This window comes from Vipera ursinii, assembly GCF_947247035.1.
Source record: "Vipera ursinii genome assembly, chromosome: 9".
Taxonomy (NCBI): domain Eukaryota; kingdom Metazoa; phylum Chordata; class Lepidosauria; order Squamata; family Viperidae; genus Vipera; species Vipera ursinii.
Window position 1 is genome coordinate 4,023,364 of NC_139523.1, and position 65,011 is coordinate 4,088,374.

The 65,011-nt window shown below is 51.2% G+C and overlaps 3 protein-coding genes across 3 annotated transcripts; 2 read left to right on the forward strand and 1 right to left on the reverse strand.

Annotated features, from left to right (window-relative positions):
* Nucleotides 1-13,213: 13,213 nt before the first annotated feature.
* POU3F1 (POU class 3 homeobox 1) lies at nt 13,214-14,350 on the forward strand (the record flags this gene model as incomplete). Its single annotated transcript, XM_083370096.1, has 1 exon — nt 13,214-14,350. One exon carries the CDS (start codon nt 13,214-13,216, stop codon nt 14,348-14,350), a length of 1,137 nt encoding a protein of 378 aa, XP_083226222.1.
* A 16,842-nt stretch (nt 14,351-31,192) lies between these two features.
* On the reverse strand, nt 31,193-37,621 carry UTP11 (UTP11 small subunit processome component). Its single transcript, XM_083369631.1, has 8 exons — nt 37,518-37,621; nt 37,373-37,434; nt 37,183-37,285; nt 36,951-37,064; nt 36,519-36,612; nt 33,032-33,162; nt 31,645-31,755; nt 31,193-31,376 (listed from the first exon to the last, which is right to left on the reverse strand). Exons 1-8 carry the CDS (start codon nt 37,575-37,577, stop codon nt 31,293-31,295), a joined length of 759 nt encoding a protein of 252 aa, XP_083225757.1. The 5' UTR covers nt 37,578-37,621; the 3' UTR covers nt 31,193-31,292.
* Nucleotides 37,622-37,786: 165 nt separating this feature from the next.
* Nucleotides 37,787-60,484, forward strand: FHL3 (four and a half LIM domains 3). The gene is made up of 6 exons (XM_083369939.1): nt 37,787-37,876; nt 54,402-54,584; nt 56,307-56,481; nt 56,562-56,731; nt 56,826-57,012; nt 57,154-60,484. Exons 2-6 carry the CDS (start codon nt 54,429-54,431, stop codon nt 57,303-57,305), a joined length of 840 nt encoding a protein of 279 aa, XP_083226065.1. The 5' UTR covers nt 37,787-37,876; nt 54,402-54,428; the 3' UTR covers nt 57,306-60,484.
* Nucleotides 60,485-65,011: the final 4,527 nt, after the last annotated feature.

The window sequence follows — 65,011 nt, forward strand, 5'->3', positions numbered from 1 at the left end:
CAGACCACAGGCCTGCAGCTTTGGGAAGAAGATGGGGTGCTGGTCCCTCCTTCTCTCCCTCCCTTCCTGGTTCCCATCTCCCAGACCAGGGGTAGGCAACCTTGGCTCTTTGATGACTCGTGGACTTCAACTCCCAGAATTCCTGAGCCAGCCATGGTGAGGGGAAAGGGAGAGGTTTCCAAGCTGAGCCATGCTGTGTCAGGAATTCTGGGAGTTGAAGTCCATGAGTCATGAAGGGGCCATAGTTCCCCCATGCTGGCTGAGGAATTCTGGGAGTTGAAGTCCACCAGTCATAAAAGAGCCGAGGTTGCCTATCCCTGTTCTAGGAGGAAACCTCACCCTGGGCCAGCGGTAGGCAAACTTGGCTCTTTTATGATTCGTGGACTTCAACTCCCAGAATTCCTGAGGCAGCTGTGCTGAGGGGAAAGGGAGAGGTTTCCAAGCTGAGCCATACTGGTTCAGGAATTCTGGGAGTTGAAGTCCACGAGTCATAAAAGAGCCACAGTTGCCTACACCTGTCCCAGACTAAGCCACCTGTGCCAAAACCACACCAAAAGTTCTTCCTGGTGATAACTTCCAGGGACATCAATTTTCTTCAAAGGCATAAATTAGGGGAGACATTTTATAAACTCTGACTAGGTGATATATAAACGAAGTTATAAATAAAATGACTAAACTTTATTCCTTAACTGCTGGAACTGTCAGAAAATTTTTTATTTAAAAAAATCCTGGAAATTAATCAGCAATGCAAATGGAAAAAAAGTGAGTTATGAAATTTTACATGACCTTCTGGGTTTTCATCCTTTCTTTAAAAAGTTTTTATTGGTTTTTTCATGCAATTCAGTAGTACTTGTTCAACAAAGGTGTTGTCTGAATTTATCATTCAGTAATACGGATTTAATTCCTAAACCCTTATTCTTTTCTCCAGCCATTGGTAAAATAAGTCCCAAGTTTAATAGTATTCTGTTTCTTCTTTTTCTTTCAACCTCAGAGTAAGTCTGTCCATTTTTGCACAATCTAGTATTTTTTTTAATTATTTCTTCCTCTGGTGGTATTTCTTCATTTTTCCAATATTGTGAGAATATGATTCTTGCTGCTGTTATCACATGTAAAATCAAGTATATACTTGTTTATTAATCTTTTCTGGCATTATACCTAATAAAAAAAAGTTCAGGTTTAAAATTTCCCAACATCTTTTCTAGCCAAGTATGTATTTTTGTCCAATATCTCTTTGCTTTAACACGTGTCCACCATACATGATAATAAGGACCTGACTTTGTTTAGAAAATACAAACAATAAAAATTACAGAGAAAAATAATAATTACATAAGATGTAGATCTGGCTACACTGACTGCATTAATATGTTAAATTAGAAAGAGATAAAAAAGACAAAAAGAATAAGTTATTAAAAAAATGATTTCTTTATTTTTGTGGAGAGAATTTGATGCATTTATTTATTTGTCATACTTGTAGGTCACACATCTTACCAAAGGCAACTCTTTCATGTACCCAGTGTTGTTTTTCATGGTGATGTAAACACAGATAAGCTTGAATTTTGATACTCATTTGCTACTGTGATTTATAAAACATGTTTATAAAACATATGGTCAATGAAACTTACTCATATAAAATGTGTAATTTCTTTTCTTTCAATCCCTTATAAATACATATATTTATGCTCACGTTTAGGATGTTTATAGAGTGTAAGGGACGCGGTGGCTCAGTGGGTTAGGATGCTGAGCTTGTCGGTCAAATGGTCGGCAGTTTGGCAGGTCGAATCCCGAGTGCCGTGTAGCAGAGTAAGCGCCTGTTACTCGTCCCAGCTTCTGCCAACCTAGCAGTTCGAAAGCACGTAAAAATGCAAGTAGAAAAATAGGGACCACTACGGTGGGAAGGTAACAGCGTTCTGTGCGCCTTTGGCGTCTAGTCATGCCGGCCACATGACCACGGAGACGTCCTCGGACAAACGCTGGCTCTTTGGCTTTGAAACGGAGATGACCACCGGCCCCTAGAGTTGGAAACGACTAGCATGCATGTGCGGGAGAACCTTTACCTTTACCTTTTAGAGTTTACAATTTAAGGTATTTTTTTCATGAGAATCAAAGAGAGCTGATAAGGATATTCCCAGTCCCTGAAACATTGCTGAAATCCACAATCCCCCACCTGCATTTCATAATCCAAGGAACTAGAAATGCTGTAGTTTCACTTTTCCTAAAAGGGTTCATGGCTTCAAAGAAAGCCACAGCGGGCTTGGCTGTTCTTTTGGCTGGGCCACTGTCTTTTGCCATTGCCTTCTTCTGAAAGATTTTTCACTTTCCCATTCTGGCTACAGCCCTGGGACTCTTCGTGTCTCCCATCCAAGCCCAGGCCAGGTGCTGGTCTCAGAGATCAGCTGGAAGCTGCCACCTCTTTTTTGCAACACATGTGCCTTGAAAATGGGCTGCAAAGGAAGAGGAGACCACCCACACCTCTACTTATGAGGATCTGGCTTCATTGTTTGGGGCGGGGGGAGACTCTGGGCAACAGCATCATTTAAAGTATATATTTGGAGAAGGAGATGCTGGGAAAGACCATCTGCCTTGTTCTCCAAACTCTGCACTTCAGAATCCTGTTTCTTTCAGGCGATTCCCACTTTTTTCCCTTCTGCTCTGCAGTCAGTTGACGCCCTTTGAGAAATCTGAAACAGGAAAGCTTTTATATCGTTTAACTCTTTCCTTCTGCCTACTTATCGTAGAACACAGAAGATTGAATGACAAGATTGGAAGGGACCTTGGAGGTCTTGTAGTCCAACCCCCTGCTCAGGCAGGAGACCCTATACCATTCCAGAAAAATGACTGTCCAATCTCTTCTTAAAAACCTCCAGCGATGGAGCACCTGCTTTTTGAGGCAATGTCAGAACCCGCTCCAGTCCACATCTTAAGAAAGAAAGACTCTTGGAGGCAAGATTGTCCAAGCAGGAACGTTTACTAAGACATGGATGATAGAAGATATAATAGACAGGATCTGAAAAATCTCCTCACAGATCGATATTTTTAAAGTGTCCCCCGAGCAAAACCCCACCCCTCAGTCCATTTGGTCAGTTCTGGATCAATCAAGTTTCAGGTGGCAAGCCCCTCGTGGGAAAGGGAGAACCATCAGTTCCTTCGTAGCACAATCACTCCCTCCCCTTCACATTCCATCCGGAGACACAAACCAGAATTCCCCAACACCTTTCTTAGTTGCTCGTAAGATCAGAGGGAGAGGATTCCTTTCATCGATCTTATTGTGAGGGGCAACAGGCAGGCTAGATAAACAAAAAGTTACATCTAAGGGGAGGAAATGGAGGCAATAAACTCCCGTTTATTCCCTTTCCGCCTTGGGAATGGCAGAATCCGGGGGGGGGGGGGGTGAGATTTGGGTTTGCCCAGAAATGAAATATAAATGGATTCTGACAGGCAAGATGTTCCATTGATTAATTGTTCTCACAGTCAGGCAATTTCTCCTCTTGTTTTTCTATTTCAGGGGTAGGCAACCTTGGCTCTTTTATGACTCGTGGACTTCAACTCCCAGAATTCCTGAGCCAGCAGAGCCAAGGTTGCCTACCCCTGTTCTATTTCACTCTACATGGCCCTCTCTCAAACGCTCTTCCGAACCAGCTTTAAACCAACAGGCTTGGTTGCTGATCACAAACAAGACTCAATAGGTATCGAGCGCGTAAGGAGAAACCCAAATGCTTTTCTGCCTGTAAACGGACCATACAGCAAGAGGTGAATCTGGATGGCAAGTTCTGCCCTCTGTTAGAGAGGAGCATAAAAATTATTGTAGCTTGCCATTCTGAGATAAAAGAAAAGAAAATGGATGTTCCTGGCCCACCAAAGAGGGCAAATCGAAGGGGACTTGCCAAGACTTGCCAGATGAACTGCATGGAGTAGACTTCCAAAGAGATTTAGGAAAGTCTGCACTCTAAACTATTGTTGCCAGACCACAATTGATGTGGCTGACTCTAGATATTTTTTGAGCTGCACTATCTGCCTACATTCCCAGAATCTTAGCTAGAACCCTCAAGTCCCCCTCCCCAAAAGGCCACGACCCACGTCTAATCGATCAATTGGCTGGATACTATTGTGGTCACGCTTCTGCCTCCTCCCCCCCCTCCCCCACCTCTCTGTCCTGGCCTTGCCCCATTTTCTGGCATGACCAACCACAGCCTTCACGCACACACACACACACACACACACACACACACACACTCTCCCCAAATAGGCTGTTTTAGGAGCTTGCATAGATTCATGAGGCTAACCTGATTTCTCAAATTCATCTTGTGAGGACCTCAAAGGCAGACATCAAAGAAACAAAGGCTCCATGTCTACAGAACAGAAATTACTTCACTTTTCCTACGTTCAATCCTGCACTCTGCAGCCATTTGTGTTTGTTTTAATTTCCTGTTGTTTTCATCAGAAGTGTGTTGTTCCCTCAACCCCACCCCCGCAATGCTCTACCTTCAGAAAGCAAAGCAACACTGGCTGGAGGCAAGGAGGATGGCAGCGGCATGTTCTGGCCTCGTCCAGAGATGTGGCTTCCTCTTGCTGCCCAGAGGCACGGGGCTGCGTGGGGCACGGTGGCAGGGCTCTCATTTTCCCAGACGAGAGTGATGCAAACCTCGTTCTCTGCCCACTGGATTGGAACTGGCTGTCCGCCAACCACTGCCGCCACCAAGGAGAGCTGCTTCTCACAAAATTGCAGCAAGAGCAGCCAAGCAACTCGTTGTGGGCGAGTCCAGGCTGGAAGAAATCCTCCTCAGGGCCTCGTTGACAACAGTGGGAGTTGGTGAAATGCAATCCAAGCAAGACGAGTTGTGGAGCAGATTGCGGCTCCAGCAAGACGGGTTTAGGGCGTGCTGGGTCTCTGCCAAGGAGGCACTTGCAACACACAACTCTGGGAGACAAAGCCAAGTGGACTTGCTGGATAAGGACTTGGCCACTGACAGACTCCTGGGCTGCTTCTCCAGCCGCCTCGTGAAAGACTGATCCCGAGTCTCTGATGGAAAACGTCACAGATTGCAAAACACACATCATTAAGTGATGACTTCTTAAAAGTAGTTCTGCGGTGGATGATGAGCCCATCAGTAGCAGAGCGATATGCCAAATGGTGAGAAACTTTCAGAAGCAGCATGGTCAAGTTCCTTCTTCTTTGGAGGACCAAAAGCTGAGAACTGAGAAGTGTCTCTTACTCGTCAAGTAAACAAGTACCGGCAGAGCACAAGTGGAGGACAATGGAACTCCTACTACTGATCTATCACACATCTACAGGCAAACCTGTTCTTATCTTCTGCTTCCCTCGCTTCTCCGTGAATATCTTAACACAGAACCAAGATAAAAGAACAGGCCATGCTAGTTTGGATCCCACGCAGTGCCCAAAGCACAATAATGATGTGATGGCGATGGGGAGAAATAACGCAACCGAAGAGCGATAGCTGCCCCACTTACCGAAGAGGGTTTTCTTCAAGTCAAGCTCAAGCACTGGTGGCTTCATGGACACGTTCAAGGCTGCAGAGTGGAAAGAGTTCCCACTCTCACTTCCAGGATTCTTTGCTCAGATTTGCTGGCTAACCTACAACCCTGGGATTCTCTCGTGAACAAGCGGTGGCCAGGCCAAATTCCGCTTAGTTTCAGAGTTCAAACAGAGCAGCACAGACAGTAGAAAAATGTTAATTTATGAAACCAAGCAACCAAGGAAGCTTTGGTGATTTAATTATGCTACATCTTTACTGTAAAGTGAGATGCAGGCTCAACCCTGGCTCCTGAAATTGGGACATAAGTGGATGAGGGCCTTCCTCGAAAGAGCACAACTTATGGCTGAGAGTGGGCTACTGGTCATCGCAAAATCCTAGAGTTGAGGGGTCCCAGGTCCAGTCCTCTGTTCCAGGCGGGAACCCAAACAAAAATCTGGCATCTGATGAAGGTCCCCTGCTCCGAAAAGCATTCCCCCCCCCTCAGACTGCTCTTACTGTTAGGAATATTTTTCTTTTCTTCTTTTTAAATTTCAAATTCCAATTGGAATCTGCCTTCTGCTATATTAAGCTAGCTAACAGGGGAAAAACCCAGAATGATCTTAGTTGATCAGAAAATTGTGCAAAATTATGAGAGATAAATGCAAAATTCTTTAAGTGGGAAACAGAAATCAAGCGCGCAAGTATCATTCGCTTGGGAAAAAAAGATCTTAGTGGAGTGCTTGACGGCCATCATAGTAGTATGAAATAGTGTGTACGTGTGGGTGTGTACACACATGCACGTGTGTGTAATTTCAGGTTCAATCTATCAGGAAGAGATACTTTTCCAGGCTCAGATCCCACCTTGAATGAAGAAGAAACTTCCAAAGGACATGAAAAGAGGAGCAAAAAGGATCAGGCAAGCAGAAAGCGTCTCCCAAGGAGAGATGGGTTAAAAAAAGTTTGTTCGGTCCTGATTATCTTCTTCAGATCCCTGATAGATTGCCACAAGGGAAGGAAGCCCAACTTTCTTCTGCCCTAGTGCACAACACAGAGTAGAGAAGGGATACAGGAAGTCACACACACACACACACACACACACACACACACACACACAAACACAGCTTCAGAAAGTAGCCTAATCTCCTCCCCTTCCCCAAACTAGAGCTAGGCCAGTTTTGCACAATAGGTTAGTGAAGGCTAAAGTAGGCTGGTTAGTTTCAGGTTGAGCATCTCATGGGAACAGAGCAGTGACTGGCATCTTCTATGAACCAGGACATCATTTTAACAGATAACCTAGCTTGTTTGGGAATCCCACAGGCAAAGACAGATTGCACAGAGTTTGCAGCTGCTGCACTCAGACCTCTGTGAGAAGGCAGCACAAAGGCTTGCCAAGAAGCCCAGGGAAGCCTGCCTGCGTTAGGGCAGCAGCTTCAGCCACGGCTAAAGCTTTGGAGCCTCTGCAGAAGAGCTCCCCTTGGCTGGTAAGGGCACTCCTCACCAGCGGGGGTGGGGGTGGGGTGGGGGCTTCATTCAGCACCAGCCCAGAGGAGGGGAGCTGCAGCAGGAAGGGAGGGTCTGACCTTAGGCTTCTTTGGGCTGCTATTTCTGCCCCACTTTTCTGACCCCACCTGAGCATCTTCTAAGTTAAAAGAGCATGAAATAAAAAACATTGGAGAAACAGCAAGAAAGGCAATCTTTTCCCCTTATGGGCTCAGGTCCTGGCCTCATCAAAGAATCCTAGGGCTGGAAGGGACCTCGGAAGCCTTCTATTCAACCCCCTCCCCAAGCAGAAGTCTTTATTCTATCCCAGACAAATGAATGTCCTAATCTTTTCTTGAACATCTGCTGCAACGGAGAAGCCAGAAATCCTGGGGGCAAACTGCTCCTCTGATAAATCGTTCCCACTGTCAGGAAATTTCTCCTTGGTTTTACGTTGCATCTCTCTTTAACAAGCTTCCACTCATTGCTTCTTGTCCTGCCTCAGGGGCTTTAGGGAACCCCTCTTCTCTGTGACAGCCTTTCAAGTCCTGGAAGAGAGTTATCATGTCCCCCCCCCCCAATCGTTCTCTATGATAGGCTAGACCTGGGGTAGGCACCCTGAGCTCTTTTACGACTCGTGGACTTCAACTCCCAGAATTCCTGAGCCAGCATGGCTCAGCTTGGAAACCTCTCCCTTTCCCCTCAGCGTGGCTGGCTCAGGAATTCTGGGAGTTGAAATCCATGAGTCCTAAAGTGGCCTAGGCCAGGGGTAGGCACCCTTGGCTCTTTTATGACTCGTGGACTTCAACTCCCAGAATTCCTGAGCCAGCCATGCTGAGGAGAAATGGAGAGGTTTCCATACTGAGCCATGCTGGCTCAGGAATTCTGGGAGTTGAAGTCCACGAGTCATAAAAGAGCCAAGGTTGCCTACCCCTGGGCTAGACGTATCTAGTTCACTTAGCCGTTAATCATATGGTTTAACCTCCAGACCCTTATCATCTTTGTTGCTCTTCTCTGCACATTTTCTGGGGTCACAGCATTTTTTTTTATGTCTCGGCAACCAGAACTGGATGGAGGACTCCAAGTAGGACCTCACTAGTGCAGTATAAAGGTACTCCCACTTCCTGTGATTTTGATGCTGTCCCTCTGTTGATGCAGCCTAAGACTGACTGCATTGGCTCTTTTGGCTGCTGCAACCCATTGCTGGCTCATACGTAGGTGATGATCCTCTAAGACACCTAGATCCTTCTCATGATAATACTACTGTTGAGCCTATTCTATACCTGTGCATTTGGTTTTGCTTGCCTAAGTGTAAAACTACTTTTTTCACATTTGCATTTTGTGGGATAGGGCCCAATGCTCAAGTCTGTCAAGATCCTTCTGAATCTTGAATCTATCTTCCAAAGTTTAAATTGAAATTCCAAATCTCACAGTAAATTCTGCTTTTTCTATGCCCAGACTGAAGTTGATGGGGGGGGGCTTAAAACTTGCTTCTTTACACTGAAAACAATCTTTCAAAGCCACAAAGAAGCAATTTGGAATGTTCCACACTGTGCACACTTTTTTTTTTCTTCAGTGGAGATGTTGGGTGGACCAATCACAACATCTATTAGATGGTCCCTGCCTTTCAAGGATCTCACCAAGTACTTACGGCATCACCTGGATGGTGTGATCCCCAGTTTTATCCCCTGCCAAAATGAGGTTGGCTGTGTCTCCTTTCTTCTGGAGACTACAATACAGGCCATCTGCAAAAAAAACACAGAGGAGAGCAAAAGTCAGGACAAGGCATCATGATCAAGCTGGTTGTTCTTTTCCCACCAATCTCTACAAGCAGGCACAATGCAGTTAAAAGTAGAGAACACAAGGAGAATTAGTATTAGAGTTTGACACTCAGTCACCCAGATGTTTAGACCAGATTTGCAATTTTTATACACTGATCACATCCTTCCCAAGGACCTGGTATAGGCAGATGTCGCTTGAAAGTGTGAAAGGTACCATCGCAAAATGTAAGCTGTTCCAAATAAAGCTGCCTTTTGCAATTGACCGATGGGAACTTGTCAATGCCAATGGTTCCAGTGGTTGTTCACAACAATATGAAGTCAGAGCTGTGGGTTCTTTAGCTGCTGTTGGCCTTCACACGTATCAAGTTCTTCCCAAGAATCTAGGATGTCCTCATGTATCAGCGTAGTCACAAAAATGTCACCCAAGCAGTGTGGTCTTTTGCAGATGACACATGGACATTTTGTCAGAGTGCAGATTTTTTTAAGCACCATCCAAGATATCTGTAGAAGAGTGATAACCACTGGGACCACCACAGCCAGTTTATGCCATAAACTTACAACTTCAATTTTCAGATCTTGGTACTTTATGACTTTCTCCAGTTCTTTGTCTTCTATTCTACTATCCCCTGGCATTGCCACATTAATTATCCACATTTTCTTTTTTTCAATCACAGTTAAATCTGGTGCGTATGTACCAAGACGTTATCACTTTATGCAGTTATTACGGTTCAGTCAGACAGATGTTTAGACTGGATTTGGCATTTTCAGCTAACTATCAAATCCTTCTTATCTAGCTTTATTACCGTCGCCTATACCCAATGGTTCTGGATGGCTTAGCACATATCAAATATAGAATTAAGACATAACAGTCAAAAGAGGGGCTCCACTAATTGCATGACAGGGAACAGAGCTCCTTCTTCCAGATCCTAAGAGAGCAGGCACAGAGCACTTGCAACAGAGAAGGCACAAGATGACGAGTTTAATTGAGTGCGCCAAGGGCACAGCCACTCTGCCCGTGTGTACCAGGCAGGCCAAAATAACTGGAGACAGGTGGCCAAGCAGATAATCAGGCCCTATGCAACCGAAGACTTTATGGGTGACAAGCTGCACTTTGAACTGTACCCCGACGGCAATTGACAGCCAATGCAACTTGCACTCCAGTGATGACGTGGGCACAGTGAGTAGTGCCCTTTACTGCTGAGATGTTTTATTTTGGATCAGCTGTCATTTCTGGTTGATCTCCAAGGACCGCCCCAGGTATCTCACATTGCAGTAGTCCAGCCAGGAGATGAGTAGGATGCAATTGCCTCAAGTCAAGGAATGGGTGTGAATGGTGCACAAAAGAGGAACCTGTACAAAATCCTCCTGCCACAGCTTCCATATGCTCATCAAGCTGCAAGTCCAGGACTGCCAAGCTGTGCAGAGGGACATCATGCAATCCCATCCGGGACTGTGTTGTGCTGCCTAGTAGGGTTCGCTCCACTACTCTCTTCTAGGGGGGAACCCGACTAGGCAGCACAACACAGTCCCGGATGGGATTGCATGTCCCTCTGCACAGCTTGGCAGTCCTGGACTTGCAGCTTGATGAGCATATGGAAGCTGTGGCAGGAGGATCTCTCTCTCTCTCTCTCTCTCTCTCACACACACACACACACACACACACACAGAGAGAGAGAGAGAGAGAGAGAGAGAAAGAGAGAGAGAGAGAGAGAGAATGAGATTTCCTGGACTTTACTTTTATCCTGATGACAAATTCATTATTTACTAAGTCTTGCTGCATGCAAAGACTGGCTTGCTGGGATAATCCTTGAGGTGGGTCTTTCCCCACAGGCCAGCACAAAGTGGGCATGAAATGGGCTGCCCCAATACCAGCCTTTCTGGCGGGTGTCATTGCATCTCTTCCAAGGAATTGCAGGGGGGGGCTGAATGGTGCCCCTGCCAGACAGTCCCGTGGCAGGTGAGGCTCCATGCTGGAGGGGCTGCCTCTCCCTTCCGGTGTCCCTGGGAAGCAGACTTCGCATCCACAAAGGGGGCCCCAGCAGGGAAAGTTTCATGGACTCCCTGCGAACTAACCCTAATATGCAACTTTTCTTCCCGTTCCAAGAAGTGGTCTTGTAGGGATGTGACATTCATGCACGGGAGATCGTGGGAAGCAGGAGGGTGTTAAGGTGAGGCTGGGGGTGCTGAAGAAGACTGCAAGGGAAGGAGGGGAGCGGGGGAAGGGGGTACTCCTTCATCCCTAATGTTCACACACACACACACACACACACACACACACACACACACACACGTTTCAAGTGCCCAGCTCTGTCTACCAACTTGCTTTTTGTGTGCCAACGATTGTAAGGAACGATTATAATTGATAAGGAATTGCGACAAATAGATAAATGGGTAGAATATAAGCTTTAAATCTTAGGTTTGAGGCGAGGAAGGTCTCAAATCTACCGATCAAGCAGCACGCTGGGTCAAGAACAAGCGCGGGTGGGGGAGTGGCGCTGAAAACTCCGTCCCTGCCAGGCGAACGGAGCCGGCGGCCGGCGGCCAGGAGGGCGGACCGGCACAAGCTCCCTTGGCGGCAGCATCCCCGGACCACGCGAAGCGGGCCTTTCCTCGGGCAGTGACGTCCAAGCCGGCTGGTTCGCGGCTTCCGCGAGATTCGGCCGGTAGCGGGACGATCCGCGACCGCCACCGCCGCGTTTCTGCCGAGGCCGGGGCGGTGGGGGGGGGGTGCAGCAGCCCCTTCCAGGTGGACCTCGGAAGGTTTTCCCCGTTTGGCCAGGCCCGGGAGCGGCGAGAGGCATTCGTGCTCTCCAGAGGTCCAGAAACGCCGGTCGAGAGCAGCGAAGGGCCGCCGGGCCCGGGGAGGGAACGGGAACGGGGAAACCGGCCCCGGACCAGAGAATCGCCCAGCTCCCCTTCCACTCGCGGCGGGTGGGGGGGTGTCACCCAGTTGGGTTAAAGGCAGAAAAAGGGGCGCTTGGGCTCCAAAGAGGCCCTTAAGGTGGAGGTCGCCGAAAGGTGCCTTTTCTCGCTGCCCCGGGAGCCCTTTACGCGCCAACCACGTCTGCGGTGGTGGCGGCGGAGTCGAGCAACTGCCGCTACTCCGAGAGGCCGCTCGGACTGTTCCCGAATGGCGCTGAGGGTTGCGTCCCAAAGGTTGTCCCTCTCTGCCCCTAAAGGGGTGAGCCGCACCTGGTCCACCTTGGGGACAAACGTGGAGGTCGTGGGACTTGCACTATGGGCAGGGTCTGTGCGTCCCCGCGAATCCCTGGGAGGACCGTGGCAGAACATAGAATGACGGGGTTGGAAGGGACCTTGGAGGACTTTTAGTCCAACTTTCTGCTCGAGCAGGAGACCCCAGACCGTCTCGGACAAATGGCTGTCCAGCCTCTCCTTGAAGACCTGCAGGGTTGGAGCGCCCGCAATTCCTGGAGGCCAGCCGTTCCATTCTTGTCACTGTCCGGAAATTCGGCGGGACGGTTGGACCACCGGGCTCCCAGCCCTGCCGGGGGAGCCTTCCAGAGGGAGAAACCGAGCAGCCTCCAAGACCCATTCGGAAGTCCCTCGCTCGCCGGACGGCGGAATCGGAGAAGCCGAGAAGGGAGCGCAGTCCTCTGGAGAGGGTCAGACGCTAATCGCCGGCCAGAGTCGGAAGATGAGTCCGGGCCGGGGACGAAGCCGGTGACCAGAAGGAAGCGCCCGGCGTCCCGCGATGCTCGGGCTCCCTTGGCTTTAGCGACGAAGCTGCAGCGGCCGGGAAGCCGAGCCGGCGGCGGAGGCACCACGCGGTGCTACTCCGCGCTGCGAAACGAGCCACCAAAGCGACTTTGAGCTCCCGCGATTTGACTCCGGAGCGGGCCGAGCGCGCCACCCACCCTTCGGGAAAAGGGGAACCTCGCGGGGCGCGGAACTTCAATGTCCCCCCCCCAAAAAAAAACAGTTCGGGGAGCGGCTTCCTCCTGAACCCCGGAGAAATGAGCTTCCTAGGGAAACTCGGCTCGCCGCCTGTGCACTCACCTGGACGGACGCCGGTGGGCTCCTGCTCCCGCTTCCCCGGCCTGGAAGAGCGAAGAGGCCAGCGGGCACGCAGAAGGGGCCACGAAGAGCCCGGCGGCGCAGGCTTGCTCCCTCCCGTCTCCTCCAGCAGCTGCGGGCGCGCTTCTTGCCTTCCGCCCACGCGCTGAGCGCCGGAGCCCCACGCAAGAAGCACCTCCCGCTCCAGTCAGGCATCCCCTCCCTGGGCAAATCCCGGGCCGGCGTCTCTAGACGGGGCGGGGGCGGGTCCCTGGCCGGGGCGCCCTATGGAGGTGCGGGACTGCCTGCCACTCGCGGGCGACGGAACCAATAGGGCGCGCGGGGGGGAGTGGCTGCGCGCAGAGCCGAACCGGGGCTCTAAAGCGCGCCCCGCCGCCCAGGGTGTCCCAGTGAGAGCCGCAGAGCGGAGCGCGGCCCAGCCACCTCCCGTGCGCGACCCGAGCGGCCATGGCCACCACGGCTCAGTACTTGCCGCGCGGCGCCTCGCTCCTGCCCATGTCCGCGCCGGAGGCCGAGCGGCTGCACCAGGGCCCCACCTACCGCGAGGTCCAGAAGATGATGCACCACGAGTACCTCCAGGGGCTGGCGGCCACCCCGGGCCACCCCATGGGGACCCTCCCGCACCACCAGTGGCTCCCGGGCGCCACGGGCGACTGGGGCAGCGGCGGGACCCATCTGGACCACGCCAAGGCCAGCTGCGGGCCGCGCGGAGACTTGGACGGCAGCGGAGGCGGCTTCCACTCGCGCTCCCACCTGGTGCACCAGCAGGCGGCGGGAGGCGGCGGGGGTCACTGGGGCCAGGGCGGCCCCACGCACCACCTGGGCGGCTGCCCCGCCGCCATGTCCCCGACGGCGGGCGGCCCGCAGCCTCTGCTCTACTCTCAGGCGGCGTACCCGGGGCTCAACGGGATGCTGGGCCCGCAGGCGCCCGCCCTCCACCTGCCGCACGGCCACGACGAGGTGGCCGAGGCCCATCTGGAGGGCTCCCCGACGCCGCTAGGCCACGCGGGGCCCGAGCCGCCCTCCGACGAGGACGCGCCCAGCTCCGACGACCTGGAGCAGTTCGCCAAGCAGTTCAAGCAGCGGCGGATCAAGCTGGGCTTCACGCAGGCGGACGTGGGGCTGGCGCTGGGCACCCTGTACGGCAACGTCTTCTCGCAGACCACCATCTGCCGCTTCGAGGCGCTGCAGCTGAGCTTCAAGAACATGTGCAAGCTGAAGCCGCTGCTCAACAAGTGGCTGGAGGAAACCGACGCGGGCAGCGGCAGCCCGGCCAGCCTGGACAAGATCGCGGCGCAGGGTCGCAAGCGCAAGAAGCGCACCTCCATCGAGGTCGGGGTGAAAGGCGCGCTGGAGAGCCACTTCCTCCGCTGCCCCAAGCCGTCGGCCCACGAGATCACCTCGCTGGCGGACTCGCTGCAGCTGGAGAAGGAGGTGGTGCGCGTGTGGTTCTGCAACCGGCGGCAGAAGGAGAAGCGCATGACGCCGGCCGGCGGCCCGCACGCGCCCGCCATGGAGGACGCTTACTCGCAGGGCGAGGCCTCCCCGCCGCTGCACCACACTCTCCGGAGCCCGGTGCCATGACTAGATAGCGGCGCCGGCGGCTGGGCAGCCGGCTGGTCTGGCTGGGACCTGCGGCAGGACTCTTGCGCGGGCGACGTGTTGGGCCTCGGGGACAGCGGGCGGCCTCGGAGCTAGGAGAGCCGCCGCCGGCCGCATCCCCGCCCGGGGGAGCGCCCTGGGCCTTCCCGCCGCGACTCGGCTCTAATTTAAACTGGCTATTTATTGACCCCCCCCCCCCGGAAAAGCACCGGCCGAGAGAAGCGCGGAGGGACTCCGCTTCCTTGAGGACGCGTCCGGGCTGCGCCTGTCTCCCTCGCCCGGAGGACTCAAGGCGGCGCTTCTAGACCCGACGGTCCAGCCCTCCTCCCTCAGCCGAGCGGGTCCCTGGGGTCTTTCCGAAGGGGGCTGGGGGGCAGCGCCCTCGGAGGGGCTCCGCGCCCAGCGAGCGGTTGAAGCCGTTGTCTTCCCCCTTATTTATGTTACAATCAATTATTTTATTACTCTCATAAAACATTTATTCCGGAACCCGCCTCGTGTCTTTGTTTTTAAACACCGAAGAGAAAGGCGGGGAGGGCGCAGGGCAGGTTCACCTTGGGTCCTGGGGAGGGGCGCGGCTAAGCCCTCCTTCGCCCACCAGGCTTCCCCTTCTTCCCGCCGCAGGGCCTGGGCAAGATCCTGCGGTCTCCAGGCGGCCGGGTAAAGCCTGGCCTTAGGGCCGCGCTCTCGAGTCGCTCCGGAGCTCCCCGCCCGGCAGCGCAGAGAGGCGAGCGACGGCTGGGTTGCCCCCGTCTTCTCCATTCGGGGCCGGACTACTCCGTTCTTCCCCTGCCGCTCAAGCGGGGCCGGCGCGGGTAACGATGGCGAGTCGGCGCCGGGATATTCTGCTGGAGTGCCGCCGTCCATCCGCCGTCCAGGGCTCTGCTTCCGAGATCGGCCTTCGCTGGCCTCCTTAGGAGAGGAGGTCGTTTTCGGTGGAAAGCCACCAAGGTGAAAATAATCGGGAAAACGCTAGCCTTTTTCCTGAAAGGGGAGCCGCGTTTCCACCCGAAGGGCTTTCAAGGCGAGCGTTCAGGTTAGGCCAGGATAAACGCCTTAGAGACTTTAGGGCGCCAAAGCAGCTTTTTCTTTTTTTATTATTATATTTTTTAAAAAAAAACAGCAAACGATATCTAAGTAGTAATTTTCGAATTATGGCCATCTCCATGCTTTCATTCTTTTTTTATTATTTAATCCACTTTTAAGTGCTTGAAATCAACTTTGATGACAAGAGGAAGACCAAAAGCGATCCCGTACCTTTTATTACCTTAAACCCTTCGGGGTGCCTCAGATGCTTTCTGGTTTATTCCTTGGACTTCCCGGACGGGGCTCCGGAGGAGATGAGAGAAAAAGGCAGGAAGGGGAGCCGGGCCACGCTCCACCACGTTGTTGCTGCAAGCCAAAGCAGCCTTTCGAAGAATTTCTCCGAGTGAGATGGGGAGGAAGGAGCATCCTTTGGAAATAGGGTGAGTGTCTTAGATGAACTTCACCACCTCCCATCATTCTTGAGGTTGTCGGGCAGAGAATTGAAGTAAATGCGGGGCTTTTTTTGGTCATAGAACGCCCAGAACGGAGTTCCGGCACCTTTTTTGGGATGGAACCTTGTAGGGTAGGCAAGGCGGGTAGTATGATGTGTGTGTGAGTTCCGGCACCTTTTTTTTTTTTTTTTTTACAAAAAAAGCACTGAGTAAATGGTTTTCTGCCACTGCCTCTTGCCTGGCAAACATCCACTTTTAGAACAGTTCTGTTGCCGTTTACATCACAACCTGTTCTGTGCCTAAGTGGCACAGCTTCAAGTCGGTCTTTTGGCTCCACTTCCCTCCCTCCCCCCTCCTGACATTGGGGATTCCCCCATTTCCAGAGCCTGGGGGGGAGGGGGCAGGGGGGTGTCTCTATTGGGCCATTAGCTGCCAGTTGGCAGGCTTTTGCTCTGCTAGCACAGAAGGGCCGGCCAAGCTGTTGGGAGATGCTTTGTCCTTCTTGTCCCAGAAGGAAGCAAGTCCCCGAAAGCCAACTCACTAGGCTGGAGGAAGCAGAGATTAAGCAACCGGCCTCCGCTCAGCTCAGCTCAGCTCTTCTCTTCTCTGCTAAAGAGCAAACAGCACACAGATGTCAATTTGCCCTGGCTGAAGGAGGAAGGGAATCTTCTCATCGGAGGACAGTATTTATTTATTTTTTCCCCAGCAGAGCATGAAGACAGCAGCAAAAGGGAACTACAGTAAAGATTTGGAGATTTTCAGTTGCGTTTTCAGAATTGCATCTGGGTAGAAAGAGCTCCGCTGGCTCGGCGCTTCCCTCCCGCGTGTGAAGGATAGGAGAAGAAAAGGCAGGAGGGAACCGGGCCCTTGTCTGACTGCTGAGGAGCAAAGGCAATCTTTGACCCTGCTAGAAAGATCCTGTGGGGTCCTTGGTGCTCTCGGAGGATCCTTCCCTCCAGGGGTACAAATGTCCTCCGTTCTCTCCAGAGAGGCTTTTTTTTCCCCTGTGAGAGCCCCCCCCTCTCCAAAAGCAGCCAGGCTGCACCGCTACCCCCTTCCCCCACCTCTTGGCTGCCCTGGAAGGTAGGGAAAGGTGGAAATCGGAATCCAGATGTTAATCTATTTGGGTTATGTACACAAAACAGAGAGGAGCCCATCCTTTGCCCCAGGGGCAAAATGGATGGATGCCCAATGTGCAATGGTGGTTTTCTGCAGGGTCTTTCTCTTAAGGAAGTTAATGGGGTAAGCCAAAGATGTTCTCTTTCTTTCGTGGGAGGGGGAGAGATCGTATGGGCTCCTTGTTAGGGAAGAAACTGCTTATTTTGAGCCAACTGCTGGGGAAAGGAAGCCATATATTGATCATGAGGAAAAACCCAGTTAGTTCTTCCGCTTTTTTGGAATGCTACATAAATCCACCAGTCATTGGACCAAGTCATCAAGTTCAGGGAAACAGCCCCCTTGCATTCACAGGGCTGTTGCTTTGTTTCTTCAGCATCTGCCAGGCATAAAAATTATTCCTGAGAAATGCATCGCGCTAATGCATCTCCCCCCCTTTCTCTCTCTCTCTCTCTCTCTCTCTCTCTCTCTCTCTCTCTCTCTCTCTCTCTCTCTCTCTCTCTCTCTCTCTCTCTCACACACACACACACACACACACACACACACACTGCATGGCTCCACACTGAATGGCATCTCTAAAGCTGAATTACCCATACACAACAGGATACGACTCAGCCCTTGAGAATGGCCTCTTTCCAATTGTGTCCCTGTGACTCTGCTAGGCACCTCAAGGGGATGCCCAGGGCAAGGCATACCCATTGTGCCAATGGCATGTGGACACCAGTCTGAGGGATAAAGGGCATAAGCCGGCGGGGGGGGGGGAGTGTAGAGAGAGATTTGCCTTTTTTGGAGAAAAAATATAAATTGACTAACTTGGTTGGTCAGTTCATTGATGGATGAGAATTCAGGTTTCTGACTTACACAGAGAATTGATTACTAATATTTGGTACTTTTAGGCTGCTCAAATGAAGGAACTTTATTATTACAGTTCAGGTCCTAAAATTGAAAACAACCAGATGGAATTTCAAAATGCAATACAATCTCACTAATTAGGTAACTCACTACTTAGTGAAGCTTTACGGTTTGCCTGCAAACTTTTGCTGTTGCATGGGTGATACCATCGAAGTGGTTTTCTTCACGAGAAAATTATAAATTTGCTTGCTGTGAACAGGCCAGCAGTCTTTGTCTTATTGAGAGCACCCTTCTTGTGCAATCCACATCCCAGGCGGCTCTAGGAGCTGTTCTCAGGGTCATCTAAAAGGGTCTACATCCATACATCCATACAATTGTGAAAAACCTGGGAAAGAAAATGTTTGGGGTGTAAGGTCCGGGGAGATCACTGACCAGCCTTTCCTGGGTGTCAGGAAAAGGAGAGCAGCCCTCATAGGCAGGACGCAGGAAGCACCCCAATTATGGTGAACCAGGGTGCGCATCACCTTGGCAGCTGCCTATCAGACTGAGCCCCACCACTGGGCTCCAGCCATGAGCCGGAGAGAAAGAGAAGAAGCCACATCTTTTCCAGGAATTTTCTAGGGTTAACTCGTGTAACCTCCATCTGCAAAGGTTCCCTGTAATTTCAGTGGGATCTGAGAAGAGAAAGGTTGGTGGCTGTGAGTAATGCCAGGAGCCGAGAATGAGCAAGGGCACCATCTGAGAGGCTACTCCATCCAACCTGGAAAGGAGGAGGAGGAGGAGGCGAGCTTGAAGGGGATGGAGTCTCCTGGCACACCTCAGCTTTGTGGCTGCCACTGTGACAGTTACAGGTAGGTTACAGGTAGGTGGTCCATTGATAAGGCCACCTCTTATCCCCTTGCCCAGCCCCCAGCTTATACACACAAGACCTCCTTTTCACGACGCGTTTTTTATTTTTAAACTGCGTTGGCTAAAGAACAGAATATAACAAAGAGAGTTGGAAGGGACCTTGGAGGTCTTCTAGTCCAACCCCCTGCACAAGCAGGAGACCCTATGCCAGACATGTCAAACACAAGGCCCGGGGGCCGGATCCGGCCCACGAAGTGGTTTTATGCAGCCCGCAAAGCCATCCTGGAAACAGTGAGGGAATGGCCCCCACTGCCTTGGCCCTGGCCCAGAGACCCTCCTTCTGCCCGAGACCCCCAGATCTGTCCCACTCCTGCCCAGGCCCCCATAGGCACCCTTGATGCCAACGATGCCCACCCAGTAGGCCATACACACTCCGGCCACGCCCACCCAGTAGGCCACACCCACCCTGGCCACGCCCACCTGGCCCCCTGAGGGCAACCACAATGCTGATGCGGCCCTCAATGAAATTGAGTTTGACACCCCTGCCCTATGCCATTCTGGACAAATGGCTGTCCCATAGGCAAGCTGTTCCACTGGTTGATTATTCCCATAGCCAGGAAATTTCTCTTTATTTCTACATTGGATCTCTCCTTGATTAGTTTGAAAAGTGAAAGAAAACTGATTTCATTTAATCACAAAGACATTTTTCCACCCTCCAACCGTAACTGATATTTACAAAATGGTTAGATATTATACTGAAAAAAATTTAAAATTTTCACTCATGGCCATGTTTAAAATGATACAATTTGTTTTTCAAACATCACTGTAAACAGATGAAATGTGCTAGAAAATATGAACTTACTTATTCATAAGAATGTAGCAGATTAAAATGATTCAAAACCACTAAAAACCGTACATATACAATAGTTTACCTGAAATAAAATGTGTTTGGATGGTCAACATTAAAATAAAACCACAATGGGAGCAGTTAAAGAGGGAATATGATTTCTTTTCAATAATGGCTTACAGGAACTTGTGGAGAAACATAACTTTTATTTTCTCAAATCTTCACTTAAAATTATACCGAAGCTTTCACTTCAGGTTTAGAGTTTTACCACATTACCATACATAAGGATTTCCTAATATGTGTATATCTCCTACCCATGTAAGATAATGTTGCCCTTATATCGAGCAAAACTGGACACCTCATCATTTTTGACCATCTCCTGAACCAGTGGTATTAGTTAAGAAGCACATATTGCAAAAAGAAAGTAACTGTCTTTTTGCAGTGATGTATTTCTAATGGGATTTTTTTTTGAGGCAGGCAGGAACAGAAAATTCTTGGACTGCAATCCTGTATAGAATTTAGCTGTGAGAAGCTCCCACTGAGGTCAGTGGGGCTTATTTCTGATTAGAAGTGCATATAATTCTATTGCAAAAGTCCAGAATGAAAAGCATATGCTGCCAATAAAATGTATTCTGTTTTTATTTTAACCTTGTCTACAGATGCCTTATAGGGACGCGGTGGCTCAGTGGGTTAGGACGCTGAGCTTGTCGATCAGAAGGTCGGCAGTTTGGCAGGTCGAATCCCGAGTGCCGCGTAACAGAGTGAGCGCCTGTGACTCATCCCAGCTTCTGCCAACCTAGCAGATTGAAAGCACGTAAAAATGCAAGTAGAAAAATAGGGACCGCTACGGTGGGAAGGTAACAGCGCTCCGTGCGCCTTTGGCGTCTAGTCATGCCAGCTACATGACCACGGAGACATCCTCGGACAAGCGCTGGCTCTTCAGCTTTGGAACGGAGATGAGCACCGGCCGCTAGAGTTGGAAACGACTAGCACGCATGTGCGGGGGAACCTTTACCTTTACCTTACAGATGCCTTGTGCCTGCTTTGCAGCAAAAAAAGCGGAATGGGGAAGGAGCTGTCATATTTACCACAGAGCAAATAAGATCATAACAGACCAGTATTTTCAGTGGTGGAAATCAATGTAGGTTGATTCTAGTCTATGAGAGATGGCATTTGTTAGTAAATATATTTGGTACCAATAAAGAAGAATATTTGTAGCTCAGGATTGGAATGAGGAGTTCTCGGTGCTCTCTGAGCTTTTTAATCAGTAACATTTAAATACTGTATGTATAAGCCTAATATATTTGAGGGGTCCGTGATGCTGTCTGGCCTTGGCTGTTTTCTCGCAGACATTTTATTGCCCAAACTAGCTAACGTCATCAGAGCTAAATGTCTATGGAGATTCTCAGTCATCCAGGTCATGGTTCTCCCAAAAGTGCTTTTCCAAAGGCAACTGGGCTAACTTTGTTTTTCTTTGAAAACATTTTGCTTCTCAGCCAAGAATCTTCTTCAGAAGCAAAGAAAGTCCAGCTGCCTTCAGAAAAGCACCTTTGGGACAATCATCAGTGCTAGTAACATCATTAGCGCTAACGATGTTACCTAGTTTGGATAATGAAATATCTGCAAGAAAATAACCAAACTCAGAGAGCACCAAGGACCCCTCAAATATATCCGGCTTATACGTATTTATGTTACTGATTAAAAGAAACTCCTATGGTGTCCAATAAGACTAAAAGCGATGATTAATTAAATATCGCAAAAATGCAAAATGACAGTGAAAATTCGACACACAGGCTACAGCAAACTTCCAAGCGCAAAAATAGCTAGCTTCTTGCCAGCAGCAAACTAATCAAAGCCATGTTAAAGTGGGGAAATAATCCATGTTTTCCTCTTATTCCCTAAAGGAGGGAGGGATCCGCGCGAAGCCGCCTGGGATCGACCTTGCCACTTTCCAGGAGCAACTGCCACAACTTCTCATCCTGCAACTTCATTTGTTATGTACGAGGTTCATATGTCCCTCCAATAAAGAAGTGATGCTTGATGTTTCCCAAACCTCATGCAGCAATTGAATAAAAAAATAAGATGATAGTAATAATAATAATAAAATAAGAGTAATAATCGTACTAACAAAAGAGAAAAGAGTTAAGGGGAAAGGAACATAACCGACAAACATCCCCCTGTACGAAGGGACCTCCCCAAGCTTCAGGTCCCAAAGTCTGAAAGATTCAGGACCCTAAGGAGACTCTGGTCTCAGGGAGAGCCTCGGTTTCAGAGACGTTCGGAGTTGCAGAGAAGACCCCCCCCCTCTCTCAGTTTAACTTTTATTACAGATTTTTTTAAAAAAAAGATAAAGATTTTTATACTAATGCAAACTAGTATAAAGTAAGAAAAAGATGAAAAGAAATCAAAGAGGAAGAAGGCCTACTCTCAAAAGTCTACTTTAAATAGGGTAGGGACCCACAGGGAACGGGAACAACAACAACAACAATCGAGTTGGAAGGGACTTTGGAGGTCTTCTAGTCCAACCCCTTGCTCAGGCAGGGAACCCTATACCCTTTCAGACAAATGGCTGTCCAGTCTCTTCTTAAAAACATCCAGTGTTGGAGCATTCACCGCTTCTGGAGGCAGGTTGTTCCACGGATTCATTGTTCTAACTGTCAGGAAATTCCTCCTTGGTTCTAGGTTGCTTCTCTCTTTGATTAGTTTGCTTCTTGTCCTGCCTTCAGGTGCTTTGGAGAAGAGCTTGACTCCCTCTTCTTCGTGGCAGCCCCTGAGATATTGGAGTTCATCCTCTTAGATCTTATGGGACCAGTGGAAGATGCTGGTCCTGAAGAGACTCAAGTCCACAGCCATGAAGGGCTTCAAAGATAAAAGTACCCCCTTGAACTGCACCTAGAAGCAGCCAACAGGTATCTCTAGGGATGCTCTCTTATACCATCCAACACCCGTATTTACCTGAGCCATTGAATTCGGCAACAATTGCAACTTCCAAATTCTTTCCCAAGACATCCCAAGCAGAGAGCATTGCCATAATCCAGACTTGTGATTTGGAACTGGAGGAAAAGAAGGTCCAAGAGTAGAGGGTTGTTTATGTGTGTGAGAGGGAGGGGGTAGCCATTCTCTAAAGCAGACATGTCAAACCCAAGGCCCGGGGGCCGGATCCGGCCCACGAAGTGGTTTCATGTGGCCTGCGAAGCCATCCTGGAAACAGTGAGGGAACGGCCCCCACTGCCTTGGCCCTGGCCCAGAGACCCTCCTCCTGCCAGAGACCCTCAGATCTGTCCCACTCCTGCCCAGGCCCCCATAGGCACCCTTGATGCAAACGATGTAGAGCTGGCCAAGCCCACCCAGTAGGCCATATGCACTCTAGCCACGCCCACCCAGTAGGCCACGCCCACCCAGGCCACACCCACCCGGACCCCTGAGGGCAACCGCCATGCTGATGTGGCCCTCAATGAAATTGAGTTTGACACCCCTGCTCTAAAGCTTTATGATTAAAAGATCAGGGCAGAGCCAAAGAGGGCTTTCACAGAGCCTCGACTAGAAGACCGCAGGAATTGCCATTGTGAAGTTAGTGACAGCCACTGATTTCATCCCGTTCAAAGGGGAAGCAGACAAATTCTGATTGTAGGAGCAGATCCCTACCCCCAGTGACCAACCCGGTGACTGTTCCAAGGTGTCAGGAGCACTTAGATGGCTCAGACTCTGTAGCTGCACCTCACCCCACCATCCTTTCCTGGCTTTGGGATACTTATTTGGATTCAAACCTCTTCCACCTCACACAGTCGCTCTGCCCGACTCTCCCCAAACTCCATCCCGTGAATTCAGCTTCAGCGGGAAGCGGCGGCACCTGAGTACATCTGTGGGTGACTCTCTCTGTTTCCCAGCATGCTCCCTCCAGGGGATTTCCAGCCTGTTTGGCTGACAACTTCCTTCTTGAGTTGATTGTCTATCTTTACCTTGATCCTGATCTGCAGGGAGAGCTCTGTGGTGGAAGAAAAAAGAAAACTGGGTGAAGATGCCACGTAATGCTAGAGAAGCGAAAGCCACATCTGCAAAGCACACGCTTGGAGTTTAACCGGCGTAAATCAGTGGCAAAGAGGAAAAAGTGCCTGGAATTGGCGAAGGGTCTGAAAAAGGAGATACTAACACTCAAGGAATTCCAACCTGAAAATAGTAGAAGGCAAACAGAATAAAATAGCTGAACAAAAACTTGATGATGCTCTGTAAACAACAACAGGAAGAACATAGGCACAAGGTGGGGAACAAAGACAGATTGCCAAGGAAGTGTGTGAGACTGCTTGGAATTGTAGAGAGATTGGTGAGAGATGCCCTGGGGGAAAAAGGGAGCTCCGAGGCTTTTGCAAATGCCCAAGAAAACCGGCCAAGAGGTAGCTGGCAGCTCCCCAGTTAGGTTAATTTAGCCCTAAGTCATGGCTGGATTGCCAGAAGGAACCCTGACTGACTTCTGCCTAGAAAAGAGGGGTAAAAAGGTGCCCCATCAGGTGTGGAAATCGCTAGTCTGCTGGGGCCCAGACTCTCGGCAACGTAGGCCGGCCCTGAGCAGCAACAAGAGGCCCACCACCATCCTTCTCTTTGCCCACCTCAGGAAATGAATTTGGGACTCTGCTGAGCTCCGAGGAGGACCCATTTCTTTTCACCTGTGTGCTTGTTTTTCTCATGAGATTTTGAGACAGCCCCTGCGCAGGTGTACCCACGGCTTTAATGCCACCTGAGATATCTGACAAATGGAAACACTCTAGATTTCCAAAGCTGATGCAAAGCTGATTGCGATTCCATTTCTTGCATGTCTAATTCTTTCCTTGTTCCTTGTGTGTCTAATTACACTTGGCCAATAAAGAATATCCATTCGTATGACAGCTCTGAGTCAGGGCAAAAAGAGCTGAGGCATCATAAGGGCAGCCTCTGGATGGCAGGTACTGAGCAGAGAGGACCGAGCAAGCACACAGGCAGGTAGGCATGGTGGAAGGCTATGGGAAGACGGCAATCAAAGAAAGTACAATTGATTGTGTCATTCTTGGTTCCTGACCAAGGCAGTGGACCAGCCACGCACACACTCTGCCTTGCCTTGGCAAAAGTGTCACAGCTACACATAACTGCAGCCGCAGCCCATCCTTCAGCATCACTCCTTCGGGCCATCACTCTGTTGATGGAAGTGGGTGTCTTGTTGCTCTCATTCCGGCATCTCAGAGTTTAGTTGGTGGGTAGAGAATGCAGGGGCTTCAGTTGCATCCTCTGGAGATTCCCGTAGTTCCAAGCAAAGGAAGGCAAGGAAAGAGGCCTTCCCATCCCTGCCCAACACACAGAGCTCACTGGAAGACTAGCGTTTGCTCACTGCCTTGGAAACAAAGTAGCTCCCTTGCCACAATGCTGGATTTTTGTGCCAGCATGCTTCTCGTGCCATAGAATCCCCTCGGCAACCAGCCTCAGCCTTGACATGGCCTGATTGAGGCGGGCTGTCCCCACCCTCCTGGCACCCACCGGGATCTTGCTTGACAGCAACTGTCCCGGAACACGATGGCTCATCTGGTCTCGGATTTGATCCCCAAATGGGGTGCTTGCAAAATTAGGGACCGTGTATGGCAAGAGGTGCTTCCCCCCACCACCACAAGGTGGGAGAGTTGGAGGCTCCTTTTCACCTGAAAATCTGTCCAGAGTTGCACTCACCATGTTCACAGCAACAACACAACAAAGCAGATGCTCTGTTTCTTTATTTTGCATCCCCTTGGAAGAAGCTGCTTATTTCTCTCCTGTATTTAAGTGGCCACAATCTCTGGCAAGAGCATCCTTGACTTAAACATCAGCAGTAAAAGCTATGCATGCTCCAAAATACTCTTTATGACCACTCTCTCTATTCCAAGGCTGAAGGTGGAGGGTTAGCTAGGAAAATGGCCAAGCCCTCCAGAGAACATCTGAACCCATGGTGGCGAACCTATTGCACGTGTGCCACAGGTGGCACGCAGAGCCCTCTCTGTGGGCACGCGCACCGTCGCCCCAGTCCTAGGCCTTCAGCTGGGTTTTATAAAACCTTTTCGCTTTAGGCCTCCGCCACCGTGTGCAAAAAAAAAAAGGTTCAATCAATCAATTTCAACTTCTCTCGTGTAAAAAAAAGATCTCGCAAAGTTGGAATTGATTGAACTTTTTAGTCCCACCCAGTCTGCCGTTACTACCGCAGCCACGCCCACCCAATGGGCCACGCCCACCCAATGGGCCACACGCACCCAATTGGTCACGCCCACCCAATGGGTCACGCCCACCCGGCACCCAATGATACATAAGTGGGTTTTGGGTTGCAGTTTGGGCACTTGGCCTCTAAAAAGTTCACCATCACTGGGAGACCAGAGCAGGTGTCAGGAGCCCCAGCTGAGACCTCCATGGGAAGTTCAGGGAAGGGGAGAACTAGGGAAGAAAGGGGCCATTTTGCTATTTTCCCCCACTTCCTCCTGGAGCTCTGCAACTTGGAAGGGGAAAAATATAATTTTTGAGTTTTCCAGGAAACTATCTTCTTCCTTAAGCACCTGGAAAGATGCCTGCCGTGCCTGGAGAGTTTTGTGCCAAAGCAGTCTTGCCTGTTTTGCATCTGTTATGTTAATCAGACACTGAAATGATGCCAGTTTACTTTTGCCAAACTTTTGGCAGCCAAGCGAGAGAAGGAAACTTCATTTTTGGGTGACCATGTCAAGACACACAATGCTGGACTAAAATGGATTGGACTCTGTGTTGTTCTTATATAGTTTTATTCTCGTGAATAAAGTGAGCCTTCCGTGGGCTTCTGTTGGAACAATATGCCATGGCTCTAGGAGGTCAGCCCTGGAGCTTCTGTTCCCTGTTGCCTGATAGTCCACCACAGCCTGAAAGCCCTTCTGTTACTGTACAGAAGGCAGAATAACAGAAAGGGGCTTTGGAGGTCCTCTAGTCCAACCCTGTACTCAAGCTGGAGACCTAGGCCTAGACCAGAGGTAGGCAACCTTGGCTCTTTTATGACTCATGAAGTCCATGAGTCATAAAAGAGCCGAGGTTGCCTACCTCTGGCCTAGACCATTCTGGACCAATGGCTGTCTAGTCTCTTCTTGAAAACCATCAGTGATGGAGCAGAGGAACCTTCTAGAACCAGCCTTCCTAGCAGCCACACCTGGGCATAGATCAAGGACCAAAAATTGCATCTTTTGGATGAGTCAAGGTGGGAGGATGCCCCAGTTCTCCACTGAAGAAAACGTGTTTTCGAAGGTGAGCCCATAAAGCAATAGTCATAGGAAGAGGAGATGCCTTGGTGGAGCAGTGGGCTAATGCCTCCTTAAGTAACAGCAGCTGCCTGCAATTAGTGCAGGTTCGAGTCCCACCAGGCTCAAGGTTGACTCAGCCTTCCATCCTTCCAAGGTAGGTAAAATGAGGACCCAGATTGTTGGGGGTAATAAGTTGACTTTGCAATAATGCCGCTTGGGGGGTGTGTGAAAGCCCTAATAAGCAGGCATATACATAGAATGAAGGCTACTGCTAAGCTTGTAAGCCGCCCTGAGTCTTCGGAGAAGGGCGGGATATAAATGGAATTAAAAAAAGAAAAGATGCGTTCTCCAGCAGGATGGCCCAAGCTGGCTTCAACTGCAAAAGATCCAGAACCACCAGCCAGGAACAAGCAGCCAAGGTGAGACTTCCTCCCATTTGCACTTTCCTGTGTCCTTGAAGGAGCTTGCTGCCTCCGAGTCTCAACAAGGTGCCCTTCATCGTCTTCCAGCCCCTCATAAAAACCAAGATGCTCTCTCTCCTCCAAACTAGAGAGACCTCCTGGTAAAGCTGCATTTCATCCCCTTGTAGCAACAGGATCTCTTTAAAGGAGGGGAAGTTGTGGGCAACACGTTTAGATGCCCCACAAACCTCCAGACACGGGGACCAAGGACTCCGGAGGGGGCTTCCCTTCACTCACTGGGTTCAAAGGGAAGCCAGAAGGCCATCTGGAGAAAGCCTGCTCTGGTTTGGGTTCCTACATAAAGCGGGGGGGGGGGGCGTCTTTATTGCACTCAATTCCAGCCACAGAAACACCCTGGGCGTTATCCCAATTCCAGCCTAGCAGCTCCCACATGAAAGCCCACCGACGGTTCAAACACCGGCTGGTTCCCACAGACCCTCAGCCACATTATGTGCTCCTTGTGCCCTGGAGCTGACTGGCCCTCCTTGGAACTGACCAAATTGGCCGATGTGTGTGTGTGTGTGTGTGTGTGTGTGTGTGTTGGTGTTGGGGGGGGGAATGTAAAAACCACACGTGGTAACTGCAAAGGAGGCGGGAAATCTGTTGTGTTTCTCAACTTTCCAAATGCTATTTTTTTTAAAAAAAAAAAAACACCATTTATTTAATCACCTGCCACATTCCAGAGTCAGCTCCATCGCCGCGTGGAAATGATGTCACCGAAAGCTACAGTGCTGATAGTTGGGGAAAACTCCAGGTCTACTGGGGAGCAACAGAGGAAGGCGGAGGAAGGCTGCTTCTAAGGGTGTCCATCAGTCAGGGAAAAGAGAGGGACACCCCCACCCACCCCCGAAGGTCCTCCTGCTTTTCTCCCCATCCGAGGAGAGGCCCCTGGGTTTGTCTGCAGCAAGAGGGCGGGGCGGGGGGGGCGCGGGGAGGGGTGTCCCACACCTTCCTCTGGGAGAGCAACCCGGTGCGCTTGCCAAAAGCGAAGCGCGGCGGCGTTCCCGAAGCGGGCTCCGAGCGCCCGGGCTCCTTAGAGCAGCGTTTCCCAACCTTAGGAACTTGAAGATGCGTGGACTTCAACTCCCAGAATTCCCCAGCCAGCTATGCTGGCTGGGGAATTCTGGGAGTTGAAGTCCACGCATCTTCAAGTTCCTAAGGTTGGGAAATGCTGCCTTAGAGACGCATCTCGCTTGGCTGCGGTCCCGCGCCTTCCAGCTCGTTAGAAAGATGCCGTGGCTGCTGGCTGCGCCCCAATCAATCTCTGCAATCAGCGCCTTTAATTAGGCTAATTAAATTGTATCAACCTCGCAGCCACAGCGTGCCCCGGATGCTGACGAGCGGCCAGCCAGCCAGCCCTTGCTCCAGCCGCAGCCACAGCCCTGCCTTCCTCCGCGCACCGGCAGCCCCGGAGAAGCGGCTGGGGAGAAGCGCTTCTTCCCCAGGGCCTTCTGGCCTTTCCCAGCCGGTGAAGCAGCCGCTGGTCCGGCTCGGCGGAGGCTGCCCGGGACGGCCTCCCCTTCTCCTCGGCAGGACCCGCAGCTCCGCCGCCGGCGGGAAGGGCGCGCCGGAGCGCAGTCCTGGGAAGGCTTGGGTGGCCGAAGAGGGGCTCCAACGTGATGGGCTACCCGGGGTGGGCACCGCTGGCTTCCTGGCGGGGAGACAAGCCCTCGATCTCCGGGCGAGTAAAGCTCCCCAGTGGCGTAGCGTGGGGGGGTGCAGGGGGGGCCGGGCGCAACATCTGGGGGGGGTACGCATTAGATGCATTTTACTTTAATTACATCAGTATTTTCATAACAAACAATACATGTGCTTAGGGAGTAAGGGTTTCTTTAACTAATCTAGTGGAAGAGACTCGAGTGCTAAAATCCACGGGTTAGGGGGCGCAAATTACTTGCCTTGCCCCCGGGTGCTGACAACCCACGCTACGCCACTGAAGGTCACACTAGGAGAGCTGAAACCGGCTCGCCCAGCGCCCGGGCACTTTGGACCCTCGCGAAATTGTGTGTGTGTGGTGGGGTGCAGACTGTTGCCGGGAGCGGGACCTGCGGGGAGAGAGGAGCCGAGAAGGGCTGATCTGGACGGCCCAGATCAGCCCTTCTCGGCTCCTCTCTCCCCGCAGGTCCCGCTCCCGGCAACAGTCTGCACCCCTCCACACACATAATTTCGCCATCTTCATCAGAGTATGAAGAGGGAAAAGGTTTCTAGCCCACGCACGTTGCCCGACATTTTTTTTTTCGGAGATGGTCCTTGACCGTTTGGCCTTTTTCAGCTTTGTCGCACCCCGTTTGAACTATATATAGTCAGAACCGTCTGCCCAGTCTGGTCCGTATTCTAAATAATAAAAATAAAAATAATGGTCCAGTTTTTATTTTCCAGCCTTTGGCATTACGTCCGTTACAGAATTGGCTTTTTCACAACTGCTGCAGCTGAAGGCATCAAAGGGAGATTTCAGTTTTGATCCTGCCTGTGTGTGTCATCTTATCAGAATTTCTCCCCCCCCCCCCATCTTTTTCAGGCAAAGGGGACGGGTGGCTTTCTCCCAGGCGCCAGCCACCCCATTGTGAGAGATTTTACTGCTGCTGTTTGCAATTGCTTTTGAGTTCACTGCCCTGAATCCCCAGTTCCTCATGGACTTGCAAGACAAGCCCTTAAGACGCTTCCCCTTCCAGCAGGAACGTTTCCCAATGCCCAGCGGTAGGGCAGAAAGGAAAAGATCATGCTGAGAATTTTTCTCCTCCTCCAAGACACAGGCGTGGGACTGAAGAAGAGACGGGAAGCCAAAGGAAATCAGAAAAATGGAGAAACCACAAATCAGTCAGAATGCTGCCTCTCTGTTCACACAAAACCCTCTCTTGGTTGCTCACCTACCCTAGAAGAGCTGGCTTGATACCACAAACCAGATTTTCCAGCTACCTTTTAGCCTTGCACAATTGCAACAAACCACAAGGTTGTGTCTCCCATCATCACAGCCATTATCTTTCAGGGACAAATACTTCAAATGGGGGGGGGGGGGGAAGGAGGAGAGCAGCAAGACTAGCCAACCAGATTATATCCAGTGTATCTGCTGGCAGAGCCGAGCAAGCCCATCCGGCGGAAGGCCCCGTTCTGGTTAGCGCCTAAATCCAACCACAGCTGTCACGTTCCCAGCCAGCCTTCGGTGAAACCGCACTGCCACCTGCTGGGCATCCGTTCACAACACCCACCTGCGCCTAGCAACTCACACCGAAGCCTCTGGGGCAGACATGTCAAACACAAGGCCCGGGGGCTGGATCCGGCCGGGGAAGTGGTTTCATGCGGCCCACGAAGCCATCCTGGAAACAGTGAGGGAACGGCCCCCACTGCCTTGGCCCTGGCCCAGGGACCCTCCTTCCGCCAGAGACCCTCAGATCTGTCCCACTCCTGCCCAGGCCCCCATAGGCACCCTTGATGCGAACGATGTAGAGCTGGCCACGCCCACCCAGTAGGCCATACGCACTCTAGCCATGCCCACAGTAGGCCACGCCCACCCAGGCCACACCCACCCAGCCCCCTGAGGGCAACCGCAATGCTGATGTGGCCCTCAATGAAATTGAGTCTGACACCCCTGCTCTGGGGCATAGAAGCACAGCAGCAAATTCTAAAATCATGCAGAAGTGTCGCCTTTTTTTACACTTGCATCACAACCCTGGAACGCGCATTTTCATCCCTCCACTCCTGCAAGTCCCTTTCCTCCCTCAGGAGCGGCGCAAACCCCAAGCCAGGTGGGAGGCTGTCGAAGCCCAGCCTGGCCCAGCTGCTCCCCACTTTCAGAGCGCTTCGGGAAGGAGAGAGGCACCCTGTCCCAGTGCTTACCTTCCCCTTCCATCTGACCTGGCCAGGATCGGGCGCAGGGTTCTTTTTCCCCCAGCCCTTCTACCTCGAAAGGGGGCAACGCAGGAGCCGAGCTCCAAAGAGAGCGCCCGGATGGGCAGGGTGGAAAGGACAGCCACACACTCACAACCGTTCTTGTTGGGTTTATTGAACTGGTACAAGAGGCGGGAAAAGCATTTGTAAAGTTTGCAAGCCAATAAAGGGAAGAGATCCCTCTTCACAGAAGAGTCAGCGCTTCCGTCTAAACTGGAACTTATAAATTGCTGGCTGATTTACAGTTTCCTTCTTCAACTTCACTCTCTCTGTTTTGTCCTGAAATCAAGAAGAGAAGATTCCCTAGGCAACCTGCTCTGTCAAAAGCCCGGCCACTGCTTCCAGAGAAGGGCTGGGTGCCCAGACCAGCCCTCGGCCCCATCAGCCAGCTGCTTCCCCACAGAAGAAGCACAGGGTCTTCCCGAGCTGGTGGTCAGATGCATCCCTTAAGGACGAAATGCCAGAAGGGAAGGAGGTTGCTGTTTCCATGGCCTGCAAGGGGGAGCAGAGGCCGCCTCCTGCGGGGCCCATAAGCAGCCATCCTCACCAAGAGATCTTTCCGGGTCTGGAGCTTCTGCGCAATGACAAACAACTTCCGCTCACGCTCGATGCGCTGCCTCAGCAGGCTGTACTGATTCTTCCTCTGGCGGGCCAACCTCTGGAGACAGAGAAGAGAGAGGCCATTCTTTTCACCCAGGTGCTCCCAAAGGCCGGGCAGGCCTCTCCTTGCAACCAGGTCCTTCTGCAACTGGGCTGTCAAGGGAAGTCCCCAAAATCATGCAAGTCTGCAAGACAAGACGGCTGGGGCAGGACCACCTAACGGAAGCGCTCTGAAGCTGCAGTCAAGCGACGCTGCTCTGGCTTTGCAGGAGGAGAACCAGAGGGGGCAGGGGCTGGCTCACCCCAGCAACAGGGCTGTCCATTCCTGCTGCACCCGTGCCCCAGCCCAAGCATTCCTGACACAACCCATCATGGCAGGTGTGGGCTAATTAGCACCAACACTCAGGACAGATCCAAACTTGTTCCCCTGTAGATGATGATGACTCAAGTCTCCTGGGAGAGAAGAAAACCCACCAGTCTGAACTAGTCTAGGGATGTCAGCAATAAGCCAGCCAGAGAGAATGGGAGCTTATCATCATCTGTTGAAGTTCCCTCCCCCTCGGTGGTTCTAGGCAACCTTCACATGTCCCCACATCGCATCTCCCGCCGGGTCCTACCCATCCCAAAGGCACCCTGGTGCAACTCCATTGCAGCTTCCGGAGCTAAGTTCCCTCCACTCCAGCTGTACCGGAGGAGACCAAGTGAACAGCAACAACCCCACATGCAGAGGAAGCAGCTGCATTCAGCCCTGAAAGCGGCTTCCCTGGCAGATCAGCCTGAAATCCACAACAGGAGGGAGAAGATTTGCACTCTTCCGTAGCTCAGCTGTTCCCTCCAGCCGCCATGCCAAAAGCCTTCTGCCAACGGAGCAGTAAGACGCCACCGAGAGTCAAACCTGGCGGCGGTCCTGTTCACCTGCCACAAGCTCATTGGAGTCCCTTGAAAAGGGTGAACAGCCACTTCCCATCACCTCCCAGATGCCACTTAAGACACTGGAGTCGGTCACTTCCTTCTGAAGCATGTTTTACAAACCACAAAAAAAACCTTGAGTCTGGAGAACCCAAGAGGACTTTGTCCATCCTGACCTCTTCCTACATGTTGCCCCCTCCAGGAGGAGGGGATTGAAGGCACACTGGGAAGAGCATAAACCTTTTCCTCTGTTCCAGTAGAAGAAAGGCGAGGGCCTACTCAGCTTTGGCACGTACAACTGAGGTGTCCTGTCCACTCCCAACGACTTCAGGTATCCGTACAAATTTGCTCCTCCTCCCGCCCCCGGGTGCAAACTGAGACCAAGAGAAGACTCTTGGCATCCAAGAAGCTTTAGAATATCAGACCTGTAACTGTCCATCAGTGGTGATCCCCGAAACAGCGTTTTTCTTCAGGGTTTCAAGGGTCGGCCTGTTGTAGACTCTGCTGACCAGCTCCGGAGCAGTGTTCAGATGGAGAGCAACATCAAACCCTTGCACTGAGAAAAGGACAGGTTGGTTTTTCATAATTAGTTGGGCCCTCCCTCCCTGACTCCCAGCTTGCAAACCAACTGAGGCCAGCCTTAGGCTTACAAAGGAAATGTGCTGCACCAAGGGGAAAAGGCCAAACAACCCAGGCATGCTACTTCACTTAGAAGAGCTTCAACAGAGGGAGAGCAGAAGCCGGTTGCATTCTTCCTTTGGGAGTCCCTAATCTTCTTAAAAAGGTTCGCCATCTCAAGAAACCATTATTCTAGACAATTCCTACTGATATTGAATACCAACAAAGTCTTGAATACCTTGAGCCTTGGAAGTTTCACCAATCTGTTTTAGGTGAATTGCAATTCAGCTAAACTGAAAAACTTGCTAGTTCTGAGTTTTGGCTGAGACAAAAGGGTGAATACAGTGGATATAAAACCACCACACACCCCTGTCAAATGCAAGGATTTTGACATGTAAAAAAAATCAGATCGAGATAAAATCATTTCAGGATTTTTTTTCACCTTTAATATAACATATAAGCAATTCAGTTGAAAACAACTGAAATCTTTTAGGAGGAAAAATAACAATAAAAAGATACAATAACATGATTGTTTAAGTGTGTTTAAGGGATGTGGCCGTGTTCAGAATTAACCAATCATGTTCAGATTTATGGTAAATAGTCAATACATAAAGGTAGGTAAAGGTTTCCCCACACAAGCATGCTAGTCGTTTCCAACTCTAGGGGCCGGTGCTCATCTCTGTTTCAAAGCCGAAGAGCCAGCACTTGTCCAAGGACGTCTCTGTGGTCATGTGGCCGGCATGACTAGATGCCAAAGGCGCATGGAACACTGTTACCTTCCCACCGGAGTGGTCCCTATCTTTCTACTTGCATTTTTACGTGCTTTCGAACTGCTAGGTGGGCAGAAGCTGGGATGAGTAACAGGTGCTCAGTCTGTTACGCGGCACTCGGGATTCGACCCACCAAACTGCCAACCATCTGATCGACAAGCTCAGTGTCCTAACCCACTGAGCCACCGTGTCCCTCTAGTCAATACATACCTGTCATCAATTAAATTGACTCTGATCAAGCCCATATAAAGTTCAGCAGTTCCTGCAGGATTTTTTTTTGACATTTACTCAATTGCCTCTTAGCAAAAGCAATGGTCTGCAAAGAGCTTACAAAGCTTCAAAGCAATTTTCCTGGCTGAGGAATTCTGGGAGTTGAAGTCCACAAGTCATAAAAGGGACAAGTTTGAAGACCCGTGCTTCAAAGGGATCTCATTATTGCAAGGTATCAGCCAAGAGAATGGTACAAAACCATTTCCAAGGCATTGGATATATCATGGAACACAGTGAAGACAATGATCAACAAGTGGAGAACTTATAACAATGACATTACCAAGAACTAGAGGTCCTTCCAAAATTGATTTTTAAAAATGAAGAAAACTGGTCCAAGAGGCTGCCAAGAGGCCCTATGGGAACGGTTTTGCCATTGCCGGCAATAGGGTGGGCGCGGCTTCTGGATGACGGAACGGCAGTTTGACACCCCTGCCCTATAGCAACATTGAAGGAGATACAGGAATTTCCAGCAAGTTATTTACTACATGTGACAACAATCCCCTGTATTTTTCATATATCTGTGCTGTGGAATAGGGTGGCAAGACAGAAGCTTTTTCTTACCCCAAAAAAATCCAAGACCAGCTAGATTTTGCAAAAAATTACCTTAAGTCTGACAAAAGCATGTGAGAAAACATGTTACATTCTGATGAGACCAAGTTGAGCTTTTTGGCCATAATTCCAAAAAGTGTATTTGGTACAAAAATAATATTGTGCACCATCAAAAATACACTATACCCACAGCTTCCTTTGGGGCTGCTTTTCTTCAGTTGGAAGAAGGGCTTTAGTCCAGCACAAGGAATAGACAGTTTCAAACCTCTGCTAAAATGCTGAAGATGAAGAGGAATTTCACCTTTCAACAGAGTGACCAAAGGCATACCTCCAAATCAACAAAATAATGGCTTCACCTGGAAAACATCAAAGTTTTGGAATGGCTCAGCTAGAGTCCAGACCCAAATCCAATTGAAAATGTGTGGGGTGACCCGAAAAGGGCTGTGCACCGGAGATTCCCTCACAATCTGTCAAAAAGTACTTCAAGAAAATATTACTTTAAGGGTATGCACGCTTATGCAACCTTGTTATATTTTTTCTTCCTAAAATATCTGTTCTTCAATTGAACTGTACAGCTTATATGTTATGTTAAAGGTGGGAAAAATCTGAAGTAATCTATCTTGGTCTAATTTTTTTTACATCTCAAAAAGCTGGCATTTTAACAGGGATATGTTAACATTTTATATCCATTTGCCCTTTTCTTTCTCAGAACTAGCAGGTTTTTCAATTTAGTTGAATTACAACTCACCTAGAAGAGATTGGTGAAATTTCAGAGACTTAAGATGACAAAACCACAGGCTTTTTCTCTTTTGTGTGCATCTCTAGTTTTCACCTCAGCTAGCCTTTATAAAAAATTCTTAATATTGGATCTGGAGTTGTTTCTTTCCTCCCGTGGGCACCCCCCCTTTCCATTTTTCTTTTATCTTTTTAGATCGCAAGCTCAAGGACAGAACCATCATTTTGATATTTGTAAGTCACTCCTTGTGAGTTAGTGATTAGAATAAACGACGTTAGCATGAATTACAATTTGCTGCAATTCAGTTGCCTGTTGCTGGCAAGCCTGTCTGCCAGACAGGAAACATTTCACAGAACAGGGTTTTATTTTTAAGCAGCACCAACAAGGCAACCCTGCTCCTTTTCCTCCAGCATTCTACCAGAAGGCCAAAATCCACTTAGGCAGGTTTGTCCATACCCAGTTAGGATATGGTGCTGGAGAAGACTGCTGCGAGTCCCTTGGACTGCAAGGCGATCAAACCGGTCAGTCCTAGAGGAGATCAACCCTGACTGCTCTTTAGAAGGCCAGATCCTGAAGCTAAAACTCAAATACTTTGGCCACCTAATGAGAAGGAAGGACTCACTGGAGAAGAGCCTCATGCTGGGAAAGGTTGAGGGCAATAGAAGAAGGGGACGACCGAGGAGGTGATGGCTGGATGGAGTCACTGAAGCAGTAGGCGTGAGCTTAAATGGACTCCAGAAGATGGTAGAGGACAGGAAAGCCTGGAGGAACATTGTCCATGGGGTCGCGATGGGTCGGACACGACTTCGCAACTAACAACAACAAATACAGATTTAATTCCTAATCCCTTATTCTTTTCCCCAGCCATTGGTAAAATAAGTTCCAAGTTTAAAAGTACTCTGTTAAACAGTTAACAACAACAAAGTCAGGGGCAGCCGCCAACCAACACACACACACACACCCTCTTACCTTCCTCCTTGGTGTCAAAAAAGAACACGTGCTTATTGGGCTGCTTCCCCTCGGCGTCCAGCAGGTGGAGCTCCGACTTCAGCTGCTCGATTTTCTGTGATTACAAAGATGCCAGGCCAGAGTGGCCAAACCGAGGCTTGGGCAGCTGCCTCCCCCCTCCGCCGCCCCCCCCCAGCACAATTCGGAGGTCGGGCATCGGCTCCCCCTCCCACCCCCAAAAGGCGACCCTGGGCCCGGCCGCAGCAGCTGAACAAGGAGAAGCCGGGAGGACTCCCGGCCTGCAACCGCCATCCCTCGCAGCGCCAGGACCGGGTTGGAACTGGCCGGCTGGACCGCAGCGCCAACAGGCGGAGAGACCTGACCGGCGGCCGGGGGAAGGGGGTGAGCCCAGCGGCCGGGGTGGGGAGGGGAAGGGGGGTGGGGTCTCCTGACCTGGACCTCGGCCACTCGCTTCATCTCCACGTACTTCAGGTCCTGCGTCTTCAGCAGCTTCTGCTGCTCGGGCGGGCAGTCCTCTTCCTGCCGGCGGATCACGTGCGCCCCGTCCTGCCGGCAAGGCAGCGGGCGTCGGGCTCCGAGGGCGGGCAACGGGCGCCCGGCACCCTTTCGGCCCCCCTCGGCCCCCCCCCTGCCCCCCCCACGCCCCCCCCGGCCGGCCCCCCACCTGCAGCCGCTCGCGGCTCATCCGGAAGTAGAACTCGTCGGGGTTCTTCTCCTGCGCCCGGCGGCGCAGCGCCCGCAACGCATCCCGCTTCTTCTGGAAGTCGCTGCGGGGAAAGGCGCGCGGTCAGCAGCCCCGGGGAGACCCCCCCCCGTCCCCCCCTCCCCGCTCCCCCGGGAGCCCCGTCACTCACGCGGCGCGCAGCCGGTAGTCGGCCTTCTTCTCCAGCAGCCCCAGGGCCTTGCGCGAGGCGAGCTGAGGGGAAACGCACAGTCAGGGGGGGGTGAGAAACAGGGCCCGCCGCCGCCCCCCCCGCCGTACCCCCCCGCCGCGCCCACCTGGCCCCGCTCGAGGTGCTGCCGCTGCCGCGACTTGGCCGCCTTCGCGAACGCCGCCATGACTGCCGCTTCCGGCGGAAGTCCCGCCCAGTCCGCGCTACGCAGGCCCGAGAGGCGGGGCCTGAGCCCCTCGCCCCGCCCCCTCGCCCCGCCCCGGGCTCCCTCCGACGCTCCCAACCTGCTGGGCGGGGCCGCGCCTCTGGCTCCGAAGCCCCGCCCCCCACACATACGTGTGGCGGCGGCCCCGCCCCCGCGCTCCGAGGCCCCGCCCTCCAGGGGGCAAGGCGGGCGGGTGGCGTGGCCGCTCGGACTCGGCGGGCTGCCTCCCACGGGCCCCGTCGCGCGCCGGACCGCTGCGGGTAAGAGCGGGCGAGGGGCGGCGGGGGCGCGTTGCCGGCGGCTGCAGCAGCGGGGAGGCTCGGGCGATCGAAGGGGGGGAAAGCCGCCCCTTTGTCCCTTTGTTCGCGCTTCCCCTCCTGGATCTATATGCCCGGGGCGGAGCGGCCGACGCTGGAGCCCGAGTGGGTCGTCGGAGGCGGAAAGTGCCCGGCGGCAGTTTGAATGGGGATGGGGAGGCGCGGCCGCTCGGCCTGGCGTTTCCCCTTCGGGCTGTCCGAGCAGAGCAGGGGTAGGCAAGCTCGGCTCTTTTAGGACTCGTGGACTTCAACTCCCAGAATTCCTGAGCCAGCATAGCTGGCTCAGGAATTCTGGGAGTTGAAGTCCACGAGTCCTAAAAGAGCCGAGCTTGCCTACCCCTGGACCAGAGCCTCCCCAAGTGCGGCGGCCCAGAGGGGCTTCTCGACGGAGCCGATCTCCTCTTTTCGGCTGGGGCGGGGTCTCCGCAGCCTGCTCGGCTTCGGGAGCGGAGGACGGCCGGCCCGAGGTCTCCGGGAGGGGCGAGGCTGGCGGACGGGGGGGGTTGAGCCGCGGACGCCCTTCTCGGGTCACCCACTTCAGTCCCAGGAGATTCCCCTCGTTGCTCTGCAGGCGGACGGGGCAGATTTCCCGTCTCCCCCCTCCCCGTTAGCGAGGGACCTGGTCCCGCCGGCCCTGCCGGGATTAGAGGCTTCCTTCCTGGAGGCCCCGAGGGGGTCCGGGGGGGCCGCTTCCCTCCTCGCTCTGGAGCTGTGGGCGAAAGGCAGAGGGGGCACAAGTTGGCGACCGTCCCTCTCCCATCCGCTGCCAGCAATGCCGCGATCTCTTCGTGAATCTTGGCTCAAACCTTCTCCATTCCCGCTGCCCCCCCCCTCCGCCAGTTTGGGTTCTTTGTTCTTCGGTCAGTTTGAAAACTGCAGCTGGAACTGGCGGAAAGCGAGTGCCCCGTCAGCCCCGCTGCCTCCGTCGAAGGGTCTCTGCTGCTTAGGAAGTTGGCTGCTTATCTCGGTCGCAGGAGGGGGAGACAGACTTCCTTACCAAAGGCTGCTAAAAAGTTGAGCCCTCGAGGAGTGGGGCCAGAGTCTCGCCCTGGAGGTGCCCGCTTGGCATCTTACCAGGTGACCCGTTGTGCTGCTTATTCCTAAAGGAGCTTCTGGAGTCCCAGCTGGGGAGAATTTCATCTGGGAGGTGTTGGCTACTATTGCATCGCCAAAGAGCGGTGGTTCCTTGAAGAGATAATTGGCGGGTGTGTGTGTGTGTGCTTCGTTTTCATTTGTGAAAATGAAAAGTTCATGCTAGGAGGAAAAAAAAACAAGGTGAAATTGTAATACTTGACTCCAGAGCATTTGCATGCCATTTTCGTGTTGTTACTGTGGGTGTGTTAAGATCCTGACCAGGGTCCCTCTCCAGCATGCGGTTTTTCATCGGAAAGCAGAAAGGCTTCCAGCTTCAGGAGGATTTTAGTAGAAGACTCCAGTCCCAGGAACCAGCTGTTGTTTGGAGGGTGGAGGTTTCCTTATTGGGGTGCTGGCTGGGTCAGCATAAACTCCATGCCAACAGGGTCAAACCACGTTGATGAGAGACTGTTTGATTTCCTCCTACCATGTATTTCTAAATGGGGTGGCATTTGCAGGATTGACATAGAATACGATTTGGTGACCAGAATCAATCTTCAAAGGGATCTCAGTAGATTTGACACTGGGCCCTCTCTGATCATACGCAGTCCAGTGGTGAGAAATGTGGCATTCTGCATTTAAATAGGGAAAACCAGATGCACAGTAAAGGACATTTGTCTCACCAACAATGTGTGTGCGAAGGCCTGGGTGTCCTAGGAGACCAAAAATTAAGTCAGCAGTGCAGCCACTGTAACCTTGGGATGCATTAACGGGGTTGACGGAGCAGTTTTCCTCTATGTTGAACTGGTCAAGTAGCACCCGGTTTGCAATACCAGATATTCGATATTTTGTGACTAGTGAGCAATGCTTTCTTCTCACAACACACTGGATTCCAGTGTCTCTGGCAGCTGGGGGTGCCTGGAGGAGACTCCATGTGTGGTGGGGGCATTTGTGAGACTCAGAGATAGCAAGCCAGCTTAGCTGCTGGCAGAACCCTGCCGTCTTCTGTACAGTCGGACCTGTTTCCCTGGGGAACGCTTGAGTCCTCTCGCAGGCCAGGATCTAAGTGCCTAATTGAAAACTGTTCGATCTCCCCATGTGCACATTCGCAAAATGAGCAATTTGCCTCCTGCCCACTTGTAGCTATTTATTTCAGATTGCCAGGTTCTACAACAACCCTGGACGGTGTACCCTAAAAACCCCTGGAGGATTTCAGAGCTTTTTCCAATGCAGCCACGGTGGGAGCCAATCGTACTGGGGGGGAGGGGGGGAATAGATAAAGCCACCAGCTCTGGTGGCCCTTGTATGTTTCCTGCTGCAAAATGGGCTGCCAGGGCAGCTGAAATCTCTGGCCAAAGAAAACAGTGGCTGGGAAATGGAGTACAGCAGCTATTGAATCCGTTCTCTGCTATTCCTAGAGCAGCAGGCTCGTTCTCTGGGGCCACACTGCATTCCGTAGGGGATTCAACCCGAGGAACGGTGCCAAGGAGCAGCCAGCCTGGAGACGGACTTGGCTGTGAGGCACTGCTAAGACTAACAGTTTCTGGTTGCTGGCTTTCAAAGCAGAAAAGCCAGCTCAAGCCCACAGCTTCCTGCATGGCATCTGTAGCACCTTGAGATGCCTCCACACACACACACACCTCCCGATCCTCTGGCCAAGATGCTGAAAGCTTTCTGAACTTTTGGTCATGGCAGCTCAGAGCCTGGCTGGGTCTTTCCAAACATGAAGCATGGGGTTGGGGTTAGTTCTTTACGATGCTCTCTGGCCTGGTCGGTGCTTAGGGTGGAGATTGGCCCCCGTTTTTGTTGTTGCTGCCGCTGCAAAGATTATCCTTGGAGAGAGTTGTCCTTGCTCTGCTTCTGGTATCCAATCCAGCCAAAGTGCCATGTCCTTCCAGCTGGGGACAGGTTGATACTTTCCTAGATTCCTCTGGGGGGATGAGGTTGCAAAACCGGCCCCACAGTGTTTGGGTCAGGGTCTCTGGAGGCATGAATCGCGTCTCCCTTTTGCTTCTACATGGACCTCGTGCTGAGGCACCTGAAAGAGGCTTTTGAGACTCAGGCTGGATGGCAAGGCCATGCAAATGGATGGGATTGCTCTTTCCCCTCCTTGTCTGCCTCCTTGGGTGCAAAGGCCATCTGGACTCTCACGTATCTTCAGTTACAACTCAAATAGGAAATTGTGGTCTGATTCCAGGCGATGGAGTCTGGGTGGGGCAGCCCATCAATCCTTTCTCCAGACACTCCCCCCACTCCTGAGTTACTCAGTCTTTCAGGACCTGGATTTGCAACAGGAGTAACCATAAACTTCTTGTTTAAAAAGTTCTCTTGCATTTATCCTAGACTCACTTGACAACCAGGTGAAATTGAAGATCCATGCAGTGAATCGCCCAATGAAGCAGATAGTTTATATCAAATAAATAGTGGCCTGAAGAGCAGGTTTGGCAGAAGTACAGAGAAGCCCCCTGCGCTTGAGGAACTTCTCCCACCCAGACCGAGCCCCTGAGGTTGCAACACGGGTGGCAGAGACAGGCAACCTCTCCAGAGCCCCTTCTTTTGAGCCTTGTGGGCTTGGGATCTATTTTGAGGCTACTGAAGAAGCCACTGTATCCACCAATTCACCCCCAGCCCTGGGCAGGTTGACTCAGTGGTCTGGAATGTTCTCTTTCCAGATCTTTCCACCCCATCTCCCCCCCCCCCGCCCACCGCCAACCCGCCTTCCCAGAGAAACCACCTCTTTTGTTGTCAGATGAAGCCATTCCCTCAGAGATCTGGAGTGATTCCCATGCAGAAGCCGAGGTCTTGCTCAGAGAGGCTTGGCCCAAGGCTGCCTGGCTTTGCTTTCGCAATGTGGCTTCCCTTTTCTCCCTTCCTCCCAGCTGCTGATTCATTTCACAATCTCACACAGGGCCAGTGTGAGTCTTAAGGTCTCAAAGGTAGCTCCCTGCAGCCTCCGCCAGGCTCTGTTCTGGTTCCCAGGTGGGGAATGGAACTCAGCGCTTGCTTTGTGCTGTATCTGCTGCCCTCCTGGGTGCCAGGCTCCGCTGGGCCTTCGGCAGCCTCCTGGCCTGGCCTTGATCCCCACCTGGGGTGAGGGGGGGGATGGGTGAATAGCTAAGGCAAATGGAGATCATCTTGGCGGTCATGGCTGTGCCAGGGATCCACGTCAGCAGCCCCATGAGAGTGTTGGGAATGTGCTGTTTCTCCTTTTGCAGCCCTGGATTTCCCAAAGGTCCCTGGCTGGGCAACATGAAAAGGAAAAAAATAAATAAACCAGATTTAAGTCATGCTGCATTTGTATGCCAAGAGAGAGGCCGCAAGCTTCCAATGCTGACCAACTTCCTGTGCATGGCTAAGTAGGAAGAAAGTGTAGGCTGCAGAGTGTAGAGTGCAACTGCTTTCTTTTGGGCAGCCCAGGGCCTCAGACACACATCCAAAGGCTTCGTGCTTTGGCAGGGTCATTGCTGCAGGTTTCGGCAGACGGCGTGGGAGCCACAAGGAACCGCAAGGGGGTCTGTCTACAGCGATCCCCTTGTCAAGGACTCAAGGCCTCTGTGAGCACACAGTTAAACCAACTGAACGTTAATCTTCAGGAAGCAGCCCTCCTGCTGCAGTGGAGCCTCTCCTCAAGACACCCCATTTTTCTGTGTCGGGGGGCTTGCTACAAATGCCTGGATGCTCCCCCTCCCCTCCCAGCGTGCTGGCTTCTGCCAAGCGCAGCTGCTGGCTTGAATCTTCTGCTCTCTTTCCTGCTTTCACTAATGCCTGGCATCTCTCAGACTAAAAATACTGGTTCCAGATTAGAAGGTCCTTCTGTGGTGACCCATCATACGGGTGCCTGGAGGGTCCAAAGCAGCTGGCCAAAGACCTTGGCCTCCTCCCGTGTTGGAGGCTGCCCTTTTCCACCTGCTCTCTCTGTCATCAGGGCATGCCTCCCTATTCTTTCCCAGGCTGCACAGCAACCAAAATAGACTTGGGGATTGTGACAGACAGCTATGTTACTCTTCTGCCAGCCGTGTATTGATTCCACCCCTTTATGCTACACTTGGAAAGTCATTAGGGTGTTCGTTGGAGTGTGTGTGTGTGTGTGCGCGTGTGTGTAGAGGATCACCACCTTGCCTAAAGAAAGGAGTGGGAGAACCTGTCTGGGACTGAGGAAGATCACCTGCTCTTTCTCCATACAAAGCTGCATCTGTAGCCCCCACCTTTTCTCTCACTCAGCCACTGAACTGTCAGGAACAAGGAGCCAGGATAGAGTTCAAAAGCAAATTTATCCTATGCAGTCTATTCATTCACAAGGACCTGATCTACTAATAGTCAGTGTGAATTGGCGCCAGATAAGAGTCAAGGGACTTCAAGGGAGGCTGGACTTAGGTCTCTTTTCAAGGGCACAGGGACTCCGGACTGAACCTGGTCATCTCCTACAGAACTGCCTTTTAAAGAGGGCTTTCAATCTCTCAAGAAGAGCCTCGAACCTCTGTTACCGCTTTAATGCCTGCTTTTCACCTCTTTCCTAGGCAACTCCATACTAGAGCTTGGTGGAAAAGGGTATGTGCTGTGCATCAGTTGGGAGCTGCCAGTATATCTCTTTTAGTTCAATTCTAGAGAGAGGTTTAATATTGTTGCATCTGTGTGCATTTTAAAGGGCTAGCAGATGAAAGATTACAAGAATTCACAGATACCATTATACCCACACCCTTCTTTAGAATGACAGGCATTCAGTTATTTGGTAGTTCTGAGCATTGCGACTGACCTCGCATTATGTGTCAGTCAAAAAAATTTCCTGCACCATTGTACTGGCCAAGAAGCAGGTCTGCCCTTAACGCTTTATACAATGCATTCTTGTGCTTTATGACATTGGCTTGAACACCTTGACCCAACTTTGCAAAGTGAAGGAAAATTGCTTGAATTTCTGGGTCCTTTTTGAACCCCAGTGTTGCAGCAGCTACAGACCCCATGGAGCACTGGGGCTCAAGTTGCCACTGTTCTTTCAGCCTCTTGTTTTGAAAGCTCTGAAGTTGCCTTGCCAACTGTCAAAAGTCAAGACTAATTTGGATATGACTCCAGTTGAATCCCAAGCACGGCAGAGCTTTCCAATTGGAGAGAAGCCCTTTCTGATAGCTGAAGAGGAGGCTGAAGGTCAGGTGGGGTGGGGAGGGGTGGGCTAAAGTCAGACCATGTACCCAATGTACGAAGCACGGCTGATATTTGACAACAGGGTAAATAAACGCTGACATTTGGTTTGTAAAGGCCTTTAAAAAGTGGAGGCAATATGGAGGTAAACCCAAATGCAATCCTCATTATTCTCTTCTCTGAAAACTCCCATGGTGACCAAATGAAAGCGGACGGATGGGTGAGGTTGCTCCCCCCCCCCACCTAGACCTTCTCCACACTGTTGTTTAGAGGTTCATGAGTGCAAAAGGTTCGGAACAGATTGTCAGTGGGGGGGTTTCCTGCCCCTGGATTGGGTCCTCTGGTTCGGAGTGGCCCGTCTCTTCTGCCTTTGCCTGTGGGGATGGCTGTCATCCGCATGTCTAGGTGGAGGAAGGAGGGACAGGGCAAAGATGGAAAAATCCCCCTCACACTTTTCCCATTAAAAACGTAACAGTTAATTTGGGTTTTGCCTTTTGTGACCAGGGGATCCTGGTCTTGGATGGTGCTGACTGATTTTTGGTACCCTTTGCGACATACGCCACCGAGCCAATGTTCTTAGTGGCATAGAGGGGATCCAGGTGGATCTGGCCTCAGGTTTTCCATTGGTGCCCCGTCACTCCTGCCACGGAAGCTCTCCCCAGCTTAGAATGTGGAAAAACAAACTTGCTCCCTCGGATGTGTCAGTCTGTCTCCTCGGGTGAATCAGGCGTGGCGCCGGCAGGTTTATGTTTTGCAACTGCTTTTCTGCCCAAAGGTGAAACTTTCAGCAGAGCAGGAAGCTTCCTTGTGGATTTCAAAATTGCCCTCCCTCCCTGAGGGCTGGCTCTGTGGCTCTTAGACCACGTTCAGCCTCAACTCAGTGGCTGTTTGTTGAGAGCACCCCTTCCTGCTAGGTGCTCACCAGTCATGGACCAGCAGGTGCCAGATCAGCAGCGCCCTCTCCCCCCCCCAAAAAAAATCCCTTTATACTTGAACGCCTACCCCCAATTGTAAGGATGTATGCAAGAAGGTGATGCCATAGGCCAGACATGTCAAACACAAGGCCCGGGGGTCGGATCCGGCCCGCGAAGTGGTTTCATGTGGCCCGCAAAACCATCCTGGAAAGAGTGAGGGAACGGCCCCCACTGCCTTGGCCCTGACCCAGAGACCCTCCTTCTGCCAGAGACCCCCAGATCTGTCCCACTCCTGCCCAGGCCCCCATAGGCACCCTTGATGCGAACGATGTAGAGCTGGCCACGCCCACCCGGTAGGCCATACGCACTCTAGCCACGCCCACCCAGTAGGCCACGCCCACCCGGCCCCCTGAGGGCAACTGCAGTGCTGATGCGGCCCTCAATGAAATTGAGTTTGACACCCCTGCCATAGGCCCTGTAGGGCAGGTTGGAGGAGCCATGTGAAAATTTCAGTGCAGATGTTGGTTTATTTAACAGTGTCTATAGCCTAGTGGACTCTGGGCAGTGCACAGTCGATCAACAGAAGTAGAATAACACAATAATGTAATGGAATAATCTGTCCACCCATAATCACACAACCATAAATCCTTATAGTCAGCTTGGGCTAAGCTCTGTTGAATCTCATTGGCTTTATCTGCTTGAGAAATGTCAACAGCAGGGGTCTTCAAACTTGGCCCTTTTATGACTTGTGGACTTCAACTCCCAGAATTCCTCAGCCAGCAAAGCTGGCTGAGGAATTCTGGGAGTTGAAGTCCACAAGTCATAAAAGGGCCAAGTTTGAAGACCCCTGGTCAACAGGATGGAAGCTACGTGTCCATCCAGAGGACCTTCCAATGAGAGGGGCTACCCCAGAGAAGGAGCACTGCCTCATCCATTTCCTTTGCACTTTGGGTGGGAGGGTCATCAGTGGGCCTCTCCTAGAAGTCTGGGCCAGATGGGCAGATCCTGGTGCTGTCTCATAAAGGGGTTGGTTTAGGACAGGGGTAGGCAACTTTGGCTCTCTTACGACTCGTGGACTTCAACTCCCAGAATTCCTGAGCCAGAAGTCCACGAGTCATAAAAGAGCCAAGGTTGCCTACCCCTGCACTAGACCAAACTGGCCTTCTTAAAAATTCTGGCTCTACCACTGTTGTGCAAATCCAGAGGACTATCAGGACAATGCTACATCCTGCCAGGTTCTTAAGGTTGCTTTAGGACAGGGGTAAGCAACTTTATCTCTTTTACCACTCATGGACTTCAACTCCCAGAATTCCTGAGCCAGCCTTGCTGAGGGGAAAGGGAGAGGTTTCCAAGCTGAGCCACGCTGGCTCAGGAATTCTGGGAGTTGAAGTCCACGAGTCGTAAAAGAGCCCAGGGTGCCTACCCCTGGTTTAGGACTAGGAAGCAGCAGTGTGTCCTGGGCTGGAAGCTCTTGAGGTAACTTTAAGATGGCATTTCCCAACCATGGCAGGACGTTCTCCCCAACGCACTCACCGATATTTTTTTTTAATTTTAATTCCATTTATATCCCGCCCTTCTCCGAAGACTCAGGGCAGCTTACAAGCTTAGCAGTAGCCTTCATTCTATGTATATGCCTGCTTATTAGGGCTTTCACACACACCCCAAGCGGCATTATTACAAAGTCAGCTTATTGCCCCCAACAATCTGGGTACTCATTTTACCTACCTCGGAAGGATGGAAGGCTGAGTCAACCTTGAGCCTGGTGGGATGCGAACCTGCACTAATTGCAGGCAGCTGGTGTTATCTGGCCTGGTTTGTGCCAGTCTCGGTTTGGGATCATTTCCAACAGCTGCCTGACAGAATGTCTTATGTTGTCCCCCTGGCATTTCCTTTTCTCTACCTGGTATGGCTGCAAGCTGAGCTTGGTTTTTACCTGCTGTTTACGCAGTTGCCACCAGTCAGGAGGACCTCCCTCCGAGGGAGCGTGTTCCCTGCCAGAGGGTTACTCCTGGCAAAGCAGGGTTTAATCAGAAGTTGCTCTCACCCGTCCAGATGCAAACTTCCCTCTTTGCCCTCAGATCAATTGCACTGTGGGAGATGGGCTTGGTGGACTCCTTGCTTCCAGGAGGAGGAATACTCAGTCTGCCTCTTGGATCTGTGGTTCACATGGGGGGGGGATATTTTTCCTAGTTTCCTGAATTTAATAGATGAATGCGGTGGGGGGAGGGGTCCCCTTTGTCTCCTCCGCAACCCTTTCATCGTAGGCATCTCTGAGCTTCCTTCTGGGGTAGTTTGGGTCAGCGTGCTCTCTCAAGCGTGGCAAGCTGAACTCTACGATGATGCTTCCCCCCAAATCTCCCCAGTGAAATGGGATGGCTTGCCTCTGAGCCGTGGCACCGAAGAGGACATTCATCACGGCCTTGAAAGGTCTCTTCCTGGGAAAGATTCCTCCTCCTTGCTTGAGCATTGGCGCTTTTGACCGGGCTGGGAGTACTGAGTTGTGCAGGGCTTTAAAAGAAGAAAAGCTTTCGTAGAGAGTTACGGTTGGTTTGCGCTAGGGCTGTAATAGATACTGGATGGCCCGTGCCCAGTCTCTGCTGAGGGAATTCTATCCAGCCTTCCCCCCACCCCTCTCCCGCTCGCTCGCAAACACACAGCAGCAGATGGCCGGAGAAGAACAGCCTGAGTCCATCAGCTCTGTGTCATTTCAGACGGGGGAGGGGGGTGTTCCTTGCTGGAAAAGAGATCAAAAGTTCTTTTTTTATTGTCAGTAACCAAGATACGGGCACTTGACTTGATTTCTCATCAGGGAGGGTTGCAAAGCCTTCACACCCTTAAACACCTGATTTATATCCTCCCCGTCTCTCTCTCTCCCCCCCCCCATGGCAGCTCTCCAAACAAAGAGTCACCACCGTGGAGCGAGCCTGTTTTGACCAAATTTGGGGAAAAAAGTTCCCTTGAGCAGTTGAGCAACATTAGTATGTGGAAGATGGAGAACTGCTGCCTCCCCTGGCTGAACACACAACCAGTTCCAAGGAGAGCACCGTCTCCGTCAAGTTTCCGCTTTGGTTTGCCTGAGCACAATAGAGCACCTTCCTCTATTCCAGCCCTGCTTGTTTTAGGGAGTCATGCGATGAGGACACGGGTTGGATAATCAGACAAGTGACTCTGGCCCTGGGGTCCCTCTGACCTGTAGGAGGGACTGTGCTTCCACAGAAGAAGCAGGTTTGTTGGGGGGCCATGGAAGGACAGCAGCCAAGAACCCCTCTTTGCGGCTGCCTTTCCTGTAAAAGGCAGGCCCAGCTACAGGAGGGTACCCAAATCACTGCAATATCTTCTTTAAGGGGCTGTCCTTGGAGACTGCCAGCTCTCCAAGAAAACCCAGACCAGGAAACCAAAGTCATGCAAGCTAATACAGTAGCAGTAGCCTTTACAGTGGCAATTGGGACTGCTTGTAAAATGCAACCTCATGTGGCCACATTGCTTAGCAACAGCTGTTCCTGCTATCTCTCTTGCTGCCTTTAAGCAAAGGTTGTGGGTCTCCTCACAATTTCTTATAAGCTTCCAACAACCAAACTCTGGGGAAGCTGGAAGGAAGTTGCACGCCCCAGGTGGCTTGCAAGCAAGAGGCCAGGCAAGTCAGCAGCTGCTGCTGGGAGGGAGCGATGTGGCGAGGTGTGGGGTGAGTGCTGCCAGGTGGAAGAGGGCGCCTGAGTGGGTGGGGGCAGGGCGCAGCACGGAGGGACAGGCAGGATGCACAGATGGGGGAGACTTTCTCAAGCAACGTTCTCTGCCAGCTTCCCTTGGTTGACTTTGTAGGAAGTTGACAGGGAAGGTTGAAAATGGCAACCACGTGACTGCGGGACACTGTAACCCTCATAAGTGTGAGCCAGTTACCAAGTGCCCAAATCACAAATAGTAATGTGACTGTGGGGTGCTGGAATGGCTGAAGCTTCGAGGACTTGTAAGCACCGTTCGTCCAGGACCCTCGTAACTTTGAAGGCTTGGTGAATGAGTGGTTGTTAACCGAGGACTACCGCTGTTACTTCTGTTATAGGGTTGCAGGAACAGAATCTTGCAAGTCTGAACGCTCTTCCCCCTCCTCCATCCCTTTCTCTTCATGAGAATAGGGTCTTGCGTGAGATGCTTTCTCAAATTACATTTTGGCCCCAGACTTGGATTTTCTTTCTGTGCTCCTGTGGTCTTGATTCTGGTTCTCTCCCCTCAAGGATATTCCTTCTGCCCATTGCGGCTAAAGAGGGCTTTTCAGCTGAATAGTCAGTTGCGTTGGGCCCCCAGTGAGAAGGGCTGTTTCTTGCTGCTAAAGCTTGCAGGAAACGTGGACTTTGCCTCCCTTATGAACTTGTCACCAAAAGTCCCGCTTCCTTGTCAACTAAAAGTCATCACCTCATTTACGAACCTGGGAGCCAGAACACTGAGCCTTGGGGGGGGGCCCGCAAACCCCCACCCACTACAGTCACACAGTAGTGCTAAAAGCGGGGGGGGGGAGAGGCAGCCCACCAGACCTAGGCTGTCACCTATGCTGAGCTGGGGGGGGGGCGGCATCCTCAAGCATGCTTGGGCTCTGGGAGGGCACAGAGCAGAGTCGCCGGGGCCGAGGCCAGGCCTGCTCTGGCTGTGAAGAAGGTGCTTACTCGAGTCTTGGGCTGTCAGGGAACCGCTGTGCTGCTGCTCCCCATCAGTCCGCCCGCTTGGCTCTCACCTCCCTGAAACGGGAGTCGAATGATTCAGAAGGCTCCATGTGGGCAGTGAGCCCCAATGTCAAGGCTTGCTTGCGGTGAATGTTAATGATTTGAACAGTTCCACTCTTTCTGGAAGCCTCGAAATATCTTGTTTGTTGTGGGGGGGGAAAAAGTGCCTTTCAAGTTGCTTACGGCCCCAGGGTGGGGATGGGGAAGCAGAGATTTAATGGACGGTGGGTTCTAAGGCCGGGTCACTGAGGGAAGCATCTGTTTCCCAGCCTCCTTGGAGGGTGGGCCAGTAAGCTTAATGTAATCGCTAGGTTGGGAGAGACCCTTGCAAGCCAATTGCAGGAGTTCAACTATCTGGACAGAGGGAGGACATGCTTATCACCACCAGTGGAATGAATTGCTTTCAGAAGCTGTGGGTGCTCCGACCCTGGAGGTTTTCAACAAGTGATTGGGCAGCCATTTATGACTCGCGGACTTCAACTCCCAGAATTCCTGAGTCAGCTATGGATTGGACTAGAAGACCTCCAAGGTCCCTTCCAACTCTGTTATTCTGTGTTCTGTATCACATGCCTTTCCGGAACAGATTCCTTACTCTGTAAGTCGCTCTTGGGAATGATAAAAAAAATAGCCTGGTGTTTGAAGGATGCTGTCCTTCCCCCCCCCCCCACCACCACCCTGTCTTTTCTCAGCTCCTTCAGTTGTACTTCGTAGGGTTTACATTGACCTTTACATTTTATTCTGGAGGCATCCAGAATGGGCCAGTCCTTCAGAGGCATCTGACTGAAGTAGGAGAGTGGAATGATCGTGTCCTATGAATGGAACATGATACTTTTGTTAGCCACCTAAACTGCATGTCTCCTTTGCTGCTACAGGACACTTCTGGGTCCTATTCAGTTACATATCTGAGCTTTTTTTTTAAATAATTGCTTATCTCTGTTAAATTTCATTTTGTTAGTCTCAGCCCTTTTCTCTAACTATCACGTTCATTGTGAATCTTATTACTGTATATATTTCTGTCTTTTAGGGTATTAGCTATTAGGGTATAAACTATTCTACCTTTGTGTCTCCCTTCACAGGCATTTTCCCCGTCTTAATTCTTCTTGGTTCCCCTTCTCATTTCATAAAAACGATGAAAAATAAAGGCCCCGAGACTGATCTTTGGGGCATCCCACCTGTTGCCCTCATTTGATGAGGAATAATTGATCATCATCTTTCAGTAGATGGTTTGGGGCCCAGGAATCTTTCCTGATCATTGTCGCACTTTCTGGTTCATATTGATTAGAATCCTAATCAGCCTGCCGCAATGGACTTTATCCAATACTTCACCGAAAACAAGATACATATTTATAGCAGTGTGCCATGTATTGGGGGAAAATTATCCCATCAAAAAAAAATGAGGTGAAATTAATCTGGCAAGAAGCCCATGCCGATACTTGTAATTACTACTACATTTTCAAAGTGCTGGTCTGTAATTTATTGGAATTTCCTTCCTTGCCTTTTCCTTCCAGACAACAGCTGCCCTTTTCCAGTCATCCAGCACTTCCCTGTTCTGGATTTCTCAAAGGCAAATGCATGGAGGATTGTCTAGACCTGCCCCTTGTTGTTCTTGTCTTCCCCGCAGTGCACTTTAACGGCTCCTGGAGATTTAGACCCATTCGAAATAAAAAGATGTTCCAGATGAGATTTTTTATCAAGTTTAAATCCTGTTCCCTTTTTTGTTGCTTCAGTTTCTTTCGAATAACTCTTGCATTTTGGCGAATCCACCTGACCTCCATTGTGCCTATAATGTTTTCTGCTATCCTTATTATTTTTCACACTGAATGTTACTGTAGAAGCAGTGGAGGCCGTGAATTTCATCAGCCTATATTCCGTTGTTTTTTTTCTTTGAGTGGTTTAAGGAGCTTTGCGGACCAGCGGGGGGGGGGAGGGCAGGGAAGACGAAATAGCTCCGTGCGCGTGGCAGGCACAGCTCCATTTGCACGAGTGACAGGCACTCCTCCACGGGCATGAAGTTCCATTTGCGTGAGCAGTGGCCACTTGCACGTGCATGTGAAGCTCCGTTTGTGCAAATGGCCGGCACTCGCACATGCATGTGCTCCATCTGGGCTTGCACAAATGGGAGCTTCACACACTCACACTAGTGCCCACCACATGTGCATATGGAGCTATGGGCTTGCCTGGTTCCTAACAACCCACGGCTCAGTACCGGGTCATGGCCCAGGTCTTGGGGACCCCCCCCCTTTAAGAGCCCCCCTTTCAGCAACACCTTCACTTTCTACAGTGCATATTTCTTTATATGATAGCGTTTTCATCTTCAGTTGCTATTTAAAGCCCACCCGAAACCAATTTTACCATGTTAGCCAAACCCTTTTTTTAAAAAAAAAACAATCCTTGTTTGATGCAATCCGTCTTGTGTCAAGAGTCCTTTATGTAGATATTTCAGGCCCTGGCTCCAGAAGCCAAATTGCTCCCACGGATACCCCATTTGTGTAGCCGTGTCATGACTTGCAGGGATCCACTTGGCCTTTTCGGTCCTCTCTTAGGGACTGAAAGAACGATGAGCGCACGCTTGAGGTCTTGCGCTTCCTTCCAAGGTCTGCATGCCTGTGGTGTCTGGGTTGCAGCTATCTCTCTCCATATCATTCCTTCCACACGTCTAAGCAAGAAGGGATAATTGCCTTGTCGGTGGACTGGAAAGGTCTTGGGAGTTGTTCTGTCATGTCCTTGATCTTTACTCCAGGCAGACAGTGCACCTCTTTCGCTAATGGATCCAGTCAACGTAGTCTTTGTTTCAATTCCTTTTGTAGTCATGAATCACCACCTGTCACGATTCTTATCAGACACAATCTCCTCCTTTGCACCCTTTGGAGATCCATCCTCTCTTTCTCTTGCCACCTTTGGCTTCTAAGAACCTGGGCACGGTTTCTAAGTTTCTAGAGGGCTTCTAACCCCTTGGCTTCTGGTCACTGCCCTCCTTCACTGGGCTGCTCCCAGTTCATCTTGCCTTAATGGTGGAGGAAGTCTTTGTCATAGCACCTCCCTGTCTTTGCACGTCCACCTCCTTTCTCACCAACTCAGGTGTGTGACATCTGCTGCTCCGGTTCTTCCCAGACTTGCCGGTCACAACTGCAGGCTCCTGTCCTGTCCATGCTCACGTTTGTTTCACTGAGTTTTCCTTTCTTCTCCTGTTCCCTTCTTCTCCGGCTCTCATTGCCCAAATGCAAACACTCTTGTTTTAGAGAAAGGATTTGGGAAGGAGTTGGCTCCCTCTTTCTCCCCCGCCCCCCCCCCCCCTGCTGCTGTAGGAACTTCATTCTCACCATTTCTGGAGGTGAGATGCTGAATGACAGGGAAGGGGGCAGGCACAGAGAGACCTACAAAATAGCCTCTAAGCACACGAGGAGCACATGCAATGAGAGCTGCTGTCTCTGGAGTCTGTTGGGGTTCCGGTTTCAAATGTAAGGAAATATTAGCATTTGGAGAAGGGGCAAAAGATGAAGTTTGCGGAAGAAAGCTCGCAAGCTTTCTAGCCACTTGGGACATTGCAGCAGAGCTGGGTGACCAAGTGCACTGGAGTTGTTCGATCGAATAATAAAAATCTGCCTTTCATTTACGGCAGCTACACGGGTACTATTGAATGCAAAACTAGCCATTTTGTTCATAGCGTGGAGTGTAAAACCAGCCACTGGCTGGGAAGATTGCTGTTGGGGAGCCAGGATGTGGTTCTTCTGCTCAAGACAGCATTTGTCACAGGAGGCAGGGCTCTTGGCTTGGCAAGGACCGGTGGAAGTTCAGCTTTTGTTGCAACATGGCCCTGCGTGTGCTGCTTTTGCAGTTTTTCCCTCTTCCTCATCCCTCTTCATCCCCCCCCCCTCCTCCTTCCTTCTCTGGTTTATTTCAAAAAGAATTGAAATGCTGGAATTTCCTGGAGGCTACAGTGATTGCTCACCCTCTCCCAGTTTCAGGACAGCTAGTCCAGGCATGCTAACGCGGGAGCTCCTGGCTGGAGACCAAGCCATCGGCTCTTTTGGAAGAGGACAGCAGCTCCTCGCTCATCTGGCGAGGATGCTGCCGTTCGCTGACAGGAGATGAGAGGTCTGGAGGAACTCCCTGCTTTTGCGGCACTGGATGACGCTGTGGTCATGGGGGGGGGGAGCCTCTAGCTAAAGCTTCTGGGGAGAACTGGCTTTCTGCTGGCAACAAAGGCACTTGCAGGTGAGGAGTGGGGAACTGGCCCCCACTCCCAGATGGCTGCCTGGCTGACAGCCAAGGAAGCTGGAGGGCTACCTAGCCAAGGGTGCCCCCGATACCCAGAGTTTGAAAGTGAGGGCCGAGACCCCCTGTACCTAGAGCTCATCCAGAGATGTAGAAAAAGAAAACCGCACCAAGAATTGAATTCTGATTCTGAAAACTTCAGGAACCGTTTCCTATCTTGCAGTTCCCTCCCCACTCGACCCCAGTGCGAGGTGGGGCTTGTGCAGCTCATGGGGAGCAGCACCCCTCCTCTCTCCAGCTTGTGTGGGTATGCCTATGCAAGACAAAGAGGACCACTTTCCCCCAGCGAGCAGATCTTTCCCCCCCAAAAAAAACTTGGCTAAGGAAGCCAACTGCACTTTGTTTTGTCTTGTTTCCCAGGAAGCACCTCCACTTCCAGCCAGCAACATGACGGAGAGCTTTGACTGTGCCAGCTGCAAGGAGACTCTTTACGGGCGCAAGTACATCCAGGGAGATGGGGGTCCCTTCTGCATCCCCTGCTACGACTCCCACTTTGCCAACACCTGTGACGAATGCAAGGAGCTGATTGGACATGACTGCCGGGTGAGGTGCACCAGTTCTGCTCAGGCTGCCCCTGCTTCCCCCACCCCACCCCTCCCCCCCTGTTCATATGGGACCTTTAAAAGGAAGGCCTGGGAAAATGTAAACTACCATCAGGTGATCAAGACAGTGCCCAAAACAAATCGGAATTAAGGTCCCACAGCACCCCCCTAGGACATAGCGTTGCTTTAACAGCTAAGGAAGCAAGAAACCCAGCCACCTCAATGAGCAGAGGAGAGGCCCCAGTACTTCCAGCCTTTGGGGCTACCGTGACTGAAGGAGGCCCAAGGCCACCTTGGCCTACTCGAGACTCAGGACTTGCCCTTTTGACCTACCTTCTCAGCTGCTGACCCCTTTTATTTATTCCTCTCTCCCAGCCCCCCTACAAGCCCTTTCATGGATCCTTCCCGCCCGCCCCCGCTGCCACCATTGCTGTGGCTACCCAGTTGAACTTTCTCGGAGCAGCCTCTCCAGGTTTCAGTCCTGAGAATTTGTAGGATGGTTCCAGGAGCCTCCTGATTCACACATGTTACACCATGGAATTGTCTGCTCTCTGGAGCTGCCCTTCCCTTGGTCAGATGGGGCTTGAGGTTTTTTTTGTTGTTTTTTTTTAATTCCATTTATATCCCGCCCTTCTCCGAAGACTCAGGGCGGCTTACAAGCTTAGCAGTAGCCTTCATTCTATGTATATGCCTGCTTATTAGGGCTTTCACACCCCCCCCAAGCGGCATTATTACAAAGTCAGCTTATTGCCCCCAACAATCTGGGTCCTCATTTTACCTACCTCGGAAGGATGGAAGGCTGAGTCAACCTTGAGCCTGGTGGGATGCGAACCTGCACTAATTGCAGGCAGCTGGTGTTACTTAAGGAGGCGTTAGCCCACTGCTCCACCAAGGCTCAATCAAAGGTTGGGGGTTGGGTCGACAGGATTCAAACAAGGATGAGAGGAGGATGGGAAGGGAGGCAGACCAGTGTGAAATAGATTTCAAGAGCTTTATTAGTTGCTTGTGTGACTGTGTTTGTGTGAGTCTGACAGTCTGATGTGTATGAATCCAGCAATTAATTCATCAGAATCAAGCTGGAAGGGATCTTGGAGGTCTTCTAGTCCAACCCCCTGCAGGAGACCCTGTACCATTTCAAATAGGTGGCCGTCCAGTCTTTTGTCATCGTTCCAAGACGGCTACCTTGAGGTATTGGTGCAGGGTCCTGGGAGGTTAAAAGGCTCTGATATCACCGTGTTGCTCTTGTCAAACCTAATTGTTTTGCACAAAGTTGGTCCCATTCCTGCTATGCAGAATCCTGATAGGCCAGATCCCATTAGCGGAAGAGATGCCTTGTGTGCGTTATTTGTTGAGACCTGTGGTGGTGCTTTAGATGGGGGGGGGGCAAAGTAAATGTGGGTGTGTTGCCGTCTGCTTCTGGTGTTAGCATCATCTCCTCTTGTCCTTTGCTGCTGATGAAAGTCTGCCTCAGGCTGGGCAGAGTCAGCCTGTAGGTGTGGTTCAGGCTCCTGAGGCAGGGCAGGGCCTCCTCTGCTTTGGGCTGGGCATAGAGCGAATGCGTTTGAGTGAGCTGCAGGGGGCAGCCGACAGGCTCCGGCCGCTGTTTCTGGGGCTACCTGCACGGCATGGAGGGGCCATCCCAGAGGAGAAATAGAAACCTCAGTCCCAGGTGCCTGGAAGCAGGAGGCCACCGCCCTCTGACCTCTGCTTCTCTCCCCCACAGGAGCTGTACTACGAGGACCGCCATTACCACGAGGGCTGCTTCCGCTGCTTCCGCTGCGACTGCTCCTTGGCCGACGAGCCCTTCACCTGCCAGGGACAGGAGCTGCTCTGCAACGGCTGCTATTGCCGGGAGTTCTCCTCCCAGTGTGTGGCCTGCCAGCAGGTGGTCATGCCAGGTGCGCTGACGACGCCCCGAGCCCCAGACCCAGCAGCCCCTGGGCTTTTGGGTGCTCACCCGCCATCCCTCTGCCCGCAGGCTCTCGGAAGCTGGAGTACAGCGGGCAGACTTGGCACGAGCACTGCTTCATCTGCAGCAGCTGCCAGCAGCCCATTGGCGCTCGTTCCTTCATCCCGGAGCAGAAGGAGTATTACTGCGTCCCCTGCTACGAGAGCAAGTTTGCGCCGCGCTGCACCCGCTGCAAGAAGGTTGGGTCTTGAACGCTCGAGGGGAGGGGGATGCGGCTGGGGCAGGGGGGCCCACGCCAGCCCCTGAGATGAACCCCTGCTCCTGTGCTCACAGTCGCTGACCAAGGGAGGAGTGACTTACCGGGAGGAGCCGTGGCACAAGGAGTGCTTCGTCTGCACAGGCTGCCAGGCCCCCCTGGCTGGGCAGCAGTTCACCTCTCAAGAGGATCAGCCCTACTGCATCAAGTGCTTTGGCAGCCTTTATGCCAAGAAGTGCAGCGCCTGCGCAAAGCCCATCACAGGTGAGTCGAGCGGGAGGGCAGCCCGGCCTCTGACTCTGGAGAGTTGCGCGGGGGACGGACGGACGGACGGACGGCCCGGCTCCTCTGCAGAATCAGATGGAGGTGGGGCCCTGTCCCATGCCGCCTCCTTTTTTTTTCCAGGTTTTGGGGGAGGCAAGTACGTCTCCTTCGAGGATCGCCACTGGCACCAAAGTTGCTTCAGCTGCTCCCGCTGTACTACCTCCCTGGTGGGGAAGGGCTTCATCCCTGACAGCGATGAGATCCTGTGTCGCGATTGTGCCAACAGTCTCTGAAAGGACATCCCCTGTGGTTGTCCTCTAGATTGTGTGTGTGCCAAAGTTCTCTGCTGGGGCAGTGGCAGGGCAGGGATGGTCGCCCCCTCCCTGGCATCGCTGACCGGCGCCAGCTGCCTCTTTCCTGCCAGACAAAAATTGTGGCTTCCTCACTTGGCCTGTTGTCTCTGACGAGCTGGGGCCGCTTCCCTTTTTCACCAGCAGCGTGGTGGTGACGTCCACCCCCACCGACCGTGATCTGCCTCGACGGCTGTTTTCTTCTGGGTCCAGAAGAGAGCAGGCGCGTGTCTCTCAGAGGGAGGCAGCCTTCCATTTCCCACCCAAGTGCATTTGCTCTTCCCTGGGATCCACCCGGGTTGTCCGCCGGTTAGCAGGACAAGCTCAGCCGTTCCCCCTCCACCATCGTGTTTCTTTCTAGCCACCCCACTTCCCCCTGCTCACTTTTGCATGGGGAATGGAGACCTCCACCCCTGAGGCATGGAGTACCATTTCTCTCAAACCACCCCCCCAAGTTCTGGAGTGACAGCCAGCCCTTTGGCAGGGCATCCCTCCTTTGCTTTGGTCCCCAGGAATCCCTGAGTGGCTGCAAAAGAAAGCTTGCAAGGCTAAAGGCTTTTAGTTTTTTCTCCCACAAACCCTGGGCTTGAGTTTTGAATCCCCTGACCTCCGCTACCCTCCCCCCCTCTGGGCCTGGACTCTCTACTAGCTGTGTTCTGTCCTGGGAGTCTCCCACTCTTCGATCCTGCCCTCCCACCTGGAAGGAAGGGGCTCTGTTGCTTTCTGCAAACATTCTCTGTGGCCTGAACTGCTTTCCTGCTTTTCTTTGGTGAAATGCTATGCATGTTCCTTTAAATGCACTGTGTAGCCATTGCCTCAGATGCTCTGCTGTTGGGGAGTCAGAGACCACCCCTGGGTGTCTGCCTGTTGATGGGGTTGCTCACCTCTGGCCTGTGGATCTCTCCCCTCCTTTTCTGACTTTCTCTAATAAATCATGTTAATGGATTATTAAGGATAACTCACTTCAAGAACGGGGGAGGGATAAGATGGGTTTGCCATGCTGGATTGGACATTCAGTCTTCTCACCGAGCTGTTTCCCAAATCCTAAAGAATTCAACACTTTGTCCTCCAGCCCACCATCGGACGCTGCTGGGTGTTCCCAGACCTCTGCTCCACTCGGGATTTGGTGCAAGGAAGGGGAAGAGTGTCTCATAACAAAATTGAGGGATCGTTCCCACTTTTGAGTAGGCATTGCTTCACCTCCAGGCCAATCTGGCACTGTATTCGGCTGCAGCCCCTCCAGAGTGGAAAGGAGGGGGAAACGTCTGCAACCAAAGTCAAGACTCTCTGGCAAGTTGTGCTCATAATAACTGAACGTCAGCCAAAGTAGATGTGGTGTACTATAGCTTCCCCGTGCCATCCTTTCCTTCCTGTTCAGGGACTTCCGGCCGCTTGGGAAAGGGAGTAAATTTGGGTCAGACTTTTTCCTGCTTGCAGAAGACGCTCGGCAACATTACGGGCTACCTGAAGAGGCTTGTGTAGCATTTGAACAGGGGGAGGGTGGGGGCCCACCTCTAGGCACTTGGCAACCCAGTGCCTAGTTACCTCTATACTGCTGGAACCTATTAGTGGTGGGGTGTATCTTCCCAAAAAAGGAAGCGGATCAGTTTCGTTTGGCCAGCCACATCTGGATTCTATCCCAAGGGGGTGGATGGGTCATGACCTGCTCTGCCTGCCTGATTTATTTGTGGGCTGAAATGAGATCATGCGGTAAAGGCTGGCGGAGCAGTAGCGAAAAGGCCTCCGAGCTGGTTTCAACCAGATGCTCTGGGCAAGGAGGTGGAGCTCAAGGGGGAAGGAAGCCAGACACATAGAAGAAGCCCCACAGGCGTTCTGGAGAGGCTTCAGTCAACTCTCCTAATTCAGCCTGGGCAGGGCGGGCCCAGTGCTGCCCTGAGGGGCCTGGCACCCTTTCTTGCCTTTACCACCGTGGGCCTCCTGGAAAGATCACCCACTGCTGCAAACCACAGTGCTCTGGAATCAGCCCTTCTCCCAAGTCCAGTTATGTCCATCCCAAAAGATAATCAAGCAACAAACAACAAGAAACCAGCAAAGCTATTATTAGAAGCCAACATTTCTCAAAAACAGATCGTGCCAGTCAAACCTTACTGCATTCTATGACAAAGTGACTAAATTAGTCCACCCGCAAAATGCTGTGGACATAGTATGCTTGGCATTTGACAAAATAGTCCATAACCTACTTCTCGATAAAATAGAAAAATATGGGATAGACAGCATCACCAAAGTGTAGTCCTGAATGGAATTATATTTACACTGAGGGAAGTATGCAGTGGGGTACCCCAAGGCTTTGTCTTAAGCTCAGTACTCTTCATTATCTTCATAAATGATTTAGACTAGGGGATTGAAGGGGAACTCATCAAATTTGCAGATGACACCCACTGGGAGGAATAGCCAATACACCAGAAGATAGGCTAAAGATCCAGAAGGACTGGCCCTATCTAACAAAATGAAATTCAATGATGAGAAAAGTAAAGTTTTACACTTAGGCAGGGGAAAAAAATGCACAGGTACAGAATAGGTGACACCTGGCTCAATAGCAGTAACTGCAAGAGGGATCCAGAAATTCTAGTGGACAACCACTTAAATGTGAGCCAGCAGTGTGCTGCAGCTACCAAAAAAGCCAATGCAGTCCTAGCTGCTTCAACAGCAGAATTATATCAAGGTCATGTGAAGTGTCAATGCCACTTTACACTGCCTTGCTAAGACTACAGTTGGAATACTGTATCCAGTTTTGGTCACCACAATACACACACCCCCCCCAAAAAAAATGTTGAGGCTCTAGAAAGAGTGTAGAGAAGAACAACAAAGACGATAAGGGATCGGGAGGCTAAAACGTGAGCAGTTGCAAGAACTGAGTATGTTTAGTATAATGAAGAGAGGGAGTAGGGGTGATAGTCTTCCAATATTTGAGTGGCTGTTACAGAGAAGAGGGTGTTAACCTATTCTGTAAAGCACCTGAGGACTGGACAAGAAATAACTAATGGAAACTTATCAAGGACAGATCCAATTTAGAACTAAGGAGACATTTCCTGAAAGAACTATTAATGGAATGGATTGCCTTCAGAAGTTGTGGGTGCTCCATCACTGGGTGTTTGTTTGTTTTTTTTAAAAAAGATATTGGACAGCAATTTGTCTGGAGTGGTAAAAGGTCTACTCAAGCAAGGGGCTGGACTAGACTTCCAAGGGTCCTTCCAACTCTGTTATTCTGTATTCTGTAACTATTCTACACATTGATAAGTATTCATGAACCACACTGGTCTAACTTCATTTCTAGCTTTGCTATCTGCCAGGATGCCTTATATGTTTATTAAAGGATGTTTCAGTAAATCTAAAAGACGAGAAGTAGCTTACAAAGTTCATAAAGGATCGATCGTTCACAATTCATATTCAGTGACTACGTAATCAATGGGCATATGGAGCCAGTCATATTTCCATTAAGATCCACATTTCTTGCAAGAAGCTACCAACGATTAATGCATTTTTCAGACTCTCTTCAGCGTTCTCGGAGCACAATGGCTGTAGCAACAAGCTGAACCATCCGTGCCCGTCATGTAAAGGATTCAAAGGCAGACAAAGAAGGGCTTCAGCTAAGATCATCCCAGTAGGGGACGGTAAGCAAAAGCACCTTTAAGAGGCTGTCCAAGGTTAAAAGCCCAGCCGTGTTCACTGACTTTACAAACACTCTGGTTGCTGCTAAAGACTAGCGAGCGCGTGGGCAGCCACGTTTTGCATCCCAAAGCAACTTAAAAACTATTCTAATGATGACATTGACAGATTGCTCGCTGAAGCTGTCCAGCCTTTCTGGGATAGCTCCTTCCACCTGTTATTCTGTAGCCCAAAATCCTATTTATTTGATTTATATTGTCTCCCATCTCTTTATGCAAGGCTCTACAATAAAAATAGACAAAATACATAGCTGGGCATCAACTGCTCAATTAGCCACACAGGAGATTGGCTCTATTCCAGGGCCCCAGGCTTGGGCACAACACCAAGTTTTCAAGGGCATCTAATGCCTGTGCCACTGCATTCTGCACCAACTAAAGCTTCCAAAGGCACTTCAAGGGCAACCCCATGTAAAACACATTACAGTAGTAGAATCTGGAGGTCACAAAGGCATGGCCATGAACAGGACACCACCACCCAAGTCCAGGCTTGGGTACAATGGATGTGCGATCTGAAGTTGTGCAAATGCCCTCCTAGCTGTGGCTTCCCTCTGCTTCTTGAGCAGGAGCCATGAGTTCACAGGATCCTGGATTGCACACTGGTTCCATATAATGGGCAATAAGAATAGCCTTGAGGAACAAGAGGAAGAGCCACAGCCAAGACAATGGCCGGACAAAAGAAATCTTGGATCTCAGGCAGGATCTGAGAAAACGTCTCAAAAACTTCCCTAGTTCTCTTGAAGGGAGGGAGAGGTACATTCAGAGGTGCAAAATAATGTTATCATAACCTTGTAATAAAAGTAAATATTAGTATAGTCTTGGTTTCCTGGTATGGTCTGCCACCAAGGGCTGACACAATTTTAAGATGGTATCACGCCATCCTTGGCCAACTGTAGAAGGTCTCTGGAACCAGGAGGTCCCAAACCCCAGATCTATCCAGTTTTCTCTCAATTATGCTGAAGCCTGTTGTGCCCCATCCAGGCCCCCATAGCCTCCAGACTCTGAGACAGAACTAACCCCCACTTCGTTCAGTAGAAGACAATGAGCCCTCTGAGGGGCTTTTCTCCCAACTTCAACTAGGACCAGCCCAAGGGAACAAAGACAACCTGCATAAAACCGCTGCCCATCCCCAACTCCCAGAGCCTAGCCACAAGGATACCATGATCTCTAATAGGTCAAGGATGGACGCACTATCCTCATCCCTCTCCTACCAGTGGACATCTAAGAGTGCAGTCAATGCCATCTATATCCAGGGTACATACCCAAGCCTGAACTCAAATTGAAAGGGATCCAGATGATCCACTCCTTCTAAGGCCTCCTGAAGCTGAAGCTAAACACTTTCTGTACAACCTTCAGCAATAGTCTTATGAGATGGGAATGCACTACTGTGACCACCCCCTCTCTTAGCGAGGAATTGATCCGCGCCTAGACAGCCATGATAAGATTTAACATAGAGGTGGATGAGCTAACAGTCACAAGCATCCTGTCCCCTTCCTCTGGCCCAAAAGGATCAACCTCCCCCCAGATAACTAAGCCATTCCCAGCCCTCACAGAATCCACTCCAAGGCCAGACTCTACCTTAGATCTGATCAACCTTTTCCATCAGATGCCCAACGTATTCCCCACAATGAGCCTATAAGTGCATCCCCAAACCAGGCTCAGGCCACCCCAAATAAGTCTGCAATAAGGGCAGAGAGTGCCCAATGTAGTGCCATGAGATAGACTCCAATAGCGGCTGTAGCTCATGTTTGATCAAGTTCACTCCTCTTGAGGCATCTCTTCTTCCATGTCATTTCTCTCTGCTGCTCCATGAAGCCGGGGAGTTCTGTGATCCTTAGGGGAGGAAATGCTATTCAGGCACAATCCAATATGCAGCCCGTTGCCCTCTCAATCCAGATAGCCATTTCAGTTGAACCCTGCAGCAGACTCTCTGGAACAACCCCAAGTCCCTTTGGAACCAACTGGGTTCATTCATTGCCTGGGCAGACCAATTTCATAGGTCCAGCCCAGTGGTGGGATTCAGCCGGTTCGCACCACTTCGGCAGAACCAGTAGCTAATTTTTTGTTGCCCAGGCCCAGAATGGACTTCCGGAAGCGGCATCCACACAGAGAACCGGTTGTTCACCTATTTGAATCCCACCACTGGTCCAGCCTCCCTGCGTGAGAAGGGGCATAAGAGAACTGCAGAAAGAACTCCTACCAGGGAGTGGTCTGACTCTGGTAAGAGAAAAACTTCCCCCTCCCCTAAATCCAAATTACCTTGTCACTGCTCCAGCAGAAAAAACAGGTCAGGTGTAGGGCTGCTGTTATGTGTCTGGCTGTGGAGGACTTGTGGCAGGCCCATGGATGTCATTGTGGCCATGAACTCCTGAGCCATCTCCAACCCAGCAGCCAGAGAAAACAGATTAAAGCCCCCCCAAGATCATGAACACCATTGACAGCTGAGCCATGGAGTCAAGGAGCTCAGACAGGGAGGTTGCTACATAGCAAGGAGGTTGCTACAACAGCAACAGTTGCAACTGAACCTTAGAGCCCAACAAACAAGGTCCCACACCCAGCAACCTGTAACTCATAACTCAGTCTGCTTTCATACCTTATTTAATGCCCTTCTGTAGGTCACCCTACCATATTATTAGAGCTATTTTCTATTTGGTATAAAAGTGACTTGGCTATTTTTCCTTGAGCTGGAGCTGTGAATGCAGAAGAACTCCCAAATTGTACACCAGCTCAGTCTGCAGAAATGTCACCCCTTCCAGAGTCAAAGATGGAAGAATCAACTGGCCCTAGAGGTTCAAAAACTCATGGCCACTCCATCTTGTAGGGTTGAGTTGAAGCCAGTTCCTCCCCACCCAGACTTTTACAGATTCCAGGCACTTGGCCAACATTGCCACAATATCACTTCTCTATCTAGGAATGGAGATCTATAATTGGGTATTATCAACATACCGGACCCCATATGGTCAGATGACCTCCCACAGCACTTTCATGTAGATGTTATGAAAGGCTCAAGCCCTGGAGCAGCCCACATTGCAGGCGCCTAGGGCTCAGCCTCTCTTCTACCAACACCGACTGGAACCAGCCATGATGGAAGGAGAAGCACCGTCAACACAGGGCCTCTCATCACATTCCCCAAAGGTGGTCCATAAAGATGTCATGGTCAATAGTATCAAAAGCCACCAGGAGATCTAGGAGGGTCAGAAAGGTGCACCACCTCAATCCCAAGTCCTCCAAAGGTCACTGACAAGCGCAACTAATGTTGTTTCAGTGCTGTGCACCAGCCTGAATGCAGACTGAAAAGGGTCTAGATAGTCCATCCAAGGCCCTTGCATGTGCTGTGTGCCAACCACCTTCTCAATAATCTTCCCTTACAAACAGGTTGGAGACCAGTGAAAATTGTCCCAATACTTGGGAGTCCAAGGATGGCCTCTGAGAAGGGGTACACCACCATCTCCAAGGCAGGTGGAAATACCCCCTCCTACAAAGAATTAACCATTACTTGGACATAACCACATGCCACCTCCCAGGAGAGGAGGTCATCATCAGCCATGGGCCCAGAACACAGGTGGCTGAACTCATAGCCCCCAGATCCTGTCCCCTACCTCAAGAGGAACCCGCTAAAACTCCTTCCAGATAAGAAGGCTCAAAATGTCTCCATCATGTCCAAAGAGTCTGCTTATCCAGAGTCCAATTCTAAGCAGTCAAGCAACTTTTTGTAACAGATGCCAAGAATATTCCCCACAGCAACCCTGCAGGGACTCCCCTAGCTCCTCCTTTATCCAGGAAGAACATGAGTAAATAAAAAGAGGGGTGGAAGGAACTAGATATTTTTAGACATTAGAAAGTTGATAGAGAATACGATACTGTCCTTAACTGGAGCCAGTTTCGTCTAATGGTTGCTCCAGGCTAGAAAAGTGGCAAACCATGAGTTCAAGTCCAACCTTAGCCATGAAAGCCAGCTGGGCGACT

Excerpts from the sequence above, each read along its gene's own strand:
- UTP11 (XM_083369631.1), bottom strand. The coding sequence starts at position 37,577 with ATGGCGGCGTTCGCGAAGGCGGCCAAGTCGCGGCAGCGGCAGCACCTC. Across the intron at positions 37,065-37,182 it reads TGAGCCGCGAGCGGCTGCAG|GACGGGGCGCACGTGATCCG; the intron begins GTGGGGGGCCGG and ends CCTTGCCGGCAG. Across the intron at positions 36,613-36,950 it reads AGCGAGTGGCCGAGGTCCAG|AAAATCGAGCAGCTGAAGTC; the intron begins GTCAGGAGACCC and ends TTGTAATCACAG.
- FHL3 (XM_083369939.1), top strand. The coding sequence starts at position 54,429 with ATGACGGAGAGCTTTGACTGTGCCAGCTGCAAGGAGACTCTTTACGGG. Across the intron at positions 54,585-56,306 it reads TGATTGGACATGACTGCCGG|GAGCTGTACTACGAGGACCG; the intron begins GTGAGGTGCACC and ends TCTCCCCCACAG. Across the intron at positions 56,732-56,825 it reads GCTGCACCCGCTGCAAGAAG|TCGCTGACCAAGGGAGGAGT; the intron begins GTTGGGTCTTGA and ends CTGTGCTCACAG.